Raw genomic sequence first — 72089 nt, 5'->3', positions numbered from 1 at the left:
CTTTAAATAGGGCCCAGAAAGGGCAGACGCCCTCACTTCAAAGCCGGACTTCGAAGAGATAACACGTGTTTCCACGATACGACTATAGTCTGTAGTCAGATTTCTCGGATCTACACTAGGGTTCAGTTACATGGGCCTTTGTTAAAATTTGCGAAATTGTTTTTGAGGTGCCTCCTAGTGTGGTCCCATTCCATCTGAACATAATGTGAGCGAAATATTGGCTCAGCAGCACAATTGGAAGGTGTGCCCCGGACCTTCAAAACCGAAAAATCTCGAGAAAATGGAACTATCAATTTCGCAAAATGTCGCTGGTTCATGATAAATTCAACCATTAGATTGTGCAGGCGGGTTGTTTCGTAAATCGAATGCGTGAATCGAATGCGTTTCGTTTTCCAGTGATCAGTGCGAGTGCGCCTGTAGATAGTTATTACGCTCTCCTATCTTTGCTCAGAGGATTCTATGTCTTCCATGACCGACTGAGACAGGGCAGGGCGGTGGAAGGTGATTTAAGCGGCTCCGCCGGCGAGGAGAGTGAAGTTCCCGGCTGCAGTGACTATGGCCAGTTTTCCTAGTAGTTGCTGGCTCGTCGCTACACCAGGATTCGGCTTGGCCGTGACTGTGTGTAAGGGCGTGCGGCGGACTTGGATCTACGATGGCGTTGACTCTCAAGCGGCATGGTTATACAAAACTGTCTCTCGGAAAGGAAGGCAGCCTGGACTTAAAATGTTTTTTAGCTTCTGTAACGAATGTGGACTGGTTGTCGCCGACAAAAGATAGCATGGCGAGCAATTTATGAATCTTGCAGTCGCTGTGCTGTCGTTTGGGGTTAACGAGGCTGACATTTTTAGTTGCCGCTACCGGAATAATAGGTGAGCCACCTTCAATATCAAGTGGATATGTTGCGAAAGCAAATAATAATAATAATACTGTAGCTCGGACATCCTGATAGTACTATTTTCTGCTGAATCTAGTTGATAACACTTCCTGTATTAACTGAATATATGTGCTCCCCGGATTTGCCGTTAATCCTATAGCATTTAATAGCATATATTTTAAGCCTGTGTTTTATTGTATGTTTTATCTGTTGTATTCTGTTCTGATTTTCACCGTAAATAACCAATTGTATTTCCCACATAAATTACAGCTGTGACACAGCAAACTGTTTAAAGATGTGAAATAAACTTACAGTGCGAGAGAAGCACTAGGCGTGCATATTCTTCTCAATCTACAGCAGTCAATGTCGTTATTATGTAGCAAAGAAGTTACACGTTTTCGACAAAGAGTTTGACACCAAACAGTTTATATGACTGAATCATAGCAGACAGAAGATGATTAAGACAGTACTTGCTCTTCTGGACTTATTGATTATTGTTTCTAGCGCTTTATGATCGACCATTCAGTCCCCGTTTGTCCGCGCGGCTCCCTCCGTCGGAGGATGGAGTCTTCCCTCGTGCGTGTGTGTGTGTGTGTGTGTGTGTGTGTGTGTGTGTGTGTGTGTGTGTGTTGCCCTTAGTGTAAGTTAGTTTAAGTTATATTAAGTAGTGTAAGCTTAGGGATCGATGACCTGAGCAGTTTGGTCCCATAAGATCTTACCACAACTTTCAAAATTTCAGTCCGAGTTAATCTGATGTTGCTAGAGCGTATAAGCTCGTATAGGCTATTGGCTGAGAGTCATGTACTATTCACTGTAAGTTTTGAATTGTCACCAGTAAGCGGAACCAATCAATGCTGACTGGATATTGTACGTCCTTGCAATTGAAATAAAATTAATTTTACTATTTGCCATTGCTTATGTAAGGGATTTAACATTCATTTCGCTGAAACTTGGCATTTTCGTAGCTAGCCGTCCGCCGCTCGTGGTCTCGCGGTAGCGTTCTCGCTTCCCGAGCACGGGGTCCCGGGTTCGATTCCCGGCGGGGTCAGGGATTTTCACCTGCCTCGAGACGACTGGGTGTTTGTGTTGTCCTCATCATTTCATCATCATCCAGGAAAGTGGCGAAATTGGACTGAGCAAAGATTGGGAAATTGTACGGGCGCTGATAACCACGCAGTTGAGCGCCCCACAAACCAAACATCATCATCATCATTTTCGTAGCTTTGGTATTTCTGTCTTATTACTTGGTTTATTACATAATTTCTTGACCCTGTAAGTTGGCTTCTGCACAGTTCAAGTAATTTCGTATTTGAGCGAAATTACCATGCATATATATTTTTGTTAAAATAGTATTCCTTGCGCAATTATAATTGAGTGACCGTGCATTCCATTTAATTGAAAGCCTTCAGCTGATAATTTCTTGCGTTTTCTGTTAATCTGCTTGCGTTCAGTTAAACTGTTTTACCATTATGGATCCACTTTGACTAAAAGCCGGCCGGGGTGGCCGAGCTGTTCTAGGCGCTACAGTCTGGAACCGCGTGACCGCAACGGTCGCAGGTTCGAATCCTGCCTCGGGCATGGGTGTGTGTGACGTCCTTAGGTTAGTTAGGTTTAAGTGGTTCTAAGTTCTAGGGGACTCATGACCTCAGCAGTTAAGTCCCATAGTGCTCAGAGCCATTTGAACCATTTTCACTAAAAATTTTATAAGCGTGTTGAGCTCTAAATGAAATAGTTCGCCTTCGGCGCAGTCTTCCCAAATAGTGATTTTATGTGAACCGCACTGCCTTCTGGTTCCTGGTCCCTTCTGAGAATTCTGTTATTTTGTTTTCAGTTTTCTTCAGTAATTTTAATAGGGTTAGCTGTCGATATTTTGATCGGAAATTTTTATAACTGCGGGTTAAACAATTATCAATAAAATCTTGTGCCATATTCCTAGGAAATAAATTCATCCCTAGCAGCCTCCATTCCATTTCTCGCCCCCTCCACCTTATCACACAGATGACATTGCTTGCGGGACGTGTTGGATCAGTGACCTCACGACTGGCAGATTTTGGAACACTGTTCACTGCTATACCAGAAAACTGTCTATTACGATTTATTTCAGCTCTGAATTTTGAATTGGTGGTAAATTTATATTTAATGTTTGGGGAATCTTGAAATAAAATTGATAATCCGACAACAAGTTCACCAGTGAATCAGTCATTAAGACTGGACCCGGAATCTACAGTGATATGAACTGATTACGAATTATTATGGGTTTCCTTTTTTGTTAGTGGCCTCCCACGAAGGCACATGTAGACATTCCGGTGTGTGATCTGTTGTCTAGGGGCCGCTGTGTTACGGGTGCAGGGCAAATGGTTCAGATGGCTCTGAGTACTATGGGAGTTATCTTCTGATGTCATCAGTCTCCTAGAAATTAGAACTACTTAAACCTAACTAACCTAAGGACAGCACACACATCCATGCCAGAGGCAGGATTCGAACCTGGGACCATAGCGGTCGCGCGGTTCCAGACTGTAGCGCCTAGAACCGCTCGGCCACCCCGGCCGGCGTGCCGGGCAAGGTATAGGTGATAGACAACAACTTTAATTAATATTTTTCGCAAGCTTTTGGATACTACCTCGTTTCTTCCCTGCCGCGACGTGTGTTCCGCAACGCACGTTCAACAGTGCAGATGCGTTACACGGGAGCAGCATTCGCGATCCTTCCCGCACTCCCCAGGCGACACTTGGTGGCGCTGTCTCGCCGCCGTGCTGGGTCCGTGCATGCCGCCCCCATAGCATTGCGTCTGCTAGGCCAGGCCACCGCCTCGCGTCATTACGACGCTATTCAGCCCGCTGAAAGCCGCGGCGACTTCTGCGTGCGTTCAGCTGCGTCTGCCCCGAGTGTACGGCTTTCAGAATCCCTCCACTTGCGGAGCGCCCTCTAACTGTAGCTGCGCTCCCGTCCACTGAGGGTCGCTACGAAAATTAAAATCAATGCGTATGATATAGCAGCAACTCAGCTGGCTGCAAAGTGTTCGTATTTAAAATCACTTTACACTCACTGAATGTCTCCTCTCGTCACAACTTGATGTTAAACCCTAACCTTCGTCCCTTCTTGTCTGTCTATCATTATCATCATCGTCACCACCACCCCAAGCACTGCCATATCATTAGCATTATGTAAGTCTCAATGAGATACAAGTGCAGCTTGTGGGGAACCTATACACACACAGAATGAACGATTCTTACTCAGTTATCACCTAACACATCCTACTCACTGGTAAAGATAAGAGAGAGCTTGGTGCGTAGAGATTTGTTTTCAGAGGGAGTCCGCCTTGAACAAAACACAACTTTCTTTTTCTTTTATTTCCCATACATGTTGCGCTGAAGTTAGAGAATCATCAGTGGGCTTTTATTTTCTAACTATCAAAAAAGAAAAATGCTCTTTACTATTTGTACAAATATAAATTTGAATTTCAAAGACAGTATTTACAAGTATGAAAAACGTACAAAGTTTTGTATATACACCTTGTAACCTCATACTGTGGTTTTCCTGGGCTTTTATGCTTTTTATAGCGCTTGTTTTCTTTCACAGTCTGCCACCTGCAAAAATGGTTCAAATGGCTCTGAGCACTATGCGACTTAACTTCTGAGGTCATCAGTAGCCTAGAACTTAGTACTAATTAAACCTCACTAACCTAAGGACATCACACACATCTATGCCCGAGGCAGGATTCGAACCTGCGACCGTAGCGGTCGCCCGGCTCCAGACTGCAGCGCCTAGAACCGCACGGCCACTCCCGCCGGCAGCCACCTGAACTTAATGTACAAAAGTCGTTTACTTCAAAACTTTACGAATGGGAATGTTGTGGTTAGATCTGACCTTAATTAATTCTGTTGGAAGATTGTGTGTGTGTGTGGGGGGGAGGGGGAGGGGGGAGCAAGGGGACGGGGGACGATGTCTACAATATGTTTCACTTTGTGTTCTGATTTCTCCATTTTCTTCATTGTGAAGACCTGCACTACTGAACTTTCACCTAAGCGCAAAGCTTTCATTGTAACTGCTTACAAACTGCGAAAACAAGATGGCGGACAGTTGAACAGTTGAGTGTGAGTTTTGAATCAGCTGTCCGCCATCTTATTTTCACAGTTTGTAAATAGTGATAGCGGAAGTTAAATAGTGCAGATCTTCACAGTGAAGAAAATGGAGAAACCAGAAAACGTAAGTGAAACATATTGCAAGTACACACACACACACACACACATTTCCATACGGAATAAGTTAACGATAGGCTTAACCAAAACACTCCCGTTCGTAAAATTTCGAAGTAAATAACTTTTCTACATTAAGTTCTACATAGGGCTGCAGATGACAGATTGTGAAAGAAAACAAGAGCAACAAAAATCATAAAAACCCAGGAAAACCATACCTTGTAGCAACGACGTATATACACAAAAATTTTTATGTTTATCAAATTTGTAAATACTGTCTTTGAAATTCAATTTTTTTGTGTACAAATAGTAAAGAGCATTTTTCCTTTTTGATAGTAAGATAATAAAAGCCCATTATGATGGTGTAACTTCAGGGAAACTTGTATGGGAATTAAAAGAAAAACTCTCGCTTCCCGAGCACGGGGTCCCGGGTTCGATTCCCGGCGGGGTCAGGGATTTTCACCTGCCTCGAGATGACTGGGTGTTTGTGTTGTCCTCATCATTTCATCATCATCCAGGAAAGTGGCGAAATTGGACTGAGCAAAGGTTGGGAAATTGTACGGGCGCTAATAACCACGCAGTTGAGCGCCCCACAAACCAAACATCATCATCATCATCTTAAAAGAAAAACAAATTTGTGTTTTACTCAATGCAGACCACCTGTAAACACAATTTAATTGGTAAAGCAAACACGGACATAAGTGCTTCAACCTCAGATGAGCTTGGTGCTTGTTTGCTCTGAGTAAATCTCAAGCAAATAATGTAGAGCTTGGTGAATAAATAGTTGAATTAAAATTAAAATGAACTTTTACAAAATTACCTATCTGATTACTATTTAATTAAAATCAGCATAGACATTCTTATATTAAACACAAAAAATAAAATAAATGTTAAAATTCAAATAATTGCTTTTAAGTTGGCTGATAAACGGATGGCTTTGAAGAAGCCCAAGCGATAAAGTTGGTTTGAAATGTGTGAATTAACATTAGGATCGCAGTTAAGAAATAACTTAACATTTATTTTCTAGATAGCTTATCCAAAACACAAAAGATATCAAACGAAAATTATAATCACAAGCGAATGCTGGTGCCTGCTACTCGTTACACAATACAGCACTCACTTCATGAATTATACCTTAACACTTGGTAAGTATTTAGGATAAGCGAAAAAGGATACATCAAAGCCCCTGCACACGCACACTTACACTAACAGTCCATACAGAGTAACTTACACAGAAATTTCCTACTTCGAAAATACGATAAATACAGAAACATTTTAAACGAAAGTAACTCGACACACGATATAAAATTTAGATTAAACAACGAACTTGATTACACTAACAACTATAGCAAGCAATGAACAAAATCCCACTCCTAAACCACTGGTCTCTCGAAAAATACTAATAGCAAGAAAACACATTTACCGAGAAAATGAACTTAGTGTTCAGAGCAAGTAATAATTGATCATTTTTTCTTCGAAAGTTAACCGCGGTTCGAGAAAACATGTTGCTAACTCAGATCGGTACACAATACAAAACAATGAACTCGCGGAAGATATTCATATTAAACGAAATCACACTTCCACGGAAGATTATTACAAAGGCTACAAGAAAAGAGGAATGATTACCAGAGCTTAAGACTCAGTACATCACATGAGAAATACGTGGGCGCGATCACATTATCTAGCACGCTACAAGAAACACGAACCACAGAAAAAGATTTCTAGAACGAACGTATAGCAAACACACAATGTGTTCACGCACGAGAGGTACAAGGCAATTGAATTTAGAAAGAGGTATGTTAAAACATTCTCCCATCGGTAAGTTGCGGTAGGACAAAGAATCAAGCTAAACAAACGGAATATTGACAAACATGAAACCAGTAAGTAAATGAACTGAATTATACAGAATGGTTTGCAATGGTTATACCTGAAAGAAATGCTTTTGAACCTCCTACTAAACTCTTACACATTCCAACTTCCTCTATTACACAACTAGAGATAACCTGAAAGTACATCTTGCCTTGCAAAAGCCCCAGAGTATAGTACGGCTCCACGCTACCGGACCAAAACCTTCATTAGCGCCGGAAATGGCCAGAGAACATACTAGCCAGCTACATATACCACCCTACACAATAGCTGTACGCTAGTGACCACTCAAGCCTCTATGATCCAACATAGCTCTACCCAAACTTCACACGATAGTTAGCTAAACTGCCACTAACATCCAAAGAACCTACGTCCATGAATCAAAGCATTTTGAAGCATCAACACAGACACTCACGCACTTCCTCAAGCAGATGTGAGAAATTGTGGGAAGAGGAACACAAAAACACAGAATAATAGCAAAGGAAACTCAGAAAGATGGTGCTATATACTTCACGTAGTCAGATGCCTAAGAAACAACACGTTCTAAATCAAAAAGAGAAAGGTTTATTACAACGCAACATGACATTGACAAAATGAATAAATCTTCTTACACAGCTTAGCACGAAACACTCTCAGTCCACTAGCAGACGATCGCATGCAAAACAACCATGTTAATTAAGACGACGGGATGTGGAGACTAATCCAAAGAAGTTTCCCACTGGAAGGTAGGAGAGTGTACTCGGCAGCAACTGACCGAAGATACTTCTAGGAGGCGACGCTGGAGAGTTCCAAAGTCCCACAGCAGGGGCTGCGACCAGGCACTGACTGAAGGGCTAGTATCAGCCGGCACATGAGTTGGTCTAGAGAGTCGGCGGAGAACTACCAATGACTAGAACTGTGGCGCTATAAATAGCCGGTGCGCGGAGGTATACTTGTGGATATGCGGACGGAAGTAGACCCCCAGCGAGGAGGACTTCTACACTACTAGCCATTAAAATTGCTACATCAAGAAGAAATGCATATGATAAACGGGTATTTATTGGACAAATATATTATACAACAACTGACATGTGATTACATTTTCACGCAGTTTGGGTGCACAGGTCCTGATATATCAGTACCCAGAACAACCACCTCTGGCTGTAATAACGGCCTTGATACGCCTGGGCATTGAGACAAACAGAGCTTGGATGGCGTGTACAGGTACAGCTGCCCATACAGCTTCAACACGATACCACAGTTCATCAAGAGTAGTGATTGGCGTATTGTGACGAGCCAGTTGCTCGGCCACCATTGACCAGACGTTTTCAAATGGTGAGAGTTCTGGAGAATGTGCTGACCAGGGCAGCAGTCGAACATTTTCTCTATCCAGAAAGGCCCGTACAGGACTTGCAACATGCGGTCGTGCATTATCCTGCTGAAATGTAGGGTTTCGCAGGGATCGAATGAAGGATAGATCCACGGGTAGTAACACATCTGAAATGTAACGCCCACAGTTCCAAATGCCGTCAATGCGAACAAGAGGTGACCGAGACGTGTAACCAATGGCACCCCATACCATCACGCCGGGTGATAACCCAGTATGGCGATGGCGAATACACGCTTCCAATGTGTGTTCACCAATATGACGCCAAACACGGATGCGACCATCATGATGCTGTAAACAGAACCTGGATTCATCCGAAAAAATGACGTTTTGCCATTCGTGCACCCATGGTTCGTCGTCGAGTACACCATCGCAGGCGCTCCTGTCTGTGATGCAGCGTCAAGGGTAACCGTAGCCATGGTCTCCGAGCTAATAGCCCATGCTGCTGCAAACATCGTCGAACTGTTCGTGCAGATGGTTGTGGTCTTGCAAACATCCCCATCTGTTGACACAGGGATCGAGACGTGGCTGCACGATCCGTTACAGCCATGCGGATAAGATGCCTGTCATCTCGACTGCTAGTGATACGAGGCCGTTGGGATCCAGCACGGCGTTCCGTTTTACCCTTCTGAACCCACCGATTCCATATTCTGCTAACAGTCATTGGATCTCGACCAACGCGAGCAGCAATGACGCGATACGATAAACCGCAATCGCGATAGGCTACAATCCGACATTTATGAATGTCGGAAACATGATGGTACACGTTTCTCCTCCTTACACGAGGCATCACAACAACGTTTCACCAGGCAAAGCCCGTCAACTCCTGTTTGTGTATGAGAAATCGGTTGGAAACTTTCCTCGTGTCAGCACGTTGTAGGTGTCGCTACCGGCGCCAACCTTGTGTGAATGCTCTGGAAAGCTAATCATTTGCATATCACAGCATCTTCTTCCTGTCGGTTAAATTTTACGTCTGTAGCACGTCATCTTCGTGGTGTAGTATTTTAATGGCCAGTAGTGTAGTTGCGGTTGTCCCACCTTCTGTTTGTTGCGATACGACACTCGCTGGCGGCCGAAGTTCTCGGAGGCGACGCCTTGGAGGTATGCATGCTTGCGATGCTTCTCTATCCGCAGGGTTACTAGTCACGTGTACTGCTGGTATACAGGGTGGAGAAAAGTTGTGTCACGAATAGCTGATGCCAGTACAAACCGAAATTACTTATGTTATATAGGTCGACAATGCACCATTTTTAAACTGTGGAAACTTGGCACCACGCGCTCCGACTGGCCGCGGGACTGGCCTGTTTGCTGGATGTTCTGGACTAAGCATTACCGCGAATGCTTTGCCAGCCGGAGATCGTGATGTATCCTAGGCGGCGCCCACCCGGACGCGAACCACCTAGAAACGAAGAAGAATTAATGGATCGCATTCAACTTGCCGTCAATAACATCAGGGGAATGCCAGGAACCTTTGAAAGAATTCGGCAAAACGCCGTTCGACGTTACCAAGTTTCTGTCGCGTCGGAAGGTGGTCAGTTCGAGCACCCGCTTTACGTAAACAATGTCTTAGCTACAAAAAAGTCCCTCTTGAGGGTCGACACAATTTGTAAAAGACTTTCTGTACCCGAACTAACTGCTGTAGACGGGTTTGGTCCCAATAGGTCTTGTCCCGACGCATAGGATGTGTCAGGACGCCAGCGGATTCGCCCCCAGAGTGGAAGGCTTTCACGCTACCACTTGCTGTGGGCGAGGAGACGCAGATGTAGGAGCTGAGAATGCCGGTTTACTGGGAGCGGGGAAAGTTTGGGCGGGGATGGGGTGGAGCTGCTGGTGTGGTGGGCGACGGGGGGACAGTCGGCGTGGACTTGAGATGGATCGTGCGGGAATACTGACGTACGAAGCAATTGTTCGAATGCCTGAATTATCGAAAGACAAGTGTCGAGCTTGGGTCTTTCAACTTCAGTAAGTGCGTTTGAAGCCTTTCATCTGGTGCTTGCACCAAAATCATGTCCAGAACGAGCGCCGCGGTCTATGATTGTTAACAGTTATGATTTGCACCGAAAATGGCATTCCTAAGAGAGAAATTGCAGCGTCGTAATCCATTCCCGACACAACTGCCTCTGTTGCTTATGGCAGCTAAATAATTTGCGCTGTGCGGCTGCAACGTACTCCTGATTCTCGAAGTATTGCTGCAAGCAAAATTTCAATTCCCCATTCGGTAGTTCGTGCACTTCAAGTTCAGGCTTCAGTTGCTGAAGAAGGCTGTAGACCTCCAGTCCAACGTAGGCAAGGAGGAATGCCTGACGATAGGCATCGCCGGAGATATCATTAGCCAGAAAATGTTGCTCGAAGTGGGCCACATAATTTTCCCAAGGTTCCACCGTCAAAGTTCAGAAATGATACAGAAGCTCCGTGGAGGCCTTACCCATGGAGACCATTCTAGAAGAGCGTTTCGATCCATCAGTAGATGCTGCGGTAATGTCCGCCATCGTTCTTACCAGCACCTGCATGATGTGGGGCATATATCGCAGGAAGAGCAACTTCTGGTGCGGGTCATATCGAGGGATTCGGGAACCGGGTCTTCGGTGATAGGGGAGCAAGAATATCTGACCTGCTTGTGGGCGTAGAAAGAATAAAGAACACACACGTGATCAGCTGGGTCCAAAGAGAGTCTTGTCGTCACTGTTCTATATCAATGCCTAAGAAACAACACTTTCCAAATCAACAAGATAAAGGTTTATTACAATACAACAGGATATGGACAAAGCAAAAGACTTCTTACAAGACTTAATACAAAATTCTCTCAGTCTTCTATTAGGCGTTCGCCTGGAAAACAACAATGATAATTAAAATGACGAGATGTACAGACTAAGCCAGACTCTCTGCGCGATAGCATTGGAGATTCTATCGAAGACAGTGTTGCCAAAGCAGAGTTACTAAACACAGCCTTCCGAAATGCCTTCACAAAAGAAGACGAAGTAATTATTCCAGAATTCGAATCGAGAACAGCTGCCAACATGAGTAACGTAGAAGTAAATATCCTTGGAGTAGTGAAGCAACTTAAATCACTTAATAAAAGCAAGTCTTCTGGTCCAGACTGTATACGAATTACGTTCCTTTCGGAATATGCTGAAGCCTTTGTTCCATACTTAACAATCATATACAACAGTTCGCTCGACGAAAGATACCTACCCAAAGACTGGAAAGCTGCACAGGTCACACCAATATTCAAGAAATGTAGTGGGAGTAATCCACTAAATTACAGGCCCATATCGTTAACGTCGATATGCTGCAGGATTTTGGAGCATATATTGTGTTCGAACATTATGAATTACCTCGAAGAAAACGGTCTGTGAAACACAACTAGCTCTTTATTCACATGAAGTGTTGAGTGCTTTTGACAAGGGATTTCAGATCGATTCCGTATTTCTGGGTTGCCGGAAGGCTTTTGACACTGTACCTCACAAGCGGCTAGTAGTGAAATTGTGTGCTTATAGAATATCGTCTCAGTTATGTGACTGGATTTGTGATTTCCTGTCAGAGAGCTCACACTTTGTAGTCATTGACGGAAAGTCATCGAGTAAAACAAAAGTGATTTCTGGCGTTCCCCAAGGTAGTGTTAGAGGCCCTTTGCTGTTCCTTATCTATATAAAATATTTGTGAGACAATCTGAGCAGCCGTCTTCGGCTGTTTGCAGATGACGCTGTCATTTATCGAGTAATGAAGTCATCAGAAGATGAAAACAAGCTGCAAACGATTTAGCAAAGATATCCGAATCGTGCGAAAAATGTCAGTTGACCCTAAATAACGAAAAGTGTGAGGTCATCCACATGAGTGCTAAAAGGAATCCTTTAAACTTCGGTTACACGATAAATCAGTCTCATCTAAAAGCCGTAAACTCAACTAAATACCTAGGTATTACGTATACGAACAACTTAAATTGGAAGGAACACAAAGATAATGTTGTGGGGAAGGCTAACCAAAGACTGCGTTTTATTGGCAGGTCACTTAGAAAATGTTACAGACCCAGGAAGGAGACTGCCTACACTACGCTTGTCCGTCCTATTTTAGAATAGTCCTGCGCAGTGTGGGATCCTTACCAGATAGGATTGACGGAGTACATCGAAAAAGTTCAAAGAAAGGCAGCACGTTTTGTATTATCGAGAAATATGGGAGAGAGTGTCACAGAAATGATACAGGATTTGGGCTGGACATCATTAAAAGAAAGGCGTTTTGCGTTGCGACGTAATCTTCTCACGAAATTCCAATCACAAACTTTCTCCTCCGAATGCAGAAAATATTTTGTTGGCACAGGGAGGAACGATCACCACGGTAAAATAATTGAAATCAGAGCTCTTACGGAAAGATATAGGTGTTCATTCTTTCCGCGCACTATACGAGATTGGAATAATAGGGAACTGTCAAGGTGGTTCGATGAAGCCTCTGCCAGGTACTTAAATGTGATTTGCAGAGCATCCATGTAGATGTAGATGTAGTTGTAGATGTAGAACTTTGCCACTGCATGGACGGAGAGTGTATTCGGCAGTAGGTGAGTGAAGATACTTCTCGGAGGCGACGTCGGGAAGTCCGAAGTCCCGCGGTGGTGGATCTAACAGGGCTCTGACTGAAGGGATAGTATTAACCAGCACTTGAGTAGGCCCAGAATTTCGGCGCAGAACTGCCAATGAGTGGAGCTGCGCCGCTATAAGAAACCAATGCGCTGATGTATACTTGTGGATTTATTTCCGCACGAGTAACTCGTCGAGGGAAGCAGATCCCCAGCGAGTAGGACGTCTAGTTGCGATTGCCTCGCCGTCTATCGATTGCGATATGATACTCATTGGCAGCCAAGGTCATAGGAGGCGACGCCTTGGAGGAATGTATCTGTGACATCCTTATCCATCTGCAGGGGTGCCAGTCCGTCAGGCGTACTGCTGGTTTATGACAAATAGCATAGGTACATAAACACGTAACAGACATATAGGTGTATGAAACATGAAAATAACAACATCTACATTACACATTGTTACTGTGGCTATTAAAATAAAGTACTCTGTTGTTTATTTCCTCCCTAGTATAAAGCACACATGTACCGAAAATCAGAGGCGCTAAGAAATATGGGAAAACTGGTCGCCTCAACAAAACCAATGGAACATCTCACATGGAGGCGTTTCATGGGTTTCTCCCATTCCTCTCAGTGCACTATTCGTCGAACACTTGCCAGGACGAAGGTGTGGTGAAGGAATGCGGCGGTTTTTGTGTGGCTACTGAATATCAATCAAATTAGTTAATGGATGTGACGACGGATTTTTATAATTTGTCAGTCCAGAATGGCAACAGCCTACTGGCCATATTCCCTATTATAAAATTTTTACAACGTGCGAAAGTGATTAGAGGGTTTTTGCCATAAATTTTAAAAATAATACGATACGAACGTCGCCTCTATGGCGCACGCAGGAGGTGCGTTGATTAATAGCGAGAAGGCAGCCCGCTGTAAATTATTAATCAGTAAATTGGGCTGACGACCAGGAGAGACCATTAGCGCCGCTTTCGCTCGGCCCGTGCTGAGCGCGATATTAATCAGGCCGCGGCCCGATCACGAGATGGGGAGAGGGGAGGGGGAGGGGATGAATGTCAGCATGGGGGCCCGGTACCTCTTCTATCAGCGGGTGAAAGCGACGCAGCCCGTATCGCAGTCCAGGTAGCTGTCACTAGGTTGCTTCAGTCCCAGACGCAAAAGGCCTCTCATAGAATACGATAACGATTGTGTCACACTCACCAGCGGCAGTGAAGCTATTACTACACCGTAGCAAAAACGCCACATGCAACCATCTTGTTTGCCGCACTTAGAAGAAATACAGGAATTTTCAAGCTGGTATGAAACAATCATGGTGTTATGGGATATGAGTCGCACTGGAATTAAAGACAGTGGAGAAGGCGAAGCTTCGCCGAATATAACAGTTGAAACGTCCCCTTAGAAAAATTATACATGACTGTGCTTAAGCTGACACACAATATTTTTAGCGCAACGCAATCTGACTTTCAAAAATCCCTACAAAAGAATTGCCCTGACTAACATTAACCTATACCTTTCACAAATCACTTACCTCACAAAAATCTTCGTTACTCAAGCTACTGCAATACAGCCAGCGCCACTACTGCCAGCTAAATAAAAGATTCAAACTACTGAAGGCACTAACTACTGATAGGCATAGTTAGCAAATGAAAGATTTTAATAGAGAACAAACAATGTATTTACCTGAATAGTGTTGAAAAATCATAATATACGTAGCAGTTCATGACATCCAGTCTTACAAATTTCAAAACTCCGCCATTTCTCTCCCCACATCCACCACTGCTGGCGGCTCACCTCCAACTGCACAACGCTATGCGCTGTTCACATCCAGCTGCCCAACACTACAATGGCAGACAACAATGCAAACTAGCCACAGACTGCACACAGCACAGCCAGTGATTTTCATACAGAGCGCTACGTAACGTTGCCAATAAGAAAACATAAACAGCCTACTTACACAGTGTAGTTTGGATACGACAAACTATCACCTCGCGATGACATCTTGTATGAAACATTGTCTATTTACATGCCGTTTCAAATCTGGGCAAAATCTCAAGCTTACGATGGACCCTCCCTTAATTCCGCTAAGAACAACTGACTTTCGTGGCTGTGTGACAGTGGGCACGTAAAGCCCTTAGTCGGTTTGTGATTCGTCGGCGTACGTCGTTGCGTCATGCTGCCACAGACCGAGTCCGTGTCTGCAATGGTGCTCTTAACATTCGCGTAGCGATGTGAAGCGGCTGCTTGTGAAGTCTGAATATACACTACTGGCCATTAAAATTGCTACACCACGAAGATGACGTACTACAGACGTAAAATTTAACCGACATGAAGAAGATGCAGTGATATGCAAATGATTAGCTTTTCAGACCATTTATACAAGGCTGGCGCCGACGGCGACACCTACAACGTGCTGACATGAGGAAAGTTTCCAACCAATTTCTCATACACAAACAGCAGTTGACCGGCGTTGCCTGGTGAAACGTTGTTGTGATGCCTCGTGTAAGGAGGAGAAATATGTACCATCACGTTTCCGACTTTGATAAAGGTCGGATTGTAGCCTATCGCGATTGCGTTTTATCGTATCGCGACATTGCTTCTTGCGTCGGTCGAGATCCAATGACTGTTAGCAGAGTATGGAATCAGTGGGTTCAGGAGGGTAATACGGAACGCCGTGCTGATACGTGGATGACACATTTCTGTTGTGGCCGCATGGCTCTGAGCACTATGGGACTTAACATCTGAGGTCATCAGTCCCCTAGACTTAGAACTACGTAAACTTAACCAACCTAAGGACATCACACTCACCCATACCGGAGGCAGGATTCGAACCTGCGACCGTAGCAGAAGCGTGGTTCCGGACTGAAGCGCCTAGAACCACTAATTGTAATAGCTATTTACATTAGGGCAGTATCTCCCTTTCACAGTGTCTGCATACTTTCAAGCGATACATTTCTTCCGTGTTATAGGATGTCCATTCGTCCTACATCTAAACGTTCTCCATCTTAAAAACGCTGTTCACAAGAATGAAGACTTCATCACAAAACCAAATACTGTGTGACGCATCTTTTTTCTCAAGTGTTCAACAGCGTCAGCTTCATTTCTCTCGCTGTTAGCTTACGTGCCACGACAGTTTTGTAAGGATACTGGAGAATTACAAGTGAACAACACTTTATCAGGTCACAAAGTGTCATGCAAGTCACTCACGTAATCAACGTCAATTCTCTTCTAATACATGGCAGGTGTCAGTCAATAAGAAGGCTAATTTTTCCACAGATAAGTGACAGGAAGACTGTAGATCAGATTGGATTAAATGTACTTTCCGTTCCAATAGAGCCATACTGATAGATACTCTAGGAAGTAGAACGTGTCAGAAAACGAGAATATACAATAAATATTTAAAAATAAAAATATAGTAATGTACCTTGCACATATCTCAAGTGAAAGGTTCTCATGAATGTGGAATACGTAAAAAAATATTAAACACATTTTCGTGAACAAGGTATTAGCATACTTGACAAAAAAATGTAAATATTCAGTGCACTTAAGTCCACGTGATAATTCTTAGGCATTTGTAGCCACGAGTCATCGAACAGAAATATCATTTTACAACAGTGAAGTATTTACAATGATGGTATTATTGCTCTGAATTTGTGAAGAGTCAGACAATACGTAATACTCGCATTATTCGAAACTATTAGTAACATATATACATCAGTTGGTTCTACTATGAAATTCATCAGTGCAGTAGAAGTAGTTTGCCACAAATACGAGCTACCTTTACACTCCTCTTAAACCGAACTTTATCAGTATTTACACTTTTTTTTGGTTGCTGGAAAGTTATTGAAAATGTGTGTTCCTGGATATAGAGCATCTCTCTGTAAAAAAAAGTAGTTGATTTTTAAATCTTTGTGGAAATTATTCATACTTTTAGTAATGAGTCTATGAACTGAGCTGCTGGTTACATAAATAAATATAATTGTAGTCAAAAATTTCGTTAAGGAGGAAGACGTTCTTATGTTCACACGACAAATAATCCCTATTATACTTATTTGGATCCAGAAGACTTTAACTTAGCTTGATGAGTTACTCCAAAAAACAATCCCGTATGGCATTATGGAATTAAAGTAACCAGAGTATTCCAGTTTTTTTGTTTTTGTATCACCTATATCTTACAACATTCACATTGCAAATAGAGATTTGTTTAGGAGTTTCAGCAATCCTATGGTATGCTCCTCCCAGCTGAATTATTATCAAGCTGTAATCCCAAGAATTGAGCGTCATCACACTCTTTTAACTGCTTGTCGTCACATTTACAAGCGAAACAATTTCTAAATTTGAGGTAGTTTGTGTATTGTGTTTCTTCCAACTTTAGTGACAAAGAATTGGCTAGGAACTGTTCATTAATGTCCTTGAGAATTTCATAAATCGATCTTTCTAAGAGTATACTTGATTTGCTATGTATTGCAATGTTTGTATCAATCTGCAAACAAAACAAACTCTGCATGTGGTAATGTTAGAAATAAAAGATCATAGATATACACAAGGAAATTTAAGGGTTCTGAGATGAAACCTTGTGAAGCATAACATGTAATTAGTTCCCAGTTGGATGATGCCTAATTGCCCTGAAAATATTTTTTTGTATTGAGACTCTTTGATTCCTTTCAGAGATATGGGTTTTGAACCATTCTGCAGCATTTCCTGTTATACCGTAATATCCTATTTTACTTAAAAGAATATTGTGATTTGCAGAGCCAAACGCTTTTAAAGATCGCCATTTGTACCAGTAGCCTGTAATTTATAGTCTAATGAATTAAGTACACTGCTGGCCATTAAAATTGCTACATCACGAAGATGACGTGCTACAGATGTGAAATTTAACCGACAGGAAGAAGATGCTGTGATATGCAAATGATTAGCTTTTCAGAGCATTCACACAAGGTTGGCGCCGGTAGCGACACCTACAACGTGCTGACATGAGGAAAGTTTCCAACCGATTTTTCATACACAAACAGCAGTTGACCGGTGTTGCCTGGTGAAATGTTGTTGTGATACCTCGTGCAAGGGGGAGAAAAGCGTATCATCACGTTTCCAACTTTGATAAAGGTCGGATTCTAGCCTATCGCGATTGCGGTTTATCGTATCGCGACATTGCTGGTCGCGTTGGTCGAGATCCAATGACTGTTAGCAGAATATGGAATCGATGGGTTCAGGAGGGTAATACGGAACGCCGTGCTGGATGCCAACGGCCTCGTATCACTAGCAGTCGAGATGACAGGCATCTTATCCGCATGGCTGTAACGGATCGTGCAGCCACGTCTCGATCCCTGTGTCAACAGATGGGGATGTTTGCAAGACAACAACCATCTGCACGTACAGTTCGAAGATGTTCGCAGCAGCATGGACTATCAGCTCGGAGACCATGGCTGCGGTTACCCTTGACGCTGCATCACAGACAGGAGCGCACTGCGATGGTGTACTCAACGACGAAGCTAGGTGCACGAATGGCAAAACGTCATTTTTTCGGATGAATCCAGGTTCTGTTTACAGCATCATGATGGTCGCATCCGTGTTTGGCGACATCGCGGTGGACGCACATTGGAAGCGTGTATTCGTCATCGCCATACTGGCGTATCACCCGGCGTGATGGTATGGGGTGCCATTGTTTACACGTCTCGGTCACCTCTTGTTCGCATTGACGACACTTTGAACAGTGGACGTTACATTTCAGATGTGTTACGACCCGTGGATCTACTCTTCATTCGATCCCTGCGAAACCTTACATTTCAGTAGGATAATGCACGACCGCATGTTGCAGGTCCTGTACGGGCCTTTCTGGATACAGAAAATGTTCGACTGCTCCCCTGGCCAGCAGATTCTCCAGATCTCTCACCAATTGAAAACATCTTGCCAATGGTGGCCGAGCAACTGGCTCGTCACAATACGCCAGTCACTGCTCTTGATGAACTGTGGTATCGTGTTGAAGCTGCATGGGCAGCTGTGCCTTCACACGCTATCCAAGCTGTGTTTTAGTCAATGCCCAGGCGTATCAAGGCCGTTATTACGGCCAGATGTGATTGTTCTGTGTACTGATTTCTCAGGATCTATGCACTCAAATTGCGTGAAAATGTAATCACATGTCAGTTCTAGTATAATATATTTGTCCAATGAATACCCGTTTATCATCTGCATTTCTTCTTGGTGTAGCAATTTTAATGACCAGTAGTATACATTCTCGCTGTAGGTGTACGTAGCCTTCTTAGTATCGGAACCCTTTCAAAATTTGAACTGTGACTTTGAGAATACTGTATATTTTTTGTTGTCAGATGATTAAGAAGCCAATTATAAACTAACTCATCTGAAATTTTTGAGAATGTGGCAAAAGGAAAACTGGACGAAAATTTGATGGATTTGTTTATTTCGTTCCTTCAGCAGAGGCCTAACTTCGCCATATTTCAACCATTTAGCAAATGTTTCACTGATAAATGACTGGTTGTATGGACAGCTTAGTACGTTATTAAACTCAGAGATACACTCTTTAATTACCTTTGTTGATATTTTAATGTAATCACTAGACTTTTTTGATGGTAAAGATTTTACATTGGACATTACTTCTAATGGTGTAGTGAGGGTCATATTCATATTACTGAGGTCATTTGTAATAACTGGTCCGCTATAATCCATTGCAGCAACTACAGAACCCTACAACCTCATCTTTTCCCCAACAGTTAAGAAATGCTCGTTAAAAAGGTCAGCAACACTGCAAACATCTGTTACCAATGTGCCATTGACTCTTAACGCTATCTTCTCCTCTTCACGCCTGGTTCTACATGTCTCTTCCTTCACTGTATCCCATATCGTTTAATTTGTCATCTGATGTGGTTATTCTTTTCTCGTAATGCAGTTGCTTCAATATTCATATTACTAACTTTAATATTTTGCATTACGTCTTGCGGTGAGCTACAGTATCAACAACGTAGCTGTTTATTAGTGAGAAATAAATTTCCTTTCTGTTTTACAAGATACGTTTATTGCTTGAGAAATCCATTGCTTCCTTGTAGACTTTGGTTTAATCTGGGTTAGGTTTGGAAGAAAACAGTAGCATGAAGTAAGGGCTTCATTATAAAAACCTTATTTTCATTCATGCCATGAGGACTGTACGCATCATCCTAGTTTGTGTCTTTGAGGAGTGTCCTAAAATAATCAATTTTTGACTACTGACTACCCACTTGAACTCATATTTAGCAGATTTTATGTCATGTTCAGCATTAAAATTTAACAAAAGAAACTGTATGTCATGGTCTCAGAAGCTATTAACTGTTGGTTCTGTAATATAATTTTGTTCATTAGATATTTTTATAAAGACGGTATCATTGATTGCTTGTGACAGATTAGCTATTCTAGTCGGGAAGCTTACAGTACGAAGCAAGTCGAATGATATTGTTACTGACTATAATAAACCCTTACTGGGGGAGTTTTTAAGAAAGTCTACATTAAAATCCCCGGAAACCGTTCGTTCGCAGAATTTTTTCTGTTGAATAGCCCATTAGAGCTTCATGGTGATTTGTGAACACTTTAAAATTGTTTGTATATGAATATGGTATCTGTTCTTTCGGACATGTAAGCAGGAGATCCCGGTTTCTAGTCCCGGTAGGAGCACACATTTTCAACTGTCCCCGTTGACGTATATCAACGCCTGTATGCAACTGGGGGTATTCATTTCATTGTAATTTCACTTTAAAATTGGCCTTCTTCCTCCTTAACTTTGTCCAGATCTTTCCTAGTCTTTTCTAATTCAGCCTTAAGGGCGGAAATAGTCCCCCTCCTGTTTCTGTATCTTCCTGTATCTCTTGCATATCCTACATAACCCCTGAAGACTCCCATTGACTTGAGCGATTCCCATGCCATTACAGTCATCCCAGCGGATAAATCTACATCACCCATCACACTAAACCCCAGAACCAACAACTCTTTTGCAATTCGGGCACTTTTCACTCATGCCAAAAATAGTAATTCTGTAAGAATAATACAATTAACATACACAGGTGAACAAGGAATCACATTTACGAAAATTTGGCCTTAACGCAACTCTATGTAAACAAAGTACTAGTGCAAAGTTCCTGAAACAAATATATAAAACTTATGTTACTTTCCAGAAATACAACCAAACAATGAAGGAACATGCTCTACAGAACTGTTGGAAAGAAAAAGAACAATTATACAAAATTCCAAAGATTGCTACTCCAGAACGTAAACAGAAATAATGCTACAACCGGACTGTATGATCTCGCGTTTTCTGGAATAGCAAGTAAATAAAAGTGAAACCTTCAAAAGTAAGCTTTAAAAAACACGCTAACACATGTATTTACTGAGTAATCTGCACCAAACTAACACTTATTACAATCTAAATAATTTCTCTTTACGAACTTCCAACGTGAGTAACTTTGACGTAGGTATCCTCAGTGTAGCGAAGAGGTTTAAATCACTTAATGGAGGCACGTCTCCCGGTCCATGTAGTGTACCAATTGGATTACTTTCAGAGTATGCTTATAAAATGGCCCCACACTTAGCAATTACATACAACCTCTCGCTCGACGGTAGATCTGTACCAAGAGACACGAAAACTGCAGAGGCCACACCAATACACAAACACGGACGTAGGAGTAATACGATGAATTACAGATTCATATCACTGACGTAGATTTGCAGTAAGATCATAGACCGTATATTATGTTTGAACGTTATCAACTGCTTTGATGAAATAGGTCTATTGACACACAGCGTGGATTCGGAAAATATCATTCTTTTGAAACACAACTAGCTCTTTATTCGCACAGAGTAATGGGTTCTATGGAAAGGGGATCTCAAATTTATTTCATAGTTCCGGATTACCAGACGATTTTTGACAGCCGATCCTCAAAAGAGGCTTCTAATCAAACTGCGTGCCTATGGAGTATCGCTTCAGTTGTGCGACTGAGTTCGTGATTTCCTGACATAAAGGCCACAGTACGTTGTAACCAATGGAAAATAATAGAGAAGGAATACAAGAAAGAATTGCGGAAAATATGGACTCGACAGCAGGAATGAGAGAGGAGAAAGACTAATTGAGTTCTACAATACATTTCAGCTAGTAGCAGCGAATTCACTGTTGAAACCCACACGAGTAGAAGATACCCTTCGAAAAGACCAGGAGACATGGGAAGATTCAAACTGGTTACATGATGCTCATACAGAGATTTCGAAACCAGATATTAGATTGTAAAGCGCACTCATGAGTAGATATAGGCTCGGATTACAATATAATAATGACGGAGTGTAGCCTGAACTGTAAGAGAAGAATCAGTGTGGAAACAAGTGGGATACTGAAGTACAGAGGAATGATGTCGTGCATCCGAGACTGACGAAAGATGAGATGCATTTGAAATAAACAAAGGTACAAGAAAGAGAAATGCGAAGAAATCTTGGGTAACAGAAGAAATACTTCAAATGATTGACGAAAGGAGGAAGCATAAAACTATTGAGAGAAATGTAGGAATACAGCAGTATAAGCCACTCACGAATGAAACAAATAGGAAATTCAACGCAACCAATGCGAAGTGGTTACTGGAAAGACGTGAAGGAATGGAAAACATAACGATAATCGGCAGGACTGACCCAGCATAAAGAAAAATTAATACAACCTTCGACTAAATTAAAAGTAAGGGCTTGAATATTAAGAGTGCAATGGGAATTCCACTGAAAAACGCAGGGGAAAGAACGCCTAGGAGGAAAGAGTGCACTCAAGGCTTCTACGAAAGGAACAGTCTGATGAGGGGATAGAAGAAGAATGGGAGTCGATAAGAGACCTTTGCAAGATTTGCGATCAAATAAGGCAGAAGAGATACGCAAAGTATCTCCAGAATTTCCAAAATCGAGTTGATGTGTAAGATGTATGAGACTGGAGATGTAACATCAGCCTTTCTACCACAATCACCCTAACAAGCCATGCATCCAAGTCGCTGACACGAATAATATACAGAAGACTGGAAATAAAACTGAGCCTCTATTAGACAACTATTTGTCTGGTGCATCAGAGAAGGAGTTCAGACGTTGCGATTGGTAGTGGAAGCAAGACACGTTCACAGGATCCGCCAACCTCGAAAAGGCGTTCGATAATGTAAAACGGTGTAAGAAGTTAGAAATACTGAGCAAAATAGGAGTAATTTATAGAGAAAGACGGGTGAGATAGAGCATATGAGAAAACAAAGATGGAAAAATAAGATTAGAAGTACAAGAACGAAGTACTCGTATAGAAAAATGTATAAGACAATGATACAGTCTTTTACCCCTACTTTCCAGTCTATAGATCGAGGAAGCAATGAAGAAATAAAGGAAAGACTCACGATTAGGATTAAAATTCGGGTTGAAAGGATACCACTCCTGATGATACCAATATCCTGCATGGAAGAGTAGAAGTGTTGGAGGGTATAGGTACTGAATGGAATGAACAGTTTAATGACCACAGAAAGGAGATTAGGGTAAACCCTGGCAAGAGGAAAGTAATGAGAAGTAGCAAAAATGAGATTAGTAAGAAACTTATCATCAAAATAGGGGAGCACGAAGTTAAGCGATTCCGTGGTCTCAGAGGCTAAATGACACATGACGGACGCTGGAGTGTGCCGAGGCAGCAGACACGACTACTCGTGCCGTATCAGGCGGAGGGCAGCTTACGTAAAAAACTGTCGTTAGTCGTCAGCTTCGGGCAAATGTGGCGTGAAACGGCTTCTGCGTGCCACATAGGGTAGCAACCGACAGGTCTCTAGGGCAGATGCGGGCGGCAACAACAGCACGTGCGATTTGGACTTGTTTCAAGAACCGTTCTGTAGGGTTGGAAAATTACCCCCTCTCTTTCTTCCTCGCGGCAAAGAAGTCTGATTGGCCTCTGTACACATATTGAAAAATATTTAAAAAATGAGTGAGGTATTCAACGAAAAATTTTAACAAGTGTCTTGTGACGTCTGCCCAGGACAAAAACAAGGATAAAAAAGTAGATGCATCTTGATTAGTAGTCAAAACGTCCTGGGTCCCGGGTTCGAACTTCGTCAGTGTTTAAATTTTGAATAAAAATCGTCAGCAATGGCACCAACGACTTCCGGCATAAGAGATAACGCTAGTTCTGCCGAGCGGTTAGCCGACACGGTATCTCAGCGTGTTCGGTCAGAGGGTTAACTACCCTCTGTAATAAAAAAACTGAGTTAATCGATCAACAACGAACTTTAACGGATGTCTTACGACGTCCGCCCCGAGCACATGCAACGAACAAAAGCGAACAAAATGAGATTAAAAAAAAAGCGGTTTAAAGCGCTGCAGTCATGGACTGTGCGGCTGGTCCCGGCGGAGGTTCGAGTCCTCCCTTGGGCATGGGTGTGTGTGTTTGTCCTTAGGATAATTTAGGTTAAGTAGTGTGTAAGCTTAGGGACTGATGACCTTAGCAGTTAAGTCCCATAAGATTTCACACACATTTCGACTTTTTTTTTTTGTCCTTGTGGTGGGAGACTGTACCTACAAGGCGGATGTATCAGCTATGATCAACAGCATGAGGACATTGAAGCAAGTGGAAAGAAACTGAGTAGCCAACGATAGGGTAACGTTGTGTGAATCGGGGCGTGGAATGTCAGAAGTTAGAATGGGACAGGGAAGCTAGAAAAACTGAAAAGGGAAATACTATAGTAGGGGGTCAGAGTGTAGTGAAACGGAAAGACAAGGATTTCTGGTCAGACGAGAACAGCAAACGGTATTGCGGGAGTAGAATTCATTCTGAGTAGGAAGGCAGGGCAGAGAGTGACTTACTGTGGACAGTTTGGTGATAAAGCTGTTCTCATCAGAATTGACAACAAACTAACACAGGCAACAACAATTCAGTTATACATGATGACGTCGCAAGCACAAGGTGGGGAGAAAGAGCAAGTATATGAAGAAACTGGAATTGTAAATCAGAATGCAAAGGGGGATGAAAATATGAGTGTCGTGGGAGATTGGAATGCGGTTGTAGGGGAAGAAGCAGAAAAACGGCTTACAGGCGACTATGGGCTTGATAGTAGGAACGAAAGAAGAGAAATAGTTACTGAGTTCTGCAATAAATTCCCACTAGTAATAGCGGATACTCTGCTCGAGAATCACAAGAGAAGGAGGTAAACTTGGAAAAGGCCGGGAGATACGGGAGTATTCCAGTTAGATTACATGCAGAGATTCCGAAACCAGCTATTGGATTGCAAGCCGTCATCTGGAGACTCAGATCATAATTTGGTATGATGAAGAGTGGGCTGAAGCTTGAAACGTTAGTCAGGAAGAATTAATATTAAGGAATGATGAGATACGCTTGAAGATGTTTGAGGCTATAGGTACTGTGATAGTGAATAGCTCAGTAGGCAATTGAAGATGAATGGACATCTCAGAAAAGGCAAATCACAGAAACTGGAAAGAAAAACATATGTACAAAGAAGGTAACAGCGAAGAAACCGTGGTAACAGAAGTAATACTTCAGTTAATCGATTGAAGAAGGAAGTATAAAAATGTTGAACGAAATTCAGGAATACAGAAATGTAATTCACTTAAAAAGAAATTGGTAGGAAATGCAAGGAAACTAAGGGGAAATGATTACATAAAAATTGTGAAGAAATCGAAAAAGAAATGATTATTGGGAGGACAGACTCAGCACATAGAAAAGTCAAAGCAACTTTTGCTGAAACTAAAAGCCAGGGCGGTAACATGAAGAGTACAATGAAAATTCCACAGTCAAATACAGAGGAGGTAGCGGATAGGTGGAAAGAGTACAGTGAAGGCCTCTGTGAGGGGAGGACGAGTCTGACAACGTGATAGAAGAAGAAAAAGGATTCGACAGGGACAAGATAGGGGATCCAGTATTATAGACAGAATTTAAAAGAGCTGTGAATGACTTACATTATATTCCACCAAAATTTCTGAAATCATTGGAGAAGTGGCAACAAAACGACTATTCACGTTGGTGTGCAGGACGTATGAGATTGTCGATATATCAGCAGATTTTCAGAAAATCATCATCCACACAGTTCTAAAGGTAGCAAGTGTCGGCAAGTGCGAGAACTATCGCACAATCAGCCGAATAGTTCATGCCATCCAAGTTGCTGACAAGAATAATATACAGGAGAATGGAAAAGAAAATTGAAGATCTGCACGATGACGATCAGTTTGGTTTTAAGAAAAGTGAAGCCACCAGAGAGGCAGTTCTGACCATGCGGGTGATAACTGAAGCAAGGCTGAAGATAAATCAAGACACGTTCACAGGATTTGTCGACCTAAAAGAATCATTTGAGGATATCAAATAATGTAAGATTTTCGAAATTCTGACAAAAATGGGGTTTAGCTATAGGGAAAGGCAGGTAATATACAACATGTATAAGAACCAAGAGGGAACAATAAGACTGGAAGACCAAGAACGAAATGCTCCTATTAAAAAGGACGTACGACAGGAACGTAATCATACATCCCTACTTTCGACCTATACATCGACGAAGCAATCACGGAAACACAAGAAAGATTCAAGAATGGGATAAAATTAGCTGATGACACTGTTACATTGCTGTCCTTAGTGCAAGTGACTAGGAATTACAGTACCTGTTGAATTGATTGAACAGTCTAATATGTACAGAATATGGACTGAGAGTAAATCGAAGAAAGACGAAAGTATTGAGAAATAGCAGATATGAGAAGAGCGAGAAACACACCAGAACTGCGAATCTTAAAATAGACGAAGTTAAATAATTCTTCTACCTAGGCAGCAAAATAACCCATGATGGACGGGATAAAGAGGACGTAAAAAACAGACTAGCACTGGAAAAAAGTGCTTTTCTTGCCATTGCTTTCATGAAACGTAGACCTTAATTTGAGGAAAAAATTTCTGAGAATGTACGTTTGGAGCACAGCATTGTATGGTAGTGAAACGTGGGCTGTGGGTAAACTGGAATAGAAGAAATCAAAGCATTTGAGATATGGCGCTACAGACGAAAGTCGAAAGCCAAGTGGACTGATAAGTCAAGGAATGAGGAAGTTCTCTGCACAATCTGCGAGGAAAGGAATATATGGAAACCACTAACAAGAAGAAAGGACAGGATGATAGGACATCTGTTAAGACATCAGGTATTTCTATGATACTAGAGGAGCTGTAGAGGGTAAAAACTGTAGAGGAAGACAGAGATTGGAATACTTTCAGCGAGTAACTGGGACATAGGCTGCAGTCAGGAAGCTGAAAAAAGAAGAAAAAGGAGTTGCTCTGAAGTTCTAACACTGCACAAAATGCCATCTTTCGCCCAACTGTCAACAGCCGTTTCTGCGTTGTCAGTGGCGTAATTTTCTATTCTGCCCATTCACCATATGACTGTCCGATATCGCGTGATGTCTCCTTGGCAACTTTTCTTTCAGCGAGTATAAGGCAACACGGACCTGAAGATATTTGTCGTAACATGTCGTGAGAAGTTAATGATTTACTTACTGTAATGCAGTTGGAGATGGCAATAGAAGGTGACCAGACACCTCGTACAGGCAAATAAAGGAACTGCATATATTCAAAGTAAATGGATGTAGTGAGCCTAAATGCACTATATTGTTGTTCGTATGCTATGACAAGTGCAAAATGGTTCAAATGGCTCTGAGCACTATGGGACTTAACATCTATGGTCATCAGTCACTAGAACTTAGAACTACTTAAACCTAACTAACCTAAGGACGTCACACAACACCCAGTCATCACGAGACAGAGAAAATCCCTGACCCCGACGGGAATCGAACTCGGGAACCCGGGCGCGGGAAGCGAGAACTCTACCGCACGACCACGAGCTGCGGACGCTATGACAAGTGGAGGGAGAGAAAGTGCAAGAGCCAGATATCAGTCCTCTGCAAAAATGGGCAAATACCAGTCGCCTAGAAGTTGTTTCAGTAAGTTGAAGAAAAATTTAAATAAAAATTATGAATTCAATAAATATTTTTCGATAGCTCCAATTCCGTTGTTAATGTATCTTATGTTAGCTAGCAGAGTAAAAATATTAAAGGAAACGGCAGAATTATAACACTAAGGCAAGCACTATTCACGAGTAGAAGAGTTGGAGCGCTCAGTTAGTGATAGTAAAAGTACCCTCCGCCACACACAATTAGGTGACTTGCGGAGTATGATGTAGATTAATCTTTCACAATAGTTGTTGGCTCGAAGCCCACCCTGATTGGACTTGCTGTCAGAGAAGAGATGGTTTGGTCTATCTTCGACAATGTTCGTTCATTCAGTTCAAAGGGCGGGAGTCATCTACAATCTCCAGTCTCCTCAAATACAGGTTACCAACCCTCAGGATGAGAAAACAAATTTTGTTGGTGACAGTACGATGCTCTTTGTTTCCATATATTTATTTCTCTACCTCTTTGTGAGATATACGAGCAATCGTGGCTGTTACATTTTAAACAGTCTCTTACCATTAATTTAGACATACACTATGTCTAAGTATCCGCACACCCCCAAAAACATACGTTTTTCATATTAGGTGCATTGTGCTGACGCCTACTGCCAGGTACTCCATATCAGCGACCTCAGTAGTCATTAGACACTGTGAGACAGCAGACTGGGGTGCTCCGCGGAACTCACGGACTTCGAACGTGGTCAGGTGATTGGGTGTCACTTGTGTCATACGTCTGTACGCGAGATTTCCACACTCCTAAACGTCCCTAGGTCCACTGTTTCCGATGTGATAGTGAAGTGCAAGCGTGAAGGGACACTTAAAGCACAAAAGCGTACAAGCCGGCCTGATCTGTTGACTCACAGAGACCACTGACAGTTGAAGAGGGTGGAAATGTGTAATAGACAGACATCTATCCAGACCATCACACAGGAATTCCAGATTGCATCAGGATCCACTGCAAGTACTATGACAGTTAGGCGGGAGGTGAGAAAACTTGGATTTCATAGTGAAGCGGCTGCTCATAAGCGAGACATCACGCCGGTATATGCCAAACGACGTCTCTTGGTGTAAGGAGCGTAAACATTGGACGATTGAACAGTGGAAAAACGTTGTGTGGATTGGTGAATCACGGTACAAAATGTGGCGATCGATGGCAGGCTGTGGGTATGGCGAATGCCCGGTGAACGTCATCTGCCAGCGTGTGAAGTGCCAACAATAAAATTCGGAGGCATTGGTGTTATGGTGTGGTCGTGTTTACAAGGAGGGAGCCTGCAACCCTTGTTGTTTTGCGTGGCACTATCACAGCACAGGCCTACATTCATGTTTTACGCACGTTATTGGTTCCCAATCTTGAAGAGCATACAGGGATGGCGATTGCATCTTTCAACACGATCCAGCACCTGTTCATAATGCACGACCTGTGGCGGAGTGGTCACACGACAATAACATCCCTGTAATGGACTGGCCTGCACAGAATACTGACCTAAATCCTATAGAACACCTTTGGGATGTTTTAGAACGCCGACTTTGCGCCGGGCCTCACCGACCGATACCTCTTCTCAGTGCAACACGCCGTGAAGAATGGGCCGCCATTCCCCAAGAAGCCTTCCAGCACGTGATTGAACGCCTGCGAGAGTGGAAGCTGTCATCAAGGATAAGGGTGGGCCAACACCACACTGAATTCCAGCATTATTAATAGAGGACGAAGTCATTTTCAGCCTTGTGTCCGGATACTTTTGATCACATAGTGTAATTCCATGGGACAATAATAATAAAAACAGGGGAAGGTGGGCTAAACAAAAAGTCAAATAAAAAAAATAAATGAAGTGACAATAACGGGAAAAGTAGCCAAAGCTTTTTTTTTAATTTTATTTTTTTATTGCCCTGAACACTGCTGCTGCTTGTCGAGGTCGGACTAGATCCGTGATAGACCGTCTTTGTGGTCAGTAAGTTTGACCGAAAAACTTTGTTCCATATTCCTTGGTAAAAACTTTTTAGATTTTCTGTCGTCTGCTGTAAGTAAATACTATTGTTACTTTACTCTTACGTGGAGCGTAATACGTTTTTTACAATATTTTGCAATATTCAGTGTTTAAGCAACATCTCTCGGCTTACAAACGTTGTTGCTTGCACTTTTTTCGCTTTGATGGTTTCATCTGTGAACCTGTAATACCGACATGGCGTGCGATCTCGGAAAGTGGTCACACTACTCTTGGGGACATGTGGCCAAAGTGGTTATTGCAATAAGTTAGTTGCTTACATGTATCCCCCATAACACTACAGATCGGACTGAGTTCTAAACACTTTTTTATAAAAAGCTATCATTCCTCATTCTGTCATTTTGTGACGATTGTTAATTATTTAATTTAACATTATTTAAAATGGGCTCTGTTCTGTTATACATTCAGGTGACAGAAGTCGTGGGACAGCGATCTGCACATGTACACATGGCGGTAGTATCGCGTACTCAAGGTATAAAAGGCTAGTGCTTTGTACTCAGATGATTCATGTGAAAAGGCTTTTCGAAGTTATTAGGGCCGCACGACGGGAATGAACGGACTCTAGACGCAAGCGATATTCCATTTCGGAAATCGTTAGGGAATTCAGTATCCCACAATGTCAAGAGCGTGCTGAGAATACTGAACTTGCGGCAATACCTCTCACCATGGACAACCCAGATGCCGACGGCCTTCATTTAACGACCGAGAGCAACGGCGTTTGCGTAGAGTTGTCAGTGCTAACAGACAAGCAACACTGCGTGAAGTAACCGCAGAAATCAATGTGGGACTTACGACGAACGTGTCAGTTTGGACACTGCGGTGAAATGTGGCTTGAATGGGCTATGGCTGCAGACGAGAGACGCGAGCACCTTTACTAACAGCACGGCACCGCCTGCAGCGACGCTCCTGGGCTCGTGATCATGACGGGTGGACCCTAGACGGCTGGAAAACCGTGTCCTGGCCACATGAGTCCCGGTTTCAGTTAGTAAGGACTGATGGTAGGGTTCGAGTGCGCGTAGACCCCACGAAGCAATGGACGCAACTTTTCAACAAGCCACTGCGCAGACTGGTGGTAACTCCGTAATACGAGGTGCATTAAAGTTCTAAGGCCTCCGATATTTTTTCCTGATTAACTACTCACCTGAAATCGATGAAACTGGCGTTACTTCTCGACGTAATTGCCCTGCAGACGTACACATTTTTCACAACGCTGACGCCATGATTCCATGGCAGCGGCGAAGGCTTCTTTAGGAGTCTGTTTTGACCACTGGTAAATCGCTGAGGCAATAGCAGCACGGCTGGTGAATGTGCGGCCACGGAGTGTGTCTTTCATTGTTGGAAAAAGCCAAAAGTCACTATGAGCCAGGTCAGGTGAGTAGGGAGCATGAGGAATCACTTCAAAGTTGTTATCACTAAGAAACTGTTGCGTAACATTAGCTCGATGTGCTGGTGCGTTGTCTTGGTGAAACAGCACACGCGCAGTCCTTCCCGGACGTTTTTGTTGCAGTGCAGGAAGGAATTTGTTCTTCAAAACATTTTCGTAAGATGCACCTGTTACCGAGTGCCCTTTGGAACGCAATGGGTAACGATTACGCCCTCGCTGTCCCAGAACATGGACACCATCATTTTTTTCAGCACTGGCGGTTACACGAAATTTTTTTGGTGGCGGTGAATCTGTGTGCTTCCATTGAGCTGACTGGCACTTCAGTGTATATTCATTTTCACTTTAAAATATTTGCTTGATGCTTCTAACATGTAGATTCAAAGTGAGTAGGCGGCAAGCTCTGCTAGTAATGACGGTTTGGTGAAAATACAATTTTTTCCCATCTTCCCTTGGAAATAACAATTACCGAAACGCAGTGGTTAATTGGTACCATAATATGAAGGTCGTAAATTAGAATGATGAATGGTATAAACAATCGTGCGTTCCTGAGAGGGACCGATTCAGATGCTGATTACCTCATTCCGGAGTAGGTACACATGTGAAGCGTATGGGAGCTGTGTCGGCTTTGACGGAAACGTCAGCCGAGAACAGTGGGAGGAATTATGAATAGCGGCCAGTGGCGAGTAGTTGGTCCCTGGAGAGTTATCTGCAAATAGCGGTGGGCCACGATTGGCCAGTCCGAATAGGGTAGAGGGGGGAGGGGTGGGCGGCCGGGCTGGCAGACTGCGCGACGACACTGTCGGCCCCCCGTATAAAAGACGCCGCCGCCGCCGCCGCCGCCGCCGCCACACTTCGGCAGACGACTCGGCTTAGACGCCCAGCGGTACACGACGGGCACCATGAGGACCTCTGTGATGCTGCTGCTGGCCTCCTTGGCCCTGCTGGGACTGGCTCCCGGCCTCAATTGTGGTACAGGTTAGTTGACTTCCATCACCCCGGCTCTCACCCCATATGTCGTCGGAAGTACGTACCAGAGGTGAATGTATAATATAACATATGGTGAACATCTAAGTATAATATTTACCGTTTATTCATAACCCAATGTGGTTCTCTTCATCAACTTTTTATTGACTTATTTCTTTATTTGATATGACCTCTTACTGGTTTCACATCCTATTTCTTATAAAAAAAAGTCTTCTCGGCGCTACTGCTCTGTATTATATGTTATAACTTTTTACTTTACTTACATTCTTCTCTCTGCCTCACCATACAGTGCCATAAAACTACCCCGAATTTCGTTTCAGTATGTCCTTTACACGACTCTTCTATCAGTTCTTTCCTAGGACTACTTATCTCCTCATTTACTTCCAGCAGCAGTTAGTTTATTACTACCTCGAACTAGACACCTTCAAATTATTCTATCTTCTTTATTGATTTCCACAGAACATATGTCACCTATACCCAATTTTCTCCTCTGATTTATAGTTTCCGTTATCTCTTCCTTTTCTCACACTCTCTCTCTCTCTCTCTCCCTCTCTCTCTCTCACACACACACACACACATACACATGCACAGTATTCCATATTTCGAGAGGCACTAATATGTATCAAAACAACAAACAAATATCCAGTTAGCACTCGTCAACTACTGCTCTTTTCCTAAACCAATATTCAAAATTTCACTCTTTTCGTTGATAATACTCGTCAAGATTATTTCAAAATACTCGAAGCGTTTGGTGGATTGATAAGAAAAAAGGAATATATCATTGATCATTGAAAAGAAGAAGTGTCTGGATGACAGGACATGTCTTAAGACATCAGGGAATAATTTCCATACTGTGAGAGCGAGCTGTTGAGGGTGAAACTGTAGGGCAAGGCAGAAGCCAGAATACATCCAACGAATAACAGAGAACGTAGGGTGCAAGTGCGACTATTACATGAAGAGATCAGCACGGGAGAGGTTTCCGTAGTGGGCCACATCAAACCAATTAGAAGGCTGACGACTTCTGAGTCATCAGTCTTCTGACTGGACTGAACCAGTCCGCCATGAATTTCTTTCCTATGGCAACCTCTTCATCTTGAGTGGCACTTGCACCTTACTTCCTCAATTATTTGTTGGATATATTCCAATCTCCATGTTCCTCTACAGCTTTTAGAGTCTATAATTCCCTCTAATACCAAGTAAGTTATTTACTGGCGTCTTACCACATGTCCGATCGTCCTGTCCCTTCTTCTTGCCAGTGATTTCCATATCGTCTTCTCTTCGCTGATTCTGAGAAGCCCTCTTCATTTCTTACCTTATCAGTCCATCTAATTTTCAAAATTCTTCTGTAGTACCACATCTCAAATGCTTAGATTTTCTTCTGTTCCGGTTTTCCCAGAGTCCATGTTTCACTACCACACAACGCTGTTCTCCAAATGTATATTCTCACAAATTTCTTCTTCAAATTAATGCCTATGTTTGATTCTAGTAGACTTCTCTTGGCCATGAATGTCCACTTTCCCAGTGCTCATCTGCTTTTGATGTCCTCCTTGCTACGTCCATCATGGGTTATTTTGCTGCCTAGGCAGCAGAATTCCTTAACTTCGTCTGCTTTGTGACCACCAATTTCTCCGATGCTCATTTCTCCTGCTTCTCATTACTTCCGTCTTTCTTCAGCGTAATCTCAGTCCATATTCTGTACTCATTACACTGCTTATTCCACTCAACACATCTTTTAATTCTTCAGCTTCTCTGACGATAGCAATGTCATTAGCGAACATTGTCGTTGATATCCTTTCACCTCGGATTTTAATCCCGCTCTTGAACCTTTCTTTTATTTCCGTCATTGCTTCGTCGATGTATAGTGGAACAGTAGGGGCGAAAGAGGTAATCCCTGCATTACCCCGTTTTAGTCCGAGCATTTCTTTCTTTGTCTTCCAGTCTGATCGGTGCCTCTTGTTTCTTGTACAGATTGTACGAATACATTGCTCGACTTTCTCTATAGCTTAAGCCTATTTTTCTCAGAATTTCAAACATCTTATTAATGTTGCCGCCCTTGCTTTTAATTTCACCAAAAGTTTTTTTGACTTTGCTATAGGCTGAGTCAGTCATTCTGACGGTCATTTCTGTTTCGATTTCTTCACATTTTTCCTGTAGCCATTTTGCCTTGGATTCCATGCACTTTCTATTTATTTTATTCCTGAACGATTTATATTGTCCTGTTCCTTTCAATTCGTGAGCGCCTTTGTACTTCCTCCTTTCGTCGATCAAGTATTTCACCTGTTACCCCAGTATTTATCTTTCCAACATCTGTGCTTGTTCTTTTTAGAGGTGTCCACTACTCTTCAGTTTAACGTCTTACTGTTGTGGTCTTCTTTATCGCAGTATCCACATCTTTAGCGCACTTCAAACCGTTCTCAATATTTCTAAGTACTTTAGTATCCCACTTCCTTCCACTCTGATTCTTCTGTACGATTCTCTTTAACGTCAGCCTCCTCTTCATCATTAATAAATTGTGATCGGGGTCTATATCTGCTTCCGGGTACGCCTTAAAATCCGGTACCTAATTTCGGAATCTCTGTCTGACCATGATGTAATCTAGCTGGAAACGTCCCGTATCTCCAGGTGTTTATCCAAGTATACCTCCTCCACTGATTTTTCAGCAGTGTATTTGCTATTACTAACTGTAATATATTGGAGAACTCGATTACTCTTTCTCATTCCTACTACCTACCTCACATTCTTCCTTTCACTCTTTTCTTATTCCTTACTTTACAAACGCATTCCAGTCTCTCATGAGTATTAGTTTTCATTTCACTTTTGCATACTGAATTACCTGTTCAGTATCCTCATATACGTTTACTATCTCTTCATCTTCTGCTTGTGCCATCGCCGTGTACGTCTTAACTGTTTTTGTCATCATTGGTTTGCTGTCGAATCTAATGAGAACAACCCTATCACTGAACTGTTCACTCTCTGACCTATCTTTCTATTTATAACGGATCATACTCCAGTTATAACATTTGCTGCCGGTGGTGATATTACTCTGCATGTGTCGTACAACAAATCCGTATTTTCTTTCCACTTCAATTCACCGACCACCACTATATTAAGAGTGAGCCTTGGTATTTCCCTTTTTAGATTTTTTAGCTTCCCTACCACTTTCAAAATTCTGACATGTCTTGGTCTGAGTCACAGAACATTACCCCTTCCTAGGTTGTTCCATATTTTCTCGTTGTCATCTAACCTTTGGCAATCTCCTCTCGGAGTTTCGAATGGGGGTGTAATCCGGAATCTTTTGTCAATGAGAAGATCATCATCACACCTTTACAATCACAGGCCACATATCATGTGGATACACTTTATGGATCTTTAATTCAGTGGTTTCATTGCCTTCTGCATCCTCATGCAGTTGATTATTGCTAAGTCTTCCCCTTTAGAGGCAGTTTCCCACCGTAAGAACAAGAGAATGCCCTGAACCTCTGTCCGCTCCTCTGCCCTCTTTGACGAAGCTGTTGATAGAACAACGGTGACTTCCTATGCCGGAAGTCTTCGGCGGTCAGTGCTGATGATTTTTATCAGAAATTTAAGCAGTGGTTCGGTTCGAATCCGGGACCTAGAAAGTTTTAATTACCAGTCAAAGACACTACCTCTAGACCGCGGGTTCACCTGACTAGTGACTTCCTCCCTTTCGTCTCTCCTTTATTAATCGTTATGGACCAGTGAACTAGGCGTAGCGTCTTTGACTAGTAATGGAAACATCCTGGATTCCGAGTTCAAACCCAGCTACTGCTTAAAATTTGAGTAACGATCATCAGACTTGACAGCCTAAGTCACAAAGCGTTGTCAAAGAGTGCGGAAGAGCGGACAGAGCGTCATGACAACCTCTAGCTATTGGGGCGGGAAACTGCCCCTAAAAGGTGGCAGTATCATCAACGGCGTGAGGATGCAGAAGCAAAATAAATCATTCCATTAAAGACTCACACTTGGTATTCACAGGGCGTGTCTGTTGTAACTGGGGAAGTGTCTTAGTGATATCTATATTGGTGAAGAACTCCAGATTAGCCCCCTATTGCGATGTCCGGGAAGGCACTGCCATGGGGGCAAATTGAATAAACGATGAAACTTTAATATTCTACGAGTCGAAGTGTGGAATGCCATAAGTTTGAATGTTAAAGGAAAGTTAGAAAATTTGAAAAGGGAGATGGAAAGACTCAGTCTAGATGTAGCCGAGGTCACTGAAGTGAAATGGAAAGAAGGTATGGATTTCTGGTCGGACGAGTAAAAGCTAATATCAACAGAAGCAGGAAATGATATAACACGAATAGGATTAGTTATGAATAGGAAGGAAGTACAAAGATAGAGATACTGTGAACAGATCAGTGATAGGGTTGTTCTCATCAGATTCGGCAACAAACCAACGTCGACAACAATAGTTCAGATAGTAGGTAAAAAAGAGATGAAAATCAAACATTCGCGGGGGACTGGAGTGAGGTTGTAGCGGAAGGATGGAAGAAAGAGTTACGGAAGAACGTGGGCTTGGTATAGGTTAGTGGGTTTCTGTGAAAAGTTCGGTGATAGAGTTGATCTCCTCAAAATCGACAGTAAACTAACACCAACAACTATAGTTCTGGTATACAAAGCGAAGTCTCATGCAGAAGATTAAGAGACTGAGAAAGAACGGGTAATTCAGTAGTTCACAGGAGATGACAATCTGTCAGTCACGGAGAATTGGAACACGCTAGTAGGTGAAGGAATATAAGCCAGTTATGGGAGAATTTGGGCTTGTTAGTTGGCAGAGAGTAGAAAAAGTAATTGACTTCTGCAACAAATTTCAACTATTAATGGCGTAAAACTCTGTTAAAAAGTCACAGAAGGATTAGGTATACTTGGTAAAGGCCCAGAGGCACAAGAATATCTCAGATGGATTATAATATGGCCAGATTGGGATTCGGGAATTGGACTGTAAGGTGCGTTGTTATAAATTCAAAACTGTGATATGACATGCGTGCAAATTACCAATGTGATCATCCTTCGGTGGAAGCCAGAAATGTAGTAAATTCAAAGAGCATACAGCGAAATCAAACAGCAAGTTTATAATGTGATTCTTCAACTTCTCCCGGCGTATTTCTTGCTCGAACAGTCCACGGGTGTGCTGCCGGTACATAGTGTCCAACGGGCACAATATTTCGGCGATCAGACATGTCGCCATCGTCAGGTGCGCTGACGACCTGAGCTCCTGAGGGCGGGCGGCCGTCCTAAACCCCCTTCCCCCGCGAGGCGTTCTCTCCGCGGTCCGCGCCCGTGGCCGCGCATCGGCGGTCGCTGAGAGGCTGGCGTCGGCGTCGGTGTAACTGCCTTGTCCGCCCTGGTCGCCCGTTCGTTTTCTTTGCTGAGCCTCTTTTTCATTAGACTCAGTGCTGGTTCCCATGCCTTGCTGAGGTTATAGCCGCAATCTCAGTTCGTCAGCGCACCTGACCATGGCGACATGTCTGATCGCCGAAATATTGTGCCCGTTGGACACCATGGACCTGCAGTACACCCGTGGAATGTTCGAGCAGCAAGTTTATAAGTTCTAGGGATTGACACTTAGACCAAACAGATTAAGTAAAGGGTTAAAACATGGAGTGTTTAAAGTTGTTACAATGCGTTTTATACAAATACAGATCTCAGGACCGATTTGACCTGACATTTTGCTGTGCCATGGACTCGACTAGCATATTAAGGGATTAGGAGGGGTGGAAATGGAACGCTTCACCATTCTTCGTAGTCAGCTGTTGTGCGGTGGTGTGGGCGGCATACGCTGTATGAGTACGGCAATCATATCGTAGCTGCATGGCGGCGACTTGGCAGTCAGCATGTGTCTTCCGCGGCTTTTGCGGCGAGGCTGGGACAGTTTCCGCGTTGACTGGCCGCGGCGGTTGAGTTTCAGAAGCTGCGTCCCCGCAGTGTTGGGAAGTGCATGTCAGGGCAGGAAACTGTAATGTGCAGTCGAGTGTTTAATTCCCACGCACTGGACCGCAAGTGTTCATCCATTTAGCATGTAACAGAAAAAAGAGTAAATCACAAAGTACTGGCGAACATTCAGACGGGAGCAAGGATGAAATTCGAGGTCCGCAGACTAAATAAACAATGGGCTGTCGAGCTTCCATGACGTCTTGCTTTCACGCTGTCTGGCCAGCTATCTCTTCGTCTCTCCTGATTCTCCTCAGCTCACAGAATGTCAGAATTTTTCGTCCTCTCAGTCACTGATGGGCCGAATATGCAACACCACCCACTGACTGATCGCAATTTCGTGATCATGCCTCCCACTGCAGGGTGGAAATTTCCAATCTTATGTGGGCTGACATGTGACTCGGGCACTCTCGTTTTTCTCACGTTGTCTCTGTCGAGACCATTGCCAGCATTGGTCACAATCAATCCAGAACATTTTTCTGATGTTTGGCCGTATTCTCTAGTTGTTGTGAATGCAGCCAATCTGCTGGTGTTAGGAACTTATAAGCATCTTTCTCACAGTCCGCCCAACATTTTTAGGCAGGCAATTTCTTCTGCAGCGTTCGAAAGGTTCAAATGCCTCCGTGTGTGTATCCTTGGCGCTTTAATGTCTTCAGTCTGTCTTGGTGCCTGCAGGGCTCAACGAATTATCATCACGTTTCTCACTGTCCGCCAAAATCTTTAAGGTTAGCCAATTCTTCTGGAGACATCCAGAACTCTAACACGTCTTTCCTGCCTTAAGGACGTTTTAACATCCACGCATCGTCCAAATGCCTGCAGAGGCAGCGGTTTTTTTTCATCGTCTGCCAGTCTCAACATAAGGCGTTTATTCTAAAGAGAGCCAAGGAAATTCACAAACCTCCTTCCTGCATTCGCGCCTGCACCTCTCCGCAGTTTTAACATCGGTTCCCGTCAGGTCACCGAAGTTGAGCGCTGTTGGACTCTTCTGGCATTTGGATGGGTCACGGTTTAGGTCTGGCGAGCACTATTGACAAGCAGGATGCACTCAGCCCTTGTGAGGCCAATTTAGGAGTTACTTGATTGAAAAGTTGCATCGCTGATCACGAAAACTGACAGCAGCTAGGAGAACCGTGTGCGGACAACATGCCCCTCCATATCCGCATCCAGTGACGCCTGACGGCGGAAAATGACATGGTGCTTGGTCGGTACCGTTGGCCCTTAAGAAGCCTGTTTGGACGGTGTCCACACTTCCAAGTTGTCCCTGCCAACAGTCCCAAGACGCTCCCAACTTCCTGGCTGGTGGTGAAAGTGCCTGGCTACGAAGGTATTTCACAGCTCCTTGTTTCTTAGCTCTTGATACATTTGGTTGAGTCTCACGACAGGTCGTGAGAAAAGTAATGACACTGAGAACACTGCTAGAAATCTGACAACGCTGTGTTCTTCTACTTGTGTAGACCAGTGTGTTCACCCCTTTCAGATGCTCAATCCGAGTTTCATCACCTTGCATCTATCACGTGATTTTTGGGGAGCGCCATTATTGTAGCTGTGTTTTTGTTGTGTGCTACTAAAATGTAACAGCGTAATTTATGGTAGAGCAACATTATGCCATCAAGTTTTGTATTAACCTCGGGGAATTCGTGAATGTGATCTTTCAAAAGTTGAAACAGGCGTATGGGAAACGTTTCTTATCAAGAGTACAACTTTTCTACTGGCACAAATCATTTTTGGAAAGCCGGGAACACTCTGATCGTGAACCTCATCAGAATTTGTTCCTCTACGACAACAAAGTGTTTTACAAAGGTGTCCTTGAAAGGCTCAGGAAAAGGGTGAATCGAGTGAGACCGGTTGTTGCAGACAAGTGCTCCATGCCACGCTGCTACTTCCGTCATGGAATTTTTCACCTCAAAGGGCATTTTTTCTTTTCCCGGATCTGAGAAATATCTTAAAAGGACGTCAGTTTGGGACCCTTGTGAACACTCAAAAGAATGTGATAGGCATGTTAAAGGTCCTACCAGTTGAAGCCTTCTGCACTTCTAACAAGTATGGGAACAACTACTCCGCCGATGTATAACTGCCGAAGGGAACCACTTTGAAGGGGACAGCACTGTTGTTTCAAAAAAATAAAAACTCTGGTGGATAAAAGATAAGTCTCAGCACTTTTTTCTCACACACCTCGTGTGTTCACCTGACGAGTCGCACATACACCTATAGAAAATGAAAAATCTTAAAATCTTCACTCCATCATATTAACACACAAAAATTGCACTTCACACACAAGTTCCGGGTTTTTGTTTTTGAGATGTGATGTTTTTAGTTGTATCCTAGCGTGTCAAGCTTGGTTGGCCGTTGATAAATCTATACAAGATACACATCAATAGACACACGAAGTTCAACAATAAGTAAAGAATACATGAAGAACATACAACACACTGAACATGTGCCGACAATGTCACAAATGTAAATAAGACATACACACAAGCAGCATGGAATTAGGATCTGTGAAAATAAAAATAAACCATGTGCAGCAATAATTTTCGTTATGGAGATGTATATGAGAAACGAAAACTCTATTCACGTGTAAGATACATAGAACTAAGGCGTCTGAAACACACATAAACAGTACCCAGTAATGATATTCATAAATAAGTTGTGAATCACAAGCAACATTATGAGAAACACACAAGACACATATAATTAAGAAATCAATCGTACACAGTTACAATGTCCGTCGAGTTCTATAAAAAAGGTACAAGCTGAGTGTCAGTTGCCGAGCGGGATTAGCCGAGCGGTCTACGGCGCTGCTCTCATGGACTGTGCGGCTGGTCCCGGCGGAGGTTCGAGTCCTCCCGCGGGCAGGGGTGTGTGTGTTTGTCCTTGGGATAATTTAGGTTAAGTAGCGTGTAAGCTTAGGGACTGATGACCTTAGCAGTTAAGTCCCATAAAATTTCACACACATTTGAACATTTTTTGAGTGTCAGTTCCAAATGTTTGTTCACGCAGAACAATAAATATTAGTGAGACACATTCTTAGAGTACCATTGATCAGGCCGGATAGGATGGGATGGGTAATACCTTAACGTTGTTAACAACAACTCCTCCGCGAGTTTGGTTCTCACCGTAAAAATAGTGGTGTCTTCCGGTCTATCACACTAACTACAGTCATCAGGAATAAGGTACAAATCACCGATCTCTAGAGGCATCCTTCTTGTTTACTACATTTACTAGTGTCAGTTGTGCGAGCCGCTTGAAAGGACTCAAATGTCAACAATAAAAAAAAGAAAACATGCGTGTATTTAAATTCATACACAAAGAAAGAAAAGAAAAAAAAGAAAGGAAGAAAGACGCACCATGAAGGAACTAATTCGGTAGATACGCAGACAAAAAAATGATTACGATTTCAGAAAAATTGAATAATTTATTCAAGAGAAACAGCTTCACAGATTGAGCGAGTCAATAACCCTTTGGCCCACTTCTGGCTCGTATTCAAGCAGTTATCCGGCTTTGCAGTGATGGGCAGAGCTGTTGGATGTCCCCCTGAGAGATATAGTGCTAAATTATGTCCTAATGGCGCGTGAGATCGTCAAAACCCCGAACTGTTTGGAAGGCCCTGTCCATAATGCTCCAAACTTACTCAATTGGGAAAGATCGGGCGACGCTGCTGGCCAAGGTAGGATTTGGCAATCACTAGAAGTGGAAACTGTCACGTGTGCGGACGGGCTTTACATTGCTGAAATGTAAGCCGAGGTTTGGCTTGCTATGAAGGACAACAGAATGGGGCTTAGAACATCTTCGACACACCGCTGTGCTTAAGGGTGTCACGGTGACATCCAAGGGGTCCTGCCATGAAAAGAAATGGCACCCCAGACCATCACTCCTGGATGTCAGGGGATAGTCAGGTTGGTATCCCGTTGTTGTCCAGGGCGTCTCCAGATACTTCACTGGTTATCAGGGCTCAGTTCGAAGCGGGACTCATCAATGAAGACAATTCTACTCCAGTCAATGTGATTCCAGGTCGAATGCAATTGGCGCCATCTCCGTAATCCAGCACTTCGCTCCCGTCTTGCTCTCCTACGCCCACTATTGTGCCAGTTTTGCTAGTCAATACTCCCCACAAACGCTTGTGGAGCCCTATTTTCCTTTCTCATTGCGCCAGCGTATGCCGTTCTGTTTGTCTTGTTCCTCATTGTCGCCCAACGACCTTAAAATATTGAGGAACTGTTCTCTCGACAGGGCTCGGACGGGTGCACGCTGCACATAAGCAGGAAAGTGTGAGCGCATCGCGCTACACCAAACTTCATCTATCATTTTGTCGTCCAGTTATCCTGCCAGAACGACAAAGCGAACAACGTACGTCGCCAGGGGTTGGCGTGACCGTGACGCATACTGTCCCCGATATACTTTCATCTTCGCACTCGCCAGGTTGCAATATGTCGTCAGAAACGCGGTGCAGAAATCCTTGTAAGTACTGCTGTCGCTAATCGCTACATGAAACCAGGCAGCTTCTTCCTTCTGAGGCGCCTGCCGTGCAAAAAGCAAAGCACTGAATTCCGGCACTCCTTTCGCACGCAGATACGCGTTAAAATTCTTTAGTTACGCCTTAGGGGGAACGCCACGCGATCGAACGAACTTTGACAGTGGTACACTATGTGATCAAAAGTATCCGGACACCTGGCTGAAAATGACTTACAAGTTCGTAGCGCCCTCCACCGGTAATGCTGGAATTCAATATGGCATTGGCCCACCCTTAGCCTTGATGATAGCTTCCACTCTCAGTCATACGTTCAATCAGGTGCTGGAAGGTATCTTGGGGAATGGCAGCCCATTCTTCATGGAGTGCAGCTCTGAGAAGAGGTATTGATGTCGGCCGGTGAGGCATGGCACGAAGTCGACTTTCTAAAACATCGGAAAGGTGTTCTATAGCTTTCAGGTCAGGACTCCGCGCAGGCAGTCCTTTACAAGGATGTTACTGTCGTGTAACCACTCCGACACACGCCATGCATTATGAAGAGGTGCTAAATCATGTTGAAAAATGCAATCGCCATCCCCGAATTGTTCTTCAACAATGGGAAGCAAGAAGCTGCTTAAAACATGAATGTAGGCCTGTGCTGTGATAGTGCCACGCAAAACAACAAGGGGAGCAATCCCCCTCCATGAAAATCACGACCACACCTTAACACCACCGCCTCCGAATTTTACTGTTGGCTCTATACACACTGGCAGATGACGTTCACTGGGTTTTCGTCATACCCACACCCTGCCATCGGATGGCCATATCGTGTGCCCTGATTCGCCACTCCAATCAGCGTTTTCCCACTGTTCAATTGTCCAATGTTTACGCTCCTTACACCAAGGGAGGCGTCGTTTGGCATTTACCAGTGTGATGTTGGGCTTATGAGCAGCCGCTCGACCATGAAATTCAAGTTTTCTCACCTCCCGCCTAACTGTCACAGTACTTGCAGTGGATCCTGATGCTGTTTGGAATTCCTGTGTGATGGCCTGTGCAGATGTCTGCCTATTACACATTACGACCCTCTTCAACTGTTGGCGGTCTCTGGCAGTCAACAGACGAGGTCGGCCTGTACGCGTTTGTGCTGCTGCACGTGTCCCTTCACGTTTCCACTTCACTATCATATGGGAAACAGTGGACGTACGGATGTTTAGGAGTGTGGAAATCTCGCGTACAGACGTATGACACTAGTGGCACCCAATCACCTGATCACGTTCGAAATCCGTGAGTCCCACGGAGCACCCAATTCTGTTCTCTCACGATGTGTAAAGATTACTGAGGTCGCTTGATATGGAGTACCTGGCAGTAGGTGGCAGCACAATGCACCTAATATGAAAAACGTATGTTTCTGGGGGTATCCGGATACTTTTGATCGCTTAGGGTATATCTATACCGCACTTGAGAATTACAGCCTGTAAATCCGTTGGCGTGACCCGTGTTGCAAGGATACTGGCTGTGGCACCATAGATACTTCTCACTCGAGAACAGACACTTTTCTTTGTACGGCATTACAGTGCCTGTGTTATTCCGAATTACGATGCGATGTTCTTTCGGACATATATGCATATTCAAAGGAACAGGCACTGAGAGGACTACAGCCGTTACGAAACATGCGAAATATATTCACAATTGCGGATATGGACAATCATCAGCTATATAATGGATTGACGACAGTGAAAATTTGTGCTGGACTGGGACTCGATCCCGGATTTCCCGCTTATCCGCCGACACCGGGCAAGCGATTTTCATGTAAAAGTCTCGCCTTTACGGGAATGGATGTACGGGTACAGGTTGTATACACATGTTTGACGACAGATGGGGGTTTCGATGTGGCCGTGAGTCACGCTCGGATAGACAAATACACACATCAAAAAAAGTTTTGCATCATCCCTTTCCGGGAACTCCAGAAGATAGACGTCGACTGTGGATATTGTATCACAGACAGAGTCCCTTTGGCTGTTCAGAGATGTCAATAAACCCATCCAAAGACGTAAACAACCACGCGTGAGCAGCGCCTATTAGACTGAGCGGGTCCGACAGCCGATCACTTCCAGTCATTCCAGCAGGAAGGATGTACATGGCTCGTGTTGTGTGTACTTCAACCATGCCTAGAGGGTCAATACCGCGGTTTGATCGCGTCCGCATTGTTACTTTGCGCCAAGAAGGACTCTCAACGTGGGAAGTGTCCAAGTGTCTCGGAGTAACCAAAGTGCTGTTCTTTGAACATGGAGGACATACAGCGATACAGGAACCGTCGATGACATGCCTCGCTCAGGCCGCCCAAGGGCTACTACTGCAGTGGATGACCGCTACCTAAGGATTATGGCTCGGAGGAACCCTGACAGCAACGCCACCATGTTGAATAATGCTTTTCGTGCAGCCATAGGACTTCATGTTACAACTCAAACTGTGCGCAATTTTGCATATGCGCAACTTCACTCCCGACGTCCATGGCGAGGTCCACCTTTGCAACCACGACACTATGCAGCGCGGTACAGATGGGCCCAACAACATGCCGAATGGTCCGCCCCGGATTGGTAACGTTCTCTTCACCGATGAGTGTCGCACGTGCCTTCAACCAGACAATCATCGGAGATGTGTTTGGAGGCGAACCGGTCAGGCCGAACGCCTTAGACACACTGTCCAGGGTGTGCATCTCAAAAATGGCTCTGATCACTATGGGACTCAACATCTGAGGTCATCACTCCCCTAGAACTTAGAACTAATTAAACCTAACTAAGGACATCACACACATCCATGCCCGAGGGAGGATTCGAACCTGCGACCGTAGCGGACGCGCGGTTCCAGACTGTAGCACCTAGAACCGCTCGGCCGACCCGGCCGGCTCGACTAGAGTGGCCAGCATGTTCTCCGTACATGAACCCTATCGAACATGCCTGGAATAGATTGAAAAGGACTGTATATGGACGACGTTCAAATGTTCAAATGTGTGTGAAATCTTATGGGACTGAACTACTAAGGTCATCAGTCCCTAAGCTTACACACTACTTAACCTAAATTATCCTAAGGACAAAACACACACCCATGCCCGAGGGAGGACTCGAACCTCCGCCGGAACCAGTCGCACAGTCCTTGACTGTAGATGGACGACGTGACCCACCAACCACTCTGAGGGACCATGACCATGACTTTTCATACTCCCCACAGAGGTGCCTTGTCTTTCATCACACACTTCCGGACGTTAATCACTTGACCGGTCCATTTCCAGCGGGCTCTGACTTCCGTGCGCCCCTCAGACATGTCCTGTGTTTCCTCACTCAAACCCGAACTTTCCTCAACTGACCTGCCGGTTTCCATATCTGTCAATCTCCTCGAACTCAGTTTCACGGGAAACGTGACCACAAACCAAATGTACTGCGCAGAACGAGCTGCCACAAATAGAACAATTCTCTGACAAGTCTGTTAGCTGCAAATGGAGCAATGGTAACAAGAAACAGAATATTGGCAGTAACGAACTACACATTCTAAATTTGCTTCAGAAAATACAGAGGATTCTGCGAGAGCAAACACACCATCCGTGCGTGTGACACCACTCATAATGAGGTTTGCGTATTCTGTACAGTTATGGGACGTTTATTCTGTCTGAGTCGTGTCTGAAACTTTAATAAAAGTTCTCATACTAGTAATAAGGTGAAAATTACATCAAAGCGAAACTCAGTGTTGTGCACCAAAATGTAAATTAAAATCTCTTATAAGATATGTAGGCAAATTACCAATGAGATCACTCCACGCTGGGAGCGAAAAGTGCAATAAATTCAAACATCACACTGTAAAATCAAAAAGTAAAAAGTTATGGGTTCTAGAGGTTTGATAGGCAGATCAAACAGATTAATTAAAAGTATGTTTTGGGGGGTATCCGGATACTTTTGATCACATAGTATATGTCTACATCGTACTTGCGAATTACAGCCTGCAAATCCATTGGCGTGACCCGAGTTGCTAGGATACTGGCTGTGGCATCATAGATACTTCTCACTCGAGAACAGACACTTTTCTTTGTACAACATTACGGTGCCTGTGTTATTCCGAATTACGATACTATGTTCCTTTGGGCGTATATGCATGTTCATAGGAACAGGCACTGCGGCGAAACATACGAAATGTATGTTAATGGATGTTTACATTTATTACAACACCTTTTATACAAATAAAAATCTCTGGGATGATGTGACGGGGCGTGGACACGACTCAGATGTTAAGATGTAGAAGAGGAGAGGCGAGGAAAGAATCATTTCATTATTCTTCATAGTCATTTTTGTGGTGGTGTGGGTGGCAGGCGCTAGGTTGGTACTGCGCTCATCTTGTAGTTGGATGGCGGCGGGTTGGTAGTTCGCATCTGTGTTTCCATTTTAACTTGCTGTGGTGGTTCTGATGCAGAAACAGCGCTGTCACAGTGTTGGGAGGAAGACGTCAGGCAAGAAAAGTGTAATGTGCAGTCGAGTGCCTAATTTTCAAGCACTGGGCCGAAAGGATACGTCCATTTACACTATAACGTGAAAATGATAAGTCACAAAGTGGCGATGAACGTTCAGATGGAAGTAAGCTTCAGAATCAAACTCTGCAGACTAATAGACAATGTGCTGACTTAGCCTCCATGTCGTTTTGCTCTAACGGTCTCTCTCGACTCTCCTCAGCTTACAGACTCTCAGCGTCGTCATTGGCGGGTGCGAATTTCCAGTGCCACCCAAAGACTCCTTGCCGCTTTGTGTCCACGCCTCCCAACGCAGGGTGGATATTTCTGATCCTGTGTGAACTGGCGTGCTACTCGCAAACTGTTTTTTTTTTTTTTTCATATTTTCCCTGTCGAGGCCGTTCTCAGTGATGGTCCCATTCAACCCATCCCATTGTTATAGACGGAGAGATGGTCTGGGTTTTCGGCGGGTCAGGGTTTAATTTCTCGTGTCTATTCGTCGTTGTCACTGTGCATGCTGCAAATTAAAATTCACCTACCTCAGAACGGCGTCTGCTCAATGTCCATTCACTCGGCAACGTAGATACTCACAAGAAAAAAATGGTTCAAATGGCTCTGAGCACTATGGGACTCAACATCTTAGGTCATAAGTCCCCTAGAACTTAGAACTACTTAAACCTAACTAACCTAAGGACATCACACACACCCATGCCCGAGGCAGGATTCGAACCTGCGACCGTAGCAGTCCCGCGGTTCCGGACTGCGGCGCCAGAACCGCTAGACCACCGCGGCCGGCTACTCACAAGAGGATGTAAAAGCAACGTTGATAAAAAACACCACCTCTTATCTACAGCCACTCAGATCGCGCAACTCTAGTTATGAAAGAAAGTTCTGTGGAAATACTGTCATCAAATTTTATCGGGCAGTAAGAAAATGGATTGGGTTCTGAAAAATAATGTCCGAAATTTCCACACAATAATTTTTATTTTGTCCTTGATAGCCAAATAAATGGTACTATTCAGTCCACATTTAAACTACTGGCTATTTCCTTCCAGATCACGATTCATACACACATTTCACAAGCACGGAAGCCAGAAATCTGTCCAAACCCGACCCAATTAGACAACATTTTCACAGTCATTAATTTCACCACTAACATTAGTTATTACATTCGGTCCTTTATGTGGATTTCTAAAAAAGAAACTGCTCGACAAAAATGCTCAGTAGTTGAATACTGAAACATATCACGCGGATTCTATGAAGTCCACTATTTCACACGCGAATATCTGTCCAACAGATTTAGTCAAAACCTCTGAAAATTCACCAAGCAGTCCTCAACAACAACTGCTATCGACTTAGCTTACCAATAACTCAAACACTAAGTAATTCTTCATCTTACACATTAGTTTTACTGGCACTAGCAACATGATCGTCCGCATTCAAAGCTAGCGAGCGACTCCCTTCTTCCAGCCTCACTCCCAATATAACAATCAGGTAACGAGTGGGAACCGTCTCAGTTCTGATTGGCTGATCATACTGACTGGCAATCAGAATACTGACTCGTGATCATACTCGCACCAAAACTGGTCTGCACCAACCCTTATACACAGATGCATCTGCGTCAATCTGAATATAAATATTAACGTAATGTTTAATAAACGAAAACGAAAAGACCATAATTCTGGAAATATTCTTTAGATACAGATTTTACTCCAGGTGACTTTCTGGCTGCTCTGTTACAATACAATCACACCTAGGCATACCTCATCAGCAAAATGGGTAAATCCCCTAGGATCATTTTCCCACGACAGAATTGTGTAACTCTTCCCGTTACTTAAGACGGTATATAATCCTATATTGAAATTTGACGAATGGCCCACATACACACTCTCATTTACTCACAGGCTCACATAACACATAATAAAATAAATACTGATTTTATTAGTTCTTTCTGAAGTTATTCTATATTTCATACTACAAAAATTGTAAGGTATTTGAAATTTTTTAAATTAAATTTCAGTTAAATAATCCTATCCCCTGATACTTCAGGTGAGTATTTCAATTGATAACGAAAACCAAGTCATAAATGTTCCCAGGTGAATTTCCTTTCTTAAGTGTAGTTTTTCTAACTTGAAACTAAATTTTTCTATCTCCGAAAATATGCCCGCTAGAGCGCTGAAATATTTGCACCACCTTTCTATTAATAACAAAGGGCAGTATACAAATTTTGAAAGCGATTGCACAAAAACTACTATCCTTTATTTAGATTCTTATAGGTGGTGAATGTACGCGTTCAGTAAGAGATATTGAATGACTTTCCCATGGCAGGCAGTGACAGATGCACGTGTGTCTCCCGGGTAGGCCGCTAGATGTTAGTCCCCGAAGTTACATACAGCAAGCTATCCTAAAACAAACATTCGCTCGAAACAACTTGCGACGCTACAGGTTGCAAAGTTATTTATTTCAGTAACGCTTTTCACCCTTTTGGAGGCTATTCGATTGCGTAAAAGTAACTGAGTATTAAACCCATCTGTCATAGAGTCCTAGAGAACGAGAGGTGGACGTTAATCACATCCACCATAGCAGAGGCAATGCTTACAAAATTATAAACGCGGTATCAACTGTGCATGATATAACAGGTCCGCTTAGCTTTCACACAGATATGAAAGCCATTCTAGGAAATATATATTAGCTGTACACAACCTAAGGTACCCTAACTTATCGAGACACGCGAATAGTTTTCTCGGGTCGATTGTACCTAACATGGACAACTTGTTAACGTTGGAAGAAATCAATTACGAAGTCCTAATGTTAAATGTCGTGGCTAGTACCCCTATCAGTTCCAAATTATTCCATCTGCGGCTGCGACCGTCAGTTGTCGTTTCATGGTGATCTCAAAAATAAAAAAGCGATTTGTAAAAAAATTGTTGCATTACATAAAGAATACGTTTCTTTTTCGTTGTGATGAATGATATTGCTTATGATGTAACTACTGTGCATGAATAAACTGACCACAACGTAACACATTTTACAGCTGACAAGGACTTCCTGATCAGGCAGAAAAAACTTCTGCAGCTCTTATGGCACGTTGGACAACCTGCACTGCTCCCTGAAATGAACGAGATATCCAGTTCCTTTGAACCTGAAGAACGCGTTGCACAGTTCAAGGTACGTGAACCAGCGAAACCAGTGCTTAGCTGTGGCAGGTGCTGTGTTACTAAGAATATCGTATGTAGCAGGACCGCCGGCCGGGGTGGCCGAGCGGTTCTAGGCGCTACAGTCTGGAACCGCGCGAAAGCTACGGTCGCAGGTTCGAATCCTGCCTCGGGCATGGATGTGTGTGATGTCCTTAGGTTAGTTAGTTTTAAGCAGTTCTAAGTTCTAGGGGACTGATGATCTCAGCAGTTAAGTCCCATAGTGCTCAGAACCATTTTTTTTTTTTTTTGTTGCAGGACCCAGAAATTGTCAACCAATTCGTTAAGTACTACACACACGGCTACGTAAAGAAGCGCGGCGAAGAACTGCCGGTGCACTACAAGTACGACGAGCTTCAGGTCAAGGCACTCGTCAACTTCATACACTGCGCCGAGAACTTCGATACCTTCTATAAGGTGGGTACCGGTGTTCATTTCGAATACGACTCAACAACAGAACTTTCTGATTCCTTCTGTCCATCCACAGGCAGCTGCGTGGGCCAGGGAACACGTGAACGAGGATCTGTTCTGGTACGCAATCAACGTTGTCAAGCTACACCGCGATGATCTTTTCCAACTCGCAATGCCGCCCTATTACGAGCTCTACCCCCAGCTCTTCGTTAGTGACGACGTCATCAATGAGGCGTGGAAAGCTACCCTACGAGGTAAGAGCGACAATCTGCTTTCTTCACCATACTTTGTTTACAGTGCAAGCTAATTCCGCGTTTTATCAATCATGTGCTATAGTGAAACTTCCTAGCAAATTCAAATTGTGTGCCGGACCGAGATTCGAACTCAGAACGTTTGCCTTCCGCAGGTGAGTGCTCTACCAACTGAGCTGTCCAAGCACGACTCTGGAATAGTTCTCACAGCTGTACTTCCACCAGTACCTCGTCTCATACCTTCTAAACTTTACAGAAATTCTCCTGTGAAACTTGATGGACTACCGATCATAGAAGAGAGGATATTGCGGAGACATGGATTAGTCACAGTCTGGGGGATGTTTCAAAAACGAAATTTTCACGCTTGCAGCGAAGTGTGTTCTAGTACAAAACTTCATGGCAGATTAAAAATCTGTGCGAGAGGGAGACTCGAACTCGGAACCTTTACCTTTCGCGACCTTGTACTTAAGCCACTGAGCTACCCAAATACGACTGAGGAGCCCTCCTCGCAAACATACTTCCGCTGGTACCTCGTCCTCTACCTTCCAAAGTTCACAGAAATCTCCTAAGGAACTTGCTGGATTAGCGCTTCTGGAAGAAATGCTACTGTGGAGACATGCTTGAGCCACCACCTAGAGGATGTTTCCACAATGAAATTTTCACCGTGCATACGAAACTTCCTGGCAGATTAAAACTGTGTGCCAGACAGAGACTCGAACTCGGGACCTCTGCCTTTCGAGGGCAAGTGCTTTACCGACTGAGCTACACGACTCACGATCCGCCCTCACAGCTTCTGAAGGCAGGAGACGAGGTAATGGTGGAAGAAAAGCTGTCAGAAGTAGTCGTGAGTTGTGGGTGGGCAACTCACACGGTGAAACGCTTGTCTACGAAAGGCAAAGGTCCCGACTTCGAGTCTCGGTGTGGCACACAATTTTAGTCTGCCAGGAAGTGGCATACCAGCGTAAACTCCCCGGAACAATGAAAATTTCTTTCACGTGCTATAGTGTTATTAGGAAATCTAGAGTAGATATCAGATTTAGATGAAGAGCTGTGTTTGGCGTTCAGTGGCTTGATGGACAATTCCAAGACACTCACCGTCATACACACTTGGTGCAGGGACATTCTTCCACCATCATCTTTCCTATCTTCTGACTTTATTCTTCCTAAAAATATGGTTATGGTTCATAACTCGGTTTTCCAAAATTTTGTTGATTTCATTATCTTTTATCTATCCATCTTGAATGCAAGAATCTTGATTATTTTAGAATATTTTTTTCGAATTTATAGTATGTCTTAAAGTTATAATGTGTCATAACCTCTTCCCTGTCTCCATAAATTCCTATCTTCTAAGAATAAACCGCTATTTTTAAGATAAATATTTAAAGCTGCAATCTTATTAATCCCAAATAAGAAATAACGAATTCTGCGCATGCGAAATTTCGTATTGTGAAAGTACGACCCGTAACAAGGTGGCAAGGTCATTTGTAAATGGCAGAAAATAAATAAATAATAAGTAAATAATAATAATCTACCGGTCCCAAGTTTGGTAGTGTCTAAAATACTTTGAAATGTCAAAGATGGCGAAAGCTGTATACTGAAATGTTGTTGGCGTTACCTTATCCATTACAAGTTTTATTGGTACATATTAAATATGATGCCATTCAAATTTAGTTCTTTTTTACAGTGATGTCACAATAGAGCATGCGGTAGAGAGCAATTTTGTACTGTGATTCGTTACTCACTTTCCCCGCACGGTTGTGAAATGTGTCTGCGTCCTTCATATGTACCCTATCGCACGCAGTCTTTCCGCATATGTATGATAGAAGCAGAGTCGTTCTATAATGGCCTCTGAAATATGCTGAGCAGCGTTTAACGAGAAGAAAGCCGTCGTTCCTTACAAGACCATCACGTAAAGTACCTGAATACATCAGACTCACACAATGCTCATTAAAGTACCTATATGACAGCAAACGCAACGTAGTTGATTTACGACCATGATACGCGAATTACAAATAATTATTACATTATAATAATCACATTTTCGCTATAGTATATTAATATTGCAACGTACAGATACACGTACGTGTTACAGAAGCTGAAGATTCAGTGGTTTTACTCAAAAATGAGTTAATTAAGCTATACTTGTTGATGAGTTAATATGATCGCTTCTTTCTTTCTTAACCGATAACAGTGTAGAGTTACAGAACACAGCATGTCATTCTCAATGGAGAGAAGTCTTCCGCAGTAAGAGTGATTTCAGGTGTGCCGCAGGGGAGTGTCGCAGGACCGTTGCTATTCACAATATACACAAATGAACATCGGAAGTTCACTGAGGCTTTTTGCGGCTGATGCTGTGGTACATCGAGAGGTTGTAACAACGGAAAATTGTACTGAAATGCAGGAGGATCTGCAACGAACTGACGCATGGAGCAGGGAATAGCAATTGAATCTCAATGTAGACAAGTGTAATGTGCTGCGAATACTTAGAAAGGAAGATCCTTTATCATTTAGCTACAATATAGCAGGTCAGCTACTGGAAGCAGTTAATTCTGGGAGTAGGCATTAGGAGTGATTTAAAATGGAATGATCATATAAAGTTGATCGTCGGTAAAGCAGATGCCAGACTGAGATTCATTGGAAGAATCCTAAGGAAATGCAATCCGAAAAAAAAGGAAGTAGGTTACAGTACACTAGTTCACCCACTGCTTGAATATTGCTCAGCAGTGTGGGATCCGTACCAAATAGGGTTGATAGAAGAGATAGAGAAGATCCAACGGAGAGCAGCGCGCTTCGTTACACGATCATTTAGTAATCGCGAAAGCGTTACGGAGATGATAGATAAACTCCAGTGGAAGACTCTATAAGAGAGACGCTCAGTAGCTCGGTACGGGCTTTTGTTGAAGTTTCGAGAACATACCTTCAACGAGGAGTCAAGCAGTATATTGCTCCCTCCTACGTATACCTCGCGAAGAGACCATGAGGATAAAATCAGAGAGATAAGAACCCAAACAGAGGGATAAAGAAAATCTTTCTTTCCACGACCAACACGAAACTGGAATAGAAGGGAGAACCGATAGAGGTACTCAAAGTACCCTCCGCCACACACCGTCAGGTGGCTTGCGGAGTATGGATGTAGACGTAGATGTAGATTAAATCTCATTTTCTTTCTGCTTGAGGAGACAGAAAAATACTGAATGATTGAGGAATAAAAACTCCATTAGATATGAATGACGTAAATTTTAGTAGAATCAGTTGCATTCTGCAATATGCGGGAGTGGATAAAAAATATAGAGACAACAAAAACACAACACATTACCTTGCGTAATACGGAGTAATAAGACCGTTGGCGTTCAAAGCAGTTTCTATTCGGCTCGGTGTGAATAAACAGAGATCCTGTACGGTTTTCAAGGGAATATTACACCACTCCTACTGCAAAACAGGTAACGATGATGGAGATGGAGATCGATCACATTTCACGAACTTTCAATAAAGTTAAGCTTGGTTAACTGCGTGCTCGCAAAACCAGTCCTGAAAGATGGGAGCTGTGAGAACATGGGCTCTGCCGTCTTGGAACTCATCATCGCCATTAGGAAACAAACATTATACCGTGGGATCGACTCGATCAGCTTAACTGTTCATATAATCGCTGGCAGTAATGCGACCTACCGGAGAAACCGTCCGCCGCACGTGGTCTCGCGGTAGCGTTCTCGCTTCGCGAGCACGGGGTCTCGGGTTCGATTCCCGGCGCGGTCAGGGATTTTCACCTGCCTCGAGATGACTGGGTGTTTGTGTTATCCTCATCATTTCATCATCATCCAGGAAAGTGGCGAAATTGGACTGAGCAAAGATTGGGTAATTGTACGGGCGCTGATAACCACGCAGTTGAGCGCCCCACAAACCAAACATCATCATCATCATCACCGGAGAAACCATGGGGCTCGTAGCATATCGTCCGCCTGCTTAGTGGAGTGGTAACGTGCTCCCTTCCCATGCCAGCAGGCCCGAGCTCGATTCACTGCTGGGTTGGAGGTTTTCTCCGCTTGTGGACTGGGTGTTATGTTGACCTCATCATCATTTCATCCTCATCACCGGCGCTCAAGTCGTCCAGTGTGGCGTCGACTGCGGTAAGACTTGCACTCGGCGGCCGAACTTCCCTGGCTGCGGCCTCCCGGCCAACAATGCCATACGCTCATTTCATTTCAATTTTTTTTTCATAGAATATCACGATATGGCTGGCCAAATCATCACCGAACACCCGTCATGTTTCTGTCTAGGGACGTAAACTCGACGAGAAGTTGGAAAAGGTATGAAACAAGACTCACCCGCCCAAAATAAAATGTTCAAATGTGTGTGAAATCTTATGGTACTTAACTGCTAAGATCATCCGTCCCTAAGCTTACACACTACTTGACCTAAATTATCCTAAGGACAAACACACACACCCATGCCTGAGGGAGGACTCGAACCTCCGCCGGGACCAGCCGCACAGTCTGACCAAAGTACTTTCTTGCATTGCTCCCTACTCAGTTTTATGGCTTCGCCGTCACGTTTTCCCGCTATGGGCATTGGCACAGCTAATGAGTAGTACTGGAATCCCAGCTCACCCTGCAGTTCCCTGAGTATGGAGATTCCTTCGTGTACTTTCGGTGCTAACAGGGTTCGCGAGTGGTGACTTCCAGTTCTGCAGTGACTTTTGCAGCAGTCGTCCTCTTATTCTTCGTCACAGTTCTCTTCAGCGACCGTCCGTCACGGTCACTCAACTCACACTTTCGTCCGCGTTATGACTTAGCGCGTGATATTTTTCTTCTTTCTTTGCAACATCAGACACTCCGGCTACCTACGTTATGGCAGCATCCAACACACGGGCACCACAAATTTGCCCACGTTTGACTTCACTTAATTCCAACGTAGTACACTCACAGCTACACAGAACATTGTTCTCGCCAGACTGATACACTATTGGCCATTAAAATTGCTACACCAAGAACAAATGCATATGATAAACGGATATTAATTGGACAAATATTATATACTAGAACTGACATGTGATTACATTTTTACACAATTTTGGGTGCATAGATCCTGAAAAATCAGCACCCAGAACAACCACCTCTGGCCGTAATAACGGCCTTTATACGCCTGGGCATTGGGTCAAACAGAGCTTGGATGGCGTGTACAGGTACAACTGCCCATGCAGCTTCTACACGATACCACAGTTCATCAAGAGTAGTGACTGGCGTATTGTGACGAGCCAGTTGCTCGGCCACCATTGACCAGGCGTTTTCAGTTGGTGAGAGATCTGGAGAATATGCTGGCCAGGGCAGCAGCCGAACATTTTCTGTATCCAGAAAGGCCCGTATAGGACCTGCAACATGCGATCGTGCATCATCCTGCTGAAACGTACGGATTCGCAGGGATCAAATGAGGAGTAGAGCCACGAGTCATAACACATCTGAAATGTAACGTCCACTGCTCAAAGTGCCGACAATGCGAACAAGAGGTGACCGAGGCGTGTAACCAATGGCACCCCATACCATCACGCCGGGTGATACGCCAGTATGGCGATGACGAGTACACGCTTCCAATGTGCGTTCACCGCGATGTCGCCAAACACGGATGCGACCATCATCATCCTGTAAACAGAACCTGGATTCAACCGAAAAAATGACGTTTTGCCATTCGTGCACCCAGGTTCGTCGTTGAGTACACCATCGGAGGCGCTGCAGTCTGTGATGCAGCGTCAAGGGTAACCGCAGCCATGGTCTCCGAGCTGATAGTCCATGCTGCTGCAAAAGTCGTCGAACTGTTCGTGCAGATGGTTGTTGTCTTCAAACGTCCCCATCTGTTGACTCAGGGCTCGAGACGTGGCTGCACGATCCGTTACAGCCATGCGGATAAGATGCCTGTCATCTCGACTGCTAGTGATACGAGGCCGTTGGGATCCAGCACGACGTTCCGTATTACCCTCGTGAACCCACCGATCCATATTCTGCTAACAGTCATTGGATCATGGCCAACGCAATCGCGGTAGGTTACAATCCGACCTTTATCAAAGTCGGAAACGTGATGGTACGCATTTCTTCTCCTTACACGAGGCATCACAACAACGTTTGACCAGGCAACGCCGGTCAACTGCTGATTGTGTATGAGAAATCGGTTGGAAACTTTCCTCATGGAGCACGTTGTAGGTGTCGCCACCGGCGCCAACCTTATGTGAATGCTCTGAAAAGCTTATCATTTGCATATCAAAGCATCTGCTTCCTGTCGGTTAAATTTCGCATCTGTAGCACGTCATCTTCGTGGTGTAGCAATTTTAATGGCCAGTAATATACTTGTAATATTGTGAACATTGAACAGGTTACGTTCGTGGTCAAATACAGTAGCGCAATCTGCAGGCTTCGCTAGCACTGCGTTTATGATCAAGCATGCATTTCTCGCAGTGCTTCCATATGTTTGTCTAACCCCTGTAAGTTTCTTCTTCTTCACCTGTCCTCGTCCATAACTGATGCCATATACTTTCCACATGTATTTGAAATAAGTCATATTAGAGACACAGCTACAATTACATGGCACGTATTCTTTCATTCTTCGCGCACCACCAACTTCGAGAATAACAATGCTATCTTCCCGTGATACAAAGTCTACGTGTTTGGCATTCGTATTTACATACTAATTCCAGTACGTATTAGCTAAAATATGCATTAAACCATCTGACCCGCCAGTGTAGATGAGAACGCTAACGCGCTGCTTCCTGGACTTTGGTAGGCGCGCTGGCCCCGGATCGAATCCGTCTGGAGGGTTAGCGACGAGGGCTGGTGTCTCGACCAGACTGGATGAGGTTTTTAGGCGGTTTTCCTCATCCCACTAGGTGAATACCAGGCTGTTCCCCACGTTCCGCTTCAGTTACACATTTCGCAGACATCTGAACACCTTCGAACACTTCCATGGATTATACTAGTCTCAAAGAGATGGGGTACACTAATTCCGTTCCGGGGGGGGGGGGGGCGTAAGGAGTGGCGGCAGGAAGGGCATCTGGCCACCCCTTTACACTAACATGCCACATTCGATTAACATGGCCAACCCTGTGCAACCGCGGGATAAGGCACAAGCGACAGATAGATATGAATTAAACCATCTCGTCAAGAAAACTACCTGCTAATGTAAAATAGAAAATAATTTGAGGATCCGTTTCAGGACTCTAATTTTGCCTTCAAAATGTCCTACAGGTACAGAGGGTCTTGCCCTAAGAACAATCAAATTCCTAAATCTATATCTTCGTTACTTCTAAAATAAGTCTGTGGTTATATCAATTAATGATTAATGCCCTCAAACCCACAACAGGGAAGACTTTCAACAAGGGGGAGCCGTACGTGATCCATGCCAACTACAGCGGCCCCCCTTATGCCGAAGAAGCTGACGAGCTGCTGTCCTACTTCACTCAGGACGTGGGCCTGCTCGCCTTCCGAGATTTCCTGCGCTTCCGCTTCCCCTTCTGGGCCAAGCTGGAGGACTACGGCCAGGCCAACGAGACCCACAGGGGAGACCGCTTCTACTACGACATCAAGTCCACCCTCAGCCGCTACAACCTGGAGAGGCTCTCGAACAACCTCCCTGACATTGAACCTCTCGATTACGAGAAACCAGTCCCAGGAGTCAAGCCGGAGGGCTCACTGGTACAGTCTGTCAGGACACTGGAGCAAAGGCTTTGGGAAGCAATCGATTCTGGATTCGTACTTGATGTAAGCGAAACTCTCTCTTGTGTCGTCGGGGTCTTTTGCAGTGGTATAATTCAATACAATCTTCTCGGTTTACAAGCTACGTTACTTTGAATAAGTATTGAGTATTCATAGGACAATGACATGGACTGAGACCAGCGTTTCGGCTCACGTCCCAAGTATGAGCTACGTCCTGTTAAAGACAACGTATGTCTTACATTCATGGCGTGTTTGAAGTCCCTTGTAAAAATGGTAACATTTATGTACGACAATCTATTCAAACAGTTTCTGTGGATTGCACAGAGCGCTCACAACATATTAAACAAAGGAAACTTGAGAAGTTGACCGTGGCTGAACATTGCCTAGAAAATGGACATAAAATACACTTTGGCTCAGACATAATTTCGAATTTGTGTTATAAAAGGAGTGGCCGAAATTAAAATAAAAAATCGAAATAAACAACAACAATATTGCTGAATGAGATTTTCACTCTGCAACGGAGTGTGCGCTGATACGAAACATCCTGGTAGATTAAAACCGAGACTCGAACAAGGGGCCTTTGCCTTTCGCGGGCAAATACTCTCGGTCCGAGGCACAGTTTTAATCTCCCAGGAAGCTTCAGCAGCGATATCAACGGAGACCAGGGGTACACGGTCAATAAGACATGGGGTTGAACGAAAGCAGAAACGAAGGTTTGATGCTTGTAGGGTGGCGGGAGCAGCCGTTTCAAACATGACTCCGGCCGCTTGCGCCACCTCATGCCCCTTGGTTCCGCAGTTGAACGGAGCTGTTATGAGCTGCCGAATTTGCCTTTTGTAAATGCTTTACTTCGACCCTCTGTGGAAGGTTCGAGACGCTGTTATTGCGTCTCTGTAGGCAGAAGATAGTGCCATCTCTGGCAGTCAGCGATTTTAACTCGCCATGGCGGTAGTGGAGACAGCTATCGAAAGCTAGAGTTTTTATTCGAAGTGACGCGGCTTGAAAACAGAGAAGATTTAATTGCAACTGATACTTATTTTACAAAAATCAAGAATGTCGGTTTCTAAGCTGACATTGACTTCTTCATATCTCTCGTTTACAGACGGAACTCAGGAATCACTCTCTTCGTGACCCATCGAGCATTGAGATCTTCGGACGAATCGTTGAAGGTAATGCAAACTCTCTCAACAAGGACTACTACGGTTCATTCTACCATACTTTGTTGGAGTACGTGACGCACGACGGTGAATGCTGCTTTTATCACCCGGTACGACCCGTCAATGATGATTTTTTTGTATCTTGTAATTCGTTGGACACGACATTAATAATATCAACCTGCTTGTTTCACAGGCGGAACCCTCCATCGTGGGCACAACAATATCTGCCTTCAAGTCTCCTCTGTACTACAAGATTGCTAAGCGAGTTGCTCTGGTACTGGATGAGTTCAAGAACCGCCTTGGACCTTACCCACAGGAAGAGGTAGGAAAATCAGATTTTTTACGTATAGATATCATCCAGTGAAATACACTACTGGTCATTAAAATTGTTACACCAAGAAGAAATGCAGATGAGAAACGGGTATTCGTTGGACAAATATATTATACTAGAACTGGCATGTATTACATTTTCACGCAATTTGGGTGCACAGGCCCTGAGAAATCAGTACCCAGAACAACCACCTCTGGCCGTAATAACAGCCTTGATATACCTGGGCATTGAGTCAGAGCTTGGATGGCGTGTACACGATACCACAGTTCATCAAGAATAGTGACTGGCGTATTGTAACGAGCCAGTTGCTACCCCAACATTGACCAGACGTTTTCAATTGGTGAGAGATCTGGAGAATGTGCTGGCCAGGGCAGCAGTCGAACATGTTCTGTATCCAGAAAGGCCCGTACAGGACCTGCAACATGCAGTCGTGCATTATCCTGCTGACATGTAGGGTTTCGCAGGGATAGAATGAAGGGTAGGGCCACGGGTCGCAACACATCTGAAATGTAACGTCGGCTGTTCAAAGTGCCGTCAATGCGAACAAGAGATGACCGACACGTGTAACCAATGGCACCCCATACCACCACGCCGGGTGATACGCCAGTATGGCGATGACGAGTACACGCTTCCAATGTGCGTTCAACGCGATGTCGCCAAACACGGATGCGACCATCATGCTGTTGTAAACAGAACCTGGATTCATCAGAAAAAATGACGTTCTGCCATTCGTGCACCCAGGTTCGTCGTTGAGTACACCATCGGAGGCGCTGCTGTCTGTGATGCAGCGTCAAGGGTAACCGCAGCCACGGTCTCGGAGCTGATAGTCCATGTTGCTGCAGACGTCGTCAAACTGTTCATGCAGATGGTTGTTGTCTTGCAAACGTCCTCATTGTTGACTCAGGGATCGAGACGTAGCTGCACGATCCGTTACAGCCAGGCGGATAAGTTGCCTGTCATCTCGACTGCTAGTGATACGAGGCCGTTGGGATCCAGCACGGCGTTCCGTATTACCCTCCTGAACCCTCCGATTCCATATTCTGCTAACAGTCATTTGATCTCTACCAACGCGAGCAGCAATGTCGCGATACGATAAACCGCAATCGCGATAGGCTACAATCAGTTATTTTGCTTCCCAAATAGCAAAACGTGATGGTACGCATTTCTCCTCCTTACACGAGGCATCACAACAACGTTTCACCAGGCAACGCCGGTCAACTGCTGTTTGTGTATGAGAAATCGATTGGAAACTTTCCTCATGTCAGCACGTTGAGGGTATCGCCACCGGCGCCAAACTTGTGTGAACGCTCTCTCTCAAAAGCTAATAATTTGCGTATCACAGCATCTTCTTCCTGTCGGTTAAATTTCGGTTCTGTAGTACATCATTTTCGCGTTGTAGCCATTTTATTGGCCAGTAGTGTACATTCACTCTTGGCTAAACTGTCAAAATTCCTAACTTGTTCCAGTAATTTGCAGCAAGTACATGCGTCATTGTCGAGATAAATATTTTTCGTCATTATCTTGTGAATGATATTGTTAGCTAGTAGCATTATGTTAGTTACGGGCCTGTCATGGTTCACACTTCTATGTCCCCTAAAGAACCATAAGCTACTAGTACTGCCAGAATTTCCAATGAATTCAAGTTTAAGCACTTTCTTTTATAACAGGGGAGCCACAGTATTTTCTAGGCATTGCTTCAACAAAATGTAACGTGAGGTGAACAACGTATCCGAAGCTCTGCATTCATGTTGCTGTTTACGCATCACTTGCATTAAATTTCGTATACGGCTTGTGACGTCAGTTTCTATCGATGCTCAAAGGCACGCAACGGACATAGTAACGCAGTACGTAAGTACTAAAATTGCCCCATGTTATTTATTTTTTCACACCAGCTGTTGCTGCCTGGCGTGGCGGTGGAGAGCCTGACCGTTGACAAGCTGGTCACGTACTTCGAGGACTATGATTTTGAGCTGAACAACGCTATTCCGGTGGCGAGCCAGGAGGAGGCCGCCAAACTAAACGTGGTGGCCCGCCAGCAGCGTCTGACGCACATGCCCTTCAATTACCACGTCAAGGTCACCAGCGACAGGGAGAGGGACGTCTTCATCCGCTTCTTCATTGGCCCTGTCTACGATGTCTATGGCAAGAAGCTGTCTGTGGAAGAGAGGCGGCACAAAATGGTCTACATCGACTCATTCGGCATCAAATGTAAGTTATTTACAGCGACCTGCTTCTTAAGGAAAATTTAGTGTAGTTACTCTTTCAAATTCTGGAGGTGGCAGGGGTAAAATACAGGGAGCGAAAAGCTGTTTACAATTTATACAGGAGCCACATGGCAGTTATAATAGTCGAGGGGCATGAAAGGGAAGCAGTGGTTGGGAAGGGAGTGAGACAGGGTTGTGGCCTATCCCCGTTGTTATTCAATCTGTATATTGAGCAAGCAGTAAAGGAAACAAAAGTTCGGAGTAGGTATTAAAGTCCATGGAGAAGAAACCAAAACTTTGAGGTTCGCCGATGACATTGTAATTCTGTCAGAGACAGCAAAGGACCTGGAAGAGCAGTTGAACGGAATGGACAGTGTCTTGAAAGGAGGATATAAGATGAACATACAAAAGCAAAACGAGGATAATGGAATGTATCCGAATTAAATCGGGTGATGCTGCGAGGATTAGATTAGGAAATGAGACGCTTAAAGTAGTAAACGAGTTTTGCTATTTGGGAAGCAAAACAACTGATGGTGGTCAAAGTAGAGAGGATATAAAATGTAGACTGGCAATGGCAAGGAAAGCGTTTCTGAAGAAGAGAAATTTGTTAACATCGAGTATAGATTTAAGTGTCAGGAAGTCGTTTCTGGCCGGCCGCGGTGGTCTAGCGGTTCTAGGCACTCAGTCCGGAACCGCGCGACTGCTCCGGTCGCAGGCTCGAATCCTGCCTCGGGCATGGATGTGTGTGATGTCCTTAGGTTAGTTAGGTTTAAGTAGTTCTAGGGGACTGATGACCACAGATGTTAAGTCCCATAGTGCTCAGAGCCATTTTTGAATGAGGAGGTATTGAACAGAATTGCAGAGAAGACACATTTTTGGCACTAGAAGAAGGGAACGGTTGGTAGGGTATATTCTGAGGTATCAAGGGATCACCAATTTAGTATTGGAAGGCAGCGTGGAGGGTAAAAATCTTAGAGGGAGACCAAGAGATGAATACACTAAACAGATTCAGAAGGATGTAGGTTGCAGTAGGTACTGGGAGATGAAGAAGCTTGCACAGGATAGAGTAGCATGGAGATCTGCATCAAACCAGTCTCTGGACTGAAGACCACAACAACAACAGCTGCGCCTGAAGAGTTAGTAATCTTTACGTGAGTAACATTACAATTTTAAAACTTTATAGTAGTTTAACACTGAGAATACGGCTGGTACTCGGACCTGGTACCTTGCCTTTCGCAGAAAGTGATCTTACCTGCTGAGCTATCCAGCCACCACTCGCGTCGTTCCTTCCCAACTTCAGGTCTGACAATGTTTTACGTACCTTATGCACATCAAACCTGAACTCCTATCACAGCCTGTACCAGCCATGTTTAAAAGAAGTAAGAATGAACACTTCCAAGACAAAGTTGCAAATGTACCGCTGTATACATACGCTTCTACCATCCAGTAATACGGGCTACCGTCATTGATTCGTATTCTGTGAGACACAGTACGAGTATACACACATCAGCAAATCAACTCCCGTGTATTCTATCAGTCATATAAAATGTTTGTTTTGTAAACTCAAAAGCCTTTTTCTTGCTGCAGTATATTTCAGGGACGTTTCGCCTTTTATATTAAGCGATTCGTTCGTCTTTCTAGAATCTGCTTTTCTTCTCCTCTGGTAACAGCAGATTTAAGCACGAGAAACAAGTAAATTATTGAATTCACTGAATATACTTGAATTTAAAAGGCTGAATGCCCTTGAAACGTTAATAAATATTAGACTATACTAAAAAGGTGTTAGTATTTATAGAGTGAACTTTTATACAATCGCTGCAGAAAACTGTCACACCAAATGCCAGACCGGACATTCAGTTAATTTCAGGATAGTTCTCTCAAGAATGGAAGGCTCTGTTTTCCCCCCTCTTCGTAAAATTCAACCTATTACTCTGTCTCTATTGATACAACATTAAAGTAGGCCTTACCTGTTTATACAAATTATGTCATTTTAAACGCTCCATCTAAGCACACTCCCAGCACTCAATCTTCTGTCGCCATTTTCTAACTCATAAAGGTTATTAAAACAATCACATCTATAGGTGTATTTTCTGTCCTCCAGCCGCACACAAATGTCAAGACCACAGCTTGCTATATCTCTCTTTTTTTCGTCGGTGTAGTGCTGGTTTTAAGCGGCCCTCCACGAATTTCTCTCCAGTCCTCATCTAGTAGCAGCACTTGAACCAAATTACTCATTTATTTGATGTTAGATACATTCTAATATCTCTCTTAGCAGATTTTACCGCCTACAGTTTCCTCAAGTACCATGACAGTTATTCCTTGATGTCTTAACGCAGTTACAACCAGTAGCGAGGACGTGAGAGTACAGGTTCAGTCCCCATTCTTGCCAGATTTCAGAAGACGTCTCTCAGGGTTCCCAGATCCAATACAAGATTGCGCATGTAGGCCAATTGTCAATGTAAGGAAATTCAAACAATGGCAACAAATTCAAAATCCTTGGTTCAAAATATGCGATAATTTTAAAAAATCGAAGATTTGCGCGTTTGCTGCATTTAAAATGGCAGTAGGACAATGATTGGCGTAAATTTAAAATGGCGGGAAATTCAAAAAATGACCTATTTCCTAAGTATTGGGGGTGGTGCCAAAGTTCATAACATTTACCCATAAGTTTAATAAACACAAAAAGTACACATAACAGAGACTTTAGTCATCAACGATATATTCTCCTTTACTACTTACAGCAGTCTGCCGACACTAGTGTAACTTTCCGATTCCGCGACTGTTGATATCAAGTAGTTATGAGGTGAAGAACTCGTCGAGCAACATTCGAAGTGCACTTTCATATGGAAAGGAAGTTCCTTGAGGGTTTTTGGCTAAAGAGTGGAAAAAGTGAAAATCAAGGCGAAGTGAAAAAGGTGGGTAGGGTGGGCCTCGCAGCCGAACTCCTGCGTGGTGTTTTTTGTCAGTCTATCTGTCTGCAGGCCGGCGTTATTGTGGAGTAGCATAAATTCATATAGTCTTCCTGGTCGTTGTTCTTGCACTGCATCTGCAAGACATCTCACTTGTTGACAGTAGATGTCAGCAGTGATGGTAACACCTCAAGGAAGCAATTCGTAGTACACCACACCATCGCTGTTCTACAAGATGCGTAACATTATCCTTTGTGAATGCGCGCAGGTCTTTGGACGGGTAGCTGCTGCTTTGTTTGGGCTCAACCATTCCTTTCTTTTCCTTGTGATAGCATAAAGCCACTATTTCTTGTCACCAGTAACGGTACGGGCTACGAATGGTCGGTGCCGTTCACAAGCCATTTGATGACGAGTGAGCGGAAATGCACATATGGCCATCCACTGATTTTTGTGATTTTGGGTTAGGGAATGTGGCACCCGTACACCCGGTTTTTGAACCTTCCCCATCTCTTGCAAATTTCGCACGATGATGGAATGATCACAGTTCATCACATTTGCCAGTTCTCAAGTACTCACCTAACTCTGAAGGTCTCCCTCAACGTGGACAGTCTAATGTCAAAACGATCCTCCTTAAAATAAGAAAACCATTTTCTTGCCATGCTGTGTCCAGTGACATTATCCCCATATATGGCGCAAATGTTTCTAATTGCCTTGACAGCTGTCACCCACCTACTGAACTCAAACGGAAGAATATGTCAGAAATGTTCCGATTTCTCCTCTTGGCACTCTACATCCTAGTATCCACATCTTCACTCACAGTCTCCAAATGACAAAATGACAATACATAAACTCGAATAGCAACAGTGAACTACAAATAAAAAGTGAGAACCGATAAATAAACGCATAGCAACCGGAATGCGAATATGCAAAACCAAAACGCCGCGAATTTGTGCACCAGCTAATATAAATTGGCAGGGAATTCAAAACATTCAAGATGGGCAATTGTACTAATAGCAGAAAATTAAAATGACCACCAAGCCCAAGAACTATGTTTTTAAAATCCATCACCAAAAAAGATGTGAGGGTGGGGTGGTATCTATCAGACAAGCACTAGCCTGTCTAGTTGCATGAAAAATCAAGGAACAGCTACGACGTTAGCACTAGAAAATGGCTATAGCCAATCTAGATCAGATGTTGCAAGACTGTGAGGCTGCAAAGCACAGAAGCATCAAACACACACTAAACTTTTACGCATCCAGCATGTGCCATCTGCAGCTGAGTGTGAAGCAAGCTTGCACTAAGTGACAAAGGTAATTGTGAGCTCCAAATACGTTGCAAATATAGGTGACTAAAATAACGACATATTACAACAGAAATGGTCTGTAGTGTAGCTGTACAATGCATTTGTAGAAGAAAAACAACAGTGATAACTACCAGATCCCAGGTCCTTCAGGTGAACGAGAGCCACGTTGATCCAGTGACTCCTCCAGCAGAATAGCTATGCACCAGCACATACGGCCTGGCATAGCGAGGTGTGGTGCTGTGCTGACTCGGCTGCTCTACGCTCAACTGGCTGAGGAGGCCAGACAACCAACACCAGTGTTGGTAAATGGGTTTACGGAGAATCCCACATTTGGAAAGGTATTCAAAATGTGCAGGCCTTTCAAAGGCTAGTCTTCTATGTTGTATGTTAACTGGGGAGCTAGAAACGACGGAGAGGCTCCGTCCCCACTGCAGTCCCAGTGGTCCACAACCCCACGACGACTACCACAGTCCACTTCACCCCTCCGCCACCCCACACCGAACCCCGGGTTATTGTGCGGTTCGGCCCGGTGGAGCCCCCCCCCCCCCCAGGAAACGTCTCACACCAGACGAGTGTAACCCCTATGTTTGCGTGGTAGAGTAATGGTGGTGTACGCCTACGTGGAGAACTTGTTTGCGCAGCAATCGCCGACATATTGTAGCTGAGGCGGAATAACAGGATCCAACCCTCATTCGCCTAGGCAGATGGGAAACCGCCTAAAAACCATCCACATACTGGCTGGCTCACCGGACCTCGTCACAAGTCCGTATGGCGGATTCGTGCCGGGGACCAGGCGCTCCTTTCCGCTCCGGAAAGCCGTGCGTTAGATCGCTCGGCTAACTGGGCGGGCAAGGCTAGTCTTACTTAGTATAACAATCACGCGACTTTGAGGCAATTGAGTAATTTGTACGTGTGGCTGATAAAGCCAAGATCAAAGGTGCACTTGAAGAATATCAATACTGATGGGACAAATCATTATAACCACCAGCTTAATAGCATGTTGGTCCACATGCTGTACCTAATGCAGTGGCCCTTCTACAAGGCCTTGGTAGATTTCCGGAAATATGTGACACAAAATGTTGACGAAATTCCTGTAAACGTAGGCGCAAAGCTGACGTCCCATTGGGTCCAGCTCAGACGAATTTGTTGGCAAAGACATCGATGCGGATGCTCTTCAAATCGCTCTAGCACATTTCTGGCCTTATATATCTTTAATGATGTCGATGTCGACTGTATATTACACTCCAGTCTTCAATCTTATAAGCAGAATGTGACCTAGTTTTCAGATCAGCATTTCATTTTCAGTGATTTTTAAGCGTTTTCTCACATAAATTCTAGTGAATGACAAGGTTTCTGTCTAAGCTGCTTGCAAGTATGCCAGATGCAGCAGAGAAATGGTGTAGTCCAAATCAGTCCTTCTCTTCATCGTTTGGCCGTCTCTGTCCATAGGGACTGCAATTTGGTTCACACGTCTTTGTCGAGCCTTCCTTAGCAATTGCTTCTCAGCCATTCTTGATTCTCTTAGTAGTTAATATTGTTTTTTCTATCATCATGTTTGTACAACACTCTCAGTATTTTATATCAACTGTATTGACGTCTTAAATATGTAACTAATTTGAGACAGCTTCTCGCAATGGGATAGTCTCCACAAGTCTTTAGGCTATAGGGAACGATGAGTTCGAGATTTTTACTTAAATCACCGTATTTTGCGCTGAAATCAATAAATTTTGTTTTGACCTTATCTAACTTTGTGCTAAAAATCTGTGAATTTTGTGTCAGAATCGGACACTTTTAGCATTTCCGATGGGGAAGCGAAAACTACAACCACCCAAAATGGAACAGTGATACACAGTGTGTAAATACAACATATTTTAGTACAATTATTTTTAATTTTTATTGTTTTTCCTCTGTAATTGCAGTGCTGTTGTATTATTTTATGTAGATAACTCTCAAAACAATCGTATGATCACTAAGAACATGTATGGTCATGAAACAAAAGGTCTAAGAGATACATTTTCTGCTGCAGCTCCTTGCAGTTTCATCCAACAGTTCACCGTTATGAACCTCTCCTCTGGAGGGCAATTTCTGATTCCATGTTAGGCATAGAATTGGTCCTGCGGCCATCCAGGTCTGTCAGTGCGTCTGCTATCCATTTTGGGGTGTTATTCAGCTGTAATATCAGACCTACCAGACTTTTATTCAGGGTAAAACATCAGTAAAGTAGGAGACAACCGTCACAAATATATTAGAGGCAGATAGTGATGCTACATCAAGTGTAACAGTAGCATATGTTGTCCATGGGGAAGTGTCATCTATTAAATGAAATATAGGAAGGATAATGAAATTTAGTTATATAGTCAGGATGAAGTTAAACATTGTGATCAGAGTGTGCCATAAAGGTGACGGCTAGGCTTACTATGCCTCTAGAAATTGATGCAGAAAGCATACAAAATCGTAGTGCTGCTATTGCCAGAGCTCTTATAAATGTGAAGATAAAGTTTGAGTATTACTAGAAGCACAAATGTCTAAAATTGATATGACGGTTGTGAGGCTGAAACAAGGAGTCTTCTCCATCTTGAAGCATTACACCACAATGGGAAATATCATGTTGGACTGAGACCACAGCCACGATTTAAGTTATTCTATATATCACCATATTACAGCAAAATAGTAACAAATTGCGCCTTGTTACAACATATTGTAGCAAATTACTCTACACATGGCTATGCTATCAGAACTATTGCAGCAAATTGCTCCATGTAAGAAACGTTTGTTATCTACTACTGATAGTGCTAACTTCTGGGCTCGCACTGTGGAGACCACAGCACCTCTCAGAACAGAATTGTAACAAATTACCCCAGACATCGCCATGTCACAACAGAACTGTAACAAAAAAGTACATGAATTGCTATTTTACAGAAAAGCTGTAATAAATTGTCCCACACAGCACCACTGTTACACAAAATTATAGCAAAATGCACCTGTTACAGCAAAATTGTAATAAATTGTCCCATACATCGATTTGCTACAGCAAAATTGTAACAAATTGTCCCATACTTCACCATGTTACAGCAAAAAATTTAACAAATTACCCAATACATCACTATGTTACAGCAAAATGGAGAAAAATTTCGGAGATATCTATTTTGATAAATAATGCCAAAAACTCTCATGAAAGCAGAAAGGAACATCCTACTTTTAATTACATATAGTTCAACTACATGACTGTGTGTCATTTGCAATATTTGTTTCACTCTATATATAAATGTGATACAGAGTCTTAAGCAAAATTCAAGCAGCTTTCTTAAATTCCACGCTTTTCTGCTGACATCATGTCGAAATTCTGCTACAGGTGGAATTTTTCCCAGGGAGATTTTATGGTGTCAATAGATGACACACTTTAAAGTAGGTTAAGAATAGTGACATCTGCATTATGTATGAACCTGTTGGTATAAGTTTCATGCAAAATGTTGTAAACTCATTGTGTAGGATTAGCTACATTGTATATTTATTAGGGCACTTCTAAGGAGTGATGGAAGCTGTGGAGTGAGTGAGCAGTATTAATTGCCTCCTGTGGAAGATACATTTTCTTGTGCTCCATGACAGAACTCTATGTTCCTACCACTTTACTAAATAAATGTCTGTTGAACGTAGTTATTCCATCAGTTTTTGAACTCAGAAAAGGTTAGTACAAGTGGACATCTTGGATTTTCTGAATTTCCTGCCATTTGCAAAGGAGAATCTTAAATTTCTGACCATTTTTGGAATTTTTTACCTTGGACAATTGTTCTACTTCCGCCATCTATGGCTGTGAAATCAGACGGTTGTGGAAAGGAGTGGGAAGGATCTGTCAATGTTGCAAGATATTACTGGGTAACGTCAAAAATCCGGCAACAGTGCCTGCTACTCCTACTGTCCTCTCCCTACTCCTTGTATATTCCATAGCCTTTTTTTTTTTTTTTTTTTTTTTTTTTTGCTGATTCTGCACATAACTTCCAGAATTCTTATCTTATCCATCCACCTTATTACTGACATCCTTTTATGTCACCACAGTTCAAATGCTCAGATTCTCAACTTTCTGATTTTCCCACAGTCCATGATTCGCTTCTGTACAATGTACTGCTCCAGATGTATATTCTGGGAAGTCTCTTGCTGAAATTAAGACCGATGGTTGTTATTAATAGACTTCTTTTGGTTATGAATGCCTTCTTTGCCTATGCTAGTCTGCTTTTTATGTCCTCTTTGCTCTGACCATCATGTGTTATTTTTCCTTCAGAGACAGTCAAATCCATTCATTTCATCTATCTTGCGGTCTCAGTTTTGATGTTAAGTTTATCGCCAATCTCATTTGTACTACTCCTTGTTATTTTCGTTTTTCTTCGATTTACTCTCAACCCACGTAACTCTTTTTGCAGTGAAAAAGGGAGTGAATGAGCTGCTGAGGAGATCAAAGGACATCATCTCCTACACCCAGCTGCCAATGAGCTACACTCAGCTGTTCGGAGCTACGGAGGCCGCCTTGGCTAGTGGGACACAGCCGTTTTCCAACTACATCATGCGCATATTTGGAGACATCGATCGCCTGATGCTGCCACGCGGAACCCGTGAGGGTCTGCCACTCTGCACCTATGTAATCATCAGCCCGTGCTCAACCAATACCAACGGAAGAATTGACCCATACACCAAAGACATGTGCCCCAAGACCTCCCTATTCCCATTCGACAGGCCCATCAACGAGCTGGAATTTGAAGTGCCTAACGCGCTTTTTGGAGAAACTGTCATCTTCCACAGGAACGCCGAAGAGGTCGTTGTGGTCTGAAGCTACACACTATTCTCTGCCAGTACAAAGCATGTGTAGTTGCAGTGTGTGAATGCTGACGCTTTGAACTTAATAAACTAATATAGCATAATAATCTGTTTCCTCTATCATTTCATTACCCTTTTCACCACAATTTTCTTTTAATTATTGTACCATGGTATTTCGATATCGATGTCACCATAGACTGTGTGGTGGTTTGGATAGGATGGCGAAATTATTCAGAAATGATGTTATCGATTGAACAATGAAGACTTAGCTCATTCCAAAATCCTAGCCTGTGGATTAAATATAAGACTTTCTCGATTAGTTGCTCGTACATACTCATGTTAATACGAATATTTGTACGCAGAGTTTACACATTCTAAATGTAAGTCAGTGTATTGTTGTGAAAGGGAACTGTCATAGAATGTGCTTTATCTTCCACGATTTTCGAGATGTAGCTATTTAGAACTGAAAGGATTACGAAGAGCAAATATGATATTAGCTCTATAGATTGTTACCTGATGCGCTTGTTAGTCACTTATCCATCAAAACACACGTAGAAAGTGCCACCGCCAACTTCAGTGTATCTTGGGATCGTGAAAGGCTTGTCTTATTCCTAAATGAGACTACGTTCTACACAACTTGCACACAAGTATAATGAGCTTGAACAAATCAGTTCCTTCCTTTCTGGACTTTTTGGCTGTAGACATCAGTCCCGTACCAGGACGACGTTCAGTGGG

General features: G+C 43.5%; 1 protein-coding gene across 1 annotated transcript; it reads left to right on the top strand.

The window, feature by feature from the left end:
• Positions 1-32085: 32085 nt before the first annotated feature.
• On the top strand, positions 32086-71393 carry LOC126145014 (allergen Cr-PI-like). Its single transcript, XM_049915526.1, has 9 exons — positions 32086-32194; positions 50129-50262; positions 50547-50705; positions 50776-50953; positions 58292-58689; positions 59747-59920; positions 59995-60123; positions 62025-62340; positions 70964-71393. Exons 1-9 carry the CDS (start codon positions 32119-32121, stop codon positions 71365-71367), a joined length of 1968 nt encoding a protein of 655 aa, XP_049771483.1. The 5' UTR covers positions 32086-32118; the 3' UTR covers positions 71368-71393.
• Positions 71394-72089: the final 696 nt, after the last annotated feature.

Source organism: Schistocerca cancellata, chromosome 2 (assembly GCF_023864275.1).
Source record: "Schistocerca cancellata isolate TAMUIC-IGC-003103 chromosome 2, iqSchCanc2.1, whole genome shotgun sequence".
Classification (NCBI taxonomy): Eukaryota; Metazoa; Arthropoda; class Insecta; order Orthoptera; family Acrididae; genus Schistocerca; species Schistocerca cancellata.
This window is presented reverse-complemented; position numbering and strand designations above follow the sequence as displayed.

What these genes read in the sequence shown, in the direction of transcription:
- LOC126145014 (XM_049915526.1), top strand. Translation starts at nt 32,119, where the DNA reads ATGAGGACCTCTGTGATGCTGCTGCTGGCCTCCTTGGCCCTGCTGGGA. An exon ending in ATTCTGGATTCGTACTTGAT is followed by an intron (nt 58,690 to 59,746) that starts GTAAGCGAAACT and finishes TCTCGTTTACAG; the next exon opens with ACGGAACTCAGGAATCACTC. An exon ending in GACCTTACCCACAGGAAGAG is followed by an intron (nt 60,124 to 62,024) that starts GTAGGAAAATCA and finishes TTTTCACACCAG; the next exon opens with CTGTTGCTGCCTGGCGTGGC.